Source organism: Daucus carota, chromosome 8, assembly GCF_001625215.2.
Source record: "Daucus carota subsp. sativus chromosome 8, DH1 v3.0, whole genome shotgun sequence".
Classification (NCBI taxonomy): domain Eukaryota; kingdom Viridiplantae; phylum Streptophyta; class Magnoliopsida; order Apiales; family Apiaceae; genus Daucus; species Daucus carota.
In genome coordinates, this window is record NC_030388.2 from 10,747,915 (window position 1) to 10,809,873 (window position 61,959).

Genomic DNA, 61,959 nt, shown 5'->3' on the forward strand with positions numbered 1-61,959 from the left:
GCTGCGGTCTCTAGAGGGCCAGGAACCGGACTCCTTTTGCCTTGCAAATAATATTTTAATTCCATCCGGGGTTCCAGCTTTAAGATTATATCACTTTCCATAGCGTTGGTGATAATTCTTTTTCCTCATAGTCAGACAAGTCTAAGATTCGGTCTCCTGTGGGTCTGGAACCGGATCCCTTTTGCTTTGAAAAATATAAATCAATTCCAACCGGGTTTCCAGCATTAAGAATATATCACACTCCATTGCGTTGGTGATAATTCTTTTTCCCATAGCTAGACAGGTCTGAGCGGCGGTCTCCTTGTCCTTCCTTTTGGCCTTTTTTTCTTTTGCTTTCTTTTTGTAAATTAATTCTAAATCAATTAACTTATTAATAAACTTAATTATCAAATTAATTCTAATTGAATTAATTTAACAACTAAATAAATTAATAGAGATTAATTATTTAACAAAGAATTAATTAAAAACTCTATATTCCAGAAAGCAAATGTCTTGAGCCTTCGTCTTGATCATCACACGGCTTGAACGACCACCTTCCTTTGATGTTAAATATTCAATATAAATAGCTGACACACAAATGTACTGTCTGGTTCATCTGTGCCTAACTAAATTGAATATTCTCCATCAATTAAACATTTGAGCTGTGGTCGGGTCTTCGAATCTTTGTCTTCTAGTTCAACTTCATTTCAGTACACATATGGAATCTCTGATGAAATAAATACTTGAATCTTCGTACCTTCTGAACTCCTTGAACTGCTACACAATTTATTTGACACTGAGGCTTGATCATATGAAATGAACTTCTTCCAGTGGCTTGCAACAGAAATCTTGGAATTCTTCTGACATTCTGATTCTTGTATTTACTAGACTTTCTTGAACTGATTCCAACTAAACTATCTACTATCTACTATCATAACTTAACAGAGACGATTCCAGGTTGAGTTACAAGTTGAGTGGTTATCAGACACTAGTTGAGTTATCACTGGTTGTACAAAATAGGATTAGACATATACCTTTGAATAAGGCCTTTCAATCTCCCCCTATTTGTTTGTTGAACATTAACACACAAATTCTGATGAGGATAACTCAACTAACAACAAGTAACAACTTTCTATGACTTAATAAACATTAATACCAACTCAACCTATTAGGAAACAATCCCAGTTGATAAGAGAAACATAAAACATTAAAATGTACATAGTAGATGGTTTCTGGTAATACATATAACATTGTACCAGTCTCCATTTTTCTTCAGACAGCTACTTCTTCTAGAATGCCTTTCAATCATTCAAGACCTTTCAACCTCTCTAGAGGCCTTGCAATTTCCTTCCAAGATATAACATGTAATTCTCCCTTAATCTTCTCCCTCATATGTTCATAATATTCTCCCCCTTAGATGATAGATTAGAACATTGATATTCTCCTTCCATGGGTTTTGGCAATATTATTCTTCCCCTATGTGACTCTGCACTCCCCCTAAGTGAGGCATAGAACATTCTTCCCCTTAGAGCATGGATCATAGAATATTCTCTCAGAACATTCTCCCCTTTAACATCATTGAACATTCTCCCCCTTAGTTGAGGAATCCTCAATTGTTATCAATAATGATACCAACTGATTAGATAAAACATTGAATGACAGAATCCAGTATGAAGAAGACAGGGCTTCGTAGAAGGTGCATCCAGTAGAAAAGTAACCATAGTAAGCATCCACTTAGATAAAACATTATAGATACCAATTTTGAACAATAAGGTTTAAATTTGGTAACAGTGGGTGTCTCACAAAAACATTCTGCAGGTGTATCACTCGACACTCAAAATATCTCTCAGTTTACAGGTAAAGGTGTCACTCACAAGTTCTGTAAGTTTTTCACTCCACACAAATCCTGAGCTTCCATAGATGTTGTGATGTACCTGCAATTAAGATCACCTTTGCCTCCTCATGGAAGGTCATTGGTGGTGCAATGGGAGTTCGTAATTCCCAGTCATCGTAGACTCGTCGGATAAATCCAAGTCATAGTCCACAAGTTGCCTACTACTTTCAGAGAGTAGTAAATCCTTTAAAGGATCCAGAGTTTGATTCTGGGAGGGTAGACAATAGGCCTTTAAATGGCATGAAACCTATGTTTCCCTCAGATACCTGTTAAGGCACTTGATCCTTAGAAGAATCCTCTACCAGAGTAGATTGCCTTTCACCTACAAGGGTGAAAGATCCCGTTGGGGATCCGGAAATATTTCTTCCGGGAGGGTAGACAAGGACGTTTTAGATGGCAACGTGTCCAAGTTTCCCTCGGATGCCTATGAAGGCACTTGGTTCAATAAAGAACCAGCAATTCCAATGTCTATCCCTGATATGGACGACAAAGTTATTGCAATCGTCAATTACTTAAATATTTACCAACCACAGAAATATTCACAATATTAGTATTCACAACATAGATACCAATAAGAAATACTTTACAAGCATGCAATAAAATTAAAATGGAATTAAACATAAAAACTATTTACAAGAGCTCATGTCATGTTTGACATTCCAAGTTCACAAACCAATCTTGAGAAAGTGGATTTATCAAGTGGTTTAGTGAAGATGATCAGCTGATGGTACAAAGTGTAACATCATAGTTCTATTCATGACATGTTCTCTAATAAAATGATACCTTATGTCAATGTGCTTGGTTCTCGAATATTGTACAAGATTGTTGGAAATGGCTATCGCACTTGTATCATCACAAAATATAGGGAATTTTGTTTAATACAAGTCCATAGTCATTAAGCTGATTCCTAATCCATAAGATCTGAGCACAACAGCTACCTGCCGCAATATATTCTGCTTCCGCTGTCGAGGTAGATACTGAGTGTTGTTTCTTGCTGTACCAGGAAACCAACCGTCGTCCTAGAAACTGACAGCTTCCAGAAGTGCTTTTCCTATCAATCCTGCAACCTGCATAATCAGAATCTGTATAGCCTGTTAGGTCAAAACCAGTGTTCTTAAGGTACCAGATACCTAAATTAGGTGTACCCTTAAGATATCTAAAAATTCTTTTAACAACTATAAGATGTGACTCTTTAGGATCACTTTAGAACCTTGCACATAAATATGTTGCAAACATTATATTAAGTCTACTTGCAGTGAGATAGAGTAATGAGCCGATCAAACCTCTATAGCTTGAAATATCAATTTTCTTACCAGACTTATCCTGATCAAGCTTAGTGGAAGTGGCCATGGGTGTCTTTGCCGGTCAAGAGTCTTCTATATTGTACTTTCGCAGAAGATCTTTGACATATTTTGATTGGCAAATGAAGATCTTATCATCTTTTTGACTTACATGAAGACCAGGAAAGAATGACAGTTCACCCATCATATTCATCTCGTACCTACTCTGCATCAACAGGTTCTTGGCGACTGCTTGAGGCCATAAACAGCTTTAAACAAGAAGTACGCAAAATCAGCAAATTCTAGATTTTAAAAGCCAGGGGCTGTTCTAGATATACTTCTTCTTCAAGCTTTCCATTCAGAAATGCACTTTTCACATCCATCTGATAGAATTTAAAGTTGGAATGTGCAACAAATGCAAGAAAAATTCTGATCGCCTCAAGACGTGCAACTGGAGCGTAGGTTTCATCATAATCAATTCTCTCTTCTTGGGAGTAACCTTTAGCAACCAGTGTGGCTTTGTTCCGTACAACAATGCCATCACCATCAAGCTTATTCTGGTAGACTCATCAAATTCCAATAACAGACTTTTTCTTTGATCTTGGAACCATGGCCCAGACTTCTTGTCTCTCGAATTGATTAAGTTCTTCTTGCATGGAAAGAACCCAATCCGGATCGGCTAGTGCATCTTCAATTTTCTTTGGTTCTTCTTGAGATAGAAAACCCGAATATAGACATTTATTTTGAGTTGCACTCCTAGTCCGAACACCAACATCTGGATCACCAATAATTAGATTAAAGAGATGATCTTTGTTTTAGATCCTCTCTCTTGGAAGATTTAATCTTGATGATTCGCCAGAAATATCATTGTGATGTTGACTCTGACTAGTTGATCCACCATCTCCCCCTAAGCTGCTGCCAGGTTGACTAGATGATCCACCACTAGTATTAATAGAGTCCACAGTGTTTCCATTGTTTTCTCCACCATTACCTGGATCATAATCACCATTGTTAGTCTCATTACCTGTTGCAGCATCAGGTTATTCATCGTCATCATCCGAGTCTGAGTCAGGATAATTATCAAACTTTAGTGACTCAGATGGATCTTCAAATTGGATACTTGGGAGTTTAGTGTCATCAAAAGTAACGTTGACACTTTCCTTGACTTGTAATTGATCAATGATAAACACCTTATATGCTTGATGAGAATAACCAACAAATAATTGCTTAAAGTGCTTTGGGTTCAAACTTGCCACGATGTTCATTGCCATCCTTAAGCACATAGCATTTAGCTCAAATACATGAAAGTACTTGACCGTTGGTTTCTTTCCGTTCATACGCTCATAAGGAGTTTTCATGTGTTCCTTGTTGATCAGAGTTCGATTCTGAGTATAACAAGAAGTATTCACAGCTTCAGCCCAAAAGTAGATGAGCAACCTTGATTTGCTTAGCATTGTCCTTACAGCTTTAATCAAGGTACGATTCTTCCTTTCTACTAGTCCATTCTGTTGCGGAGTCCTTGACGCTGAATATTGTCTTGTTATCCCTTTGTCAGAGCAGAATCTGTTGAGAGTTTCATTCTTAAACTCGGTTCCATTATTTGAACTTATTTCTCTGACACAAAGTTTATCATTCGAATCCAACTCGATCTCCTTGATAAGATCAATTACCAATTGAGGAGTTTCATCCTTAGAATGTAAGAATAAAACCCATGTGAACTTAGAGAAGTCATCAACAATCACCAAGGCATATCTCTTTCTTGATAAAGACATCACATTGACTGGACCAAATAAATCCACATGTAATAGTTGAAGTGGTTCAGTAATGTTACTGGTGTCTGTGCCTTTGTATGATGCTATCTTAGCCTTCCCATTCTGACATGCCTCACAAAGTCCTTGTAGAGTGAATTCCAAAGGAGGCAGTCCTCTCACCAAATCCCTCTTGACCAAAGAGTTTACAATTTTAAAATTAAGGTGAGACAGCTTCTTATGCCATAGCCAACTATCTTCAGGTGAAGCCTTTGAATAGAAACAATTATCTTCATCATTGGCACCTGAATTGAGATCAGCTAAGTATAAGTTAGCTTTTCTTACTCCACAGAGAGCAAGACGGTCATCTTTAGTGTGAGATATCAAATACTTCTCCTTGACAAAGTTTACTTGGAATCCCTTGTCACAGAAGATTGTGCTTGAGTCCTTCAACCAAAGAAACTTTTTCAATAATAACATTTCCAGCAAATAAATTGCCATATCCCGTAGTACGACCTTTGCTGTTATCTCCAAAGGTGACAATCGGGCCAGCTCTCTCAATCACATTTGATAGCAGGGCTCTATCACCGGTCATATGTCTAGAAGATCCACTATCGAGGATCCATACAACCTTTTCAACCTTGTTTGGCTCCCTGCACATATCAAATGAATTAAACCTTCTTCGGAACCCAAACTTGGTTGGGCCCGGCATACTTAAAGAATTGACCTTTGTCAGCTTTGACAACAGATCCTGTTCGAATAACATCAGCATCCACCTTGACTGTACTTACTTTCCTACAAACAGCCTTGAACACTTTAGGTTTAGGCTTGGGAACATAAGTATCCTTCTTGATAGGAGAAGGACCGGCAGTCTTGGTTTTTGCAAACTTACTATTCATGTGCTTTCTAGGTGTTGTGTTTTCTTTGCTAGCATGCATACTTTTGAAATAAGCAGACATTACATTAAACGCACACAACATGCAATTATCAACACCACAAGGTTTATGGCACATATCAACTAAAGGAACAGTAGGCATGTTATTCAGAACAACAGGGGGTTTAATAGTTTCTACTTTAACATTTTCAGAAGTTCTAATGTTATTGGTAGATGAGCATGTATTGTTACCATTCATGCATTTAACAAACTTATTAGGCTTGTTGAAATTATTCTTTAAGCCATTGGCACCTATGCCAGCTTTAGGCGAACTGAATGTGCCCTCAACTTGCATTGGCTCTACAGATGCCAAAATCTCCCTCTCATTCTCAATATCCTCTAAATTCATTTCATATTGAATAATCACGGGCATATCAAGTAATGGTTCTGCGATAGGGGTTTTGAATAAAGGTTTGGGAGCATCCTTTAAAACATGTGGGATACCCCTGTCTTCAGCACTCTTAACAAAAGGAGTTATATTACTAGCCTTACCTACCGACTTGTTGTAATCGAAACCTATACCAACTTTCCTTTTAATCACTTGTTGGTCCACTAGGTTCTTAACAATATTAGTCGACTCCTTATAAGCAAGGCACCTAACCTTCTCTTCAGCTAACTGCTCATTCAACTTTTTCTCCCTAAATTCTAACACTTCGACTTTATTAGTCTGAGTCAATAACTGACTAGTCAGTTGTTCAATTTTAGGGGTGAGCACTAGTTTTTCTTTTAACTTTAACTCATGAACCTCCAGCTTTAAAGCTTTGTGTTCTAGAGTTAAAGCTTTCAGCTTATTACGAGCATCATCACGTTCAAGTCCTAATTGCATAAATAGTTTAGGGCAAGTAGGATCTACCGGAAATCCGCCAGTGTGATGTGGAGGTGTAGAAGGTTTCATGAAAGCCATTAGAGCAACATTCCCCCGCTCTTCCTCCTCATCACTGTCTGTGTCATCCCAGCTTTTCCCTTTGGCCACATAGGACTTTCCTTGGCTGCTTTGGCCTTGATGCTTCTTTAGCAGAGCCTCATACTTCTGCTTTAGCTCGTCATAAGATTCCTTCTTCTTTGCCAGCTGATTGGGCTTCTTGCACTCCGATGCAAAGTGACCAGGCTCATCACAGTTGAAACATTTAAACTTGCTTCGATCAACCATCCCAGTCTTGTAAGCCCCTTTTGAAGTGGACGAAGATCCCTCTTTCTGGAATTTATTACCAGAAGATTTAAATTTGTATGAGGGATTCCTCCTGAATCTCACGTTGCCAAACTTCCTAGCAAACATAGCAAGAGATTCGTCCTCAAGCTGATCTAACTCTTCCACAGAGTAGAATTCATCATCACCCATACTTGTTGACGTATGTCCAATTTTAGGAACCACATACTCTTGGGTGCATTTAGAAGGTACAACAACCTTCCGCTCTTTCACAATAGGTGATTCTATTACGAGGGCAGTAGAATTACTGATAGATGTAGACGCATTGATCGTTTTTCCCCATCCGTATCTCTGTTTAGTTTGAGCCTGTTCCAATTCATAGGTTTTCAGAACCCCATACAGCTGTTCCAATGAGATCTCTGTCAAATCTCTGCTTTCTCTGATGGCGGTTATCCTATGCTCCAGATGCTCAGGGAGTGTCAGCAAAAACTTCAGGTTCATCTCTTTGTTGTCGTAGTATTTCCCGTTCAGATTCAGATTGTTTATCAAATTGTTGAATCTGATGAATACTTCAGAAATTCCTTCTCCGGGATTAGAACCAAATTGCTCGTATTGAGCCACAAGAATTTCCTTCTTGTTTTCCCGTACTTCCTCAGATCCTTCATTGATAATTTGCAGAGTGTCCCATATCTGCTTAGCACTTGTACAATTGACAACATTATTGTACATTATTGGATCCAATGATTCGATCAGAATGAGCTGTAGAGTTACATCTAGATTTATCAGCTCATTATCCTCATCCGAGAACTCAGCAGGTGTTTTCAGATAGGTTCTGTGAGGAATAGTAACTCCATCTTCAGTATGTTCCAAGATAATATTCATTGGGGGCGAAAGACCCTTTGTCAAAATATTTATGTATTTTTTATTCGCCGCCTGGAGGAACAAAAGCATGTGTCTCGTCCAAAGACCAAAATTAGCCTTGTCAAAAGGTGGAATTTTAATGCTGCTAATTTTTGCGGTAGACATGGTAGAAGATTGGGTGTTTGAGTGTTTGGGAAAAGATTTGGATTTTGAAAGAAAAATAATTTCCAATCAAAAATAATTTTTGGAATAAAATTATCTCGAATTAAAAATTATTTGAAAAAAGATTTGAACGAAAAATAATTTTTGATCAGAAATAATTTTTGGAATAAAATTATTTCGAATTAAAAATTATTTGGAAAAAGATTTGAAAGAAAAATAATTTTTGATCAAAAATAATTTTTGGAAAAAAAATTATTTCGAATTAAAAATTATTTGGAAAAATATTTGGAAGAAAAATAATTTTCGATCAGAAATAATTTTTGGAATAAAATTATTTCGAATAAAAAATTATTTGCGAAAAGATTTGAAATAAAAATAATTTTCGATCAGAAATAATTTTTGGAATAAAATTATTTCGAATAAAAAATTATTTGGGAAAAGATTGGATTTTTGAAGGAAAAATAATTTTCAGTCAGAAATAATTTTTGGAATAAAATTATTTCGAATAAAAAATTATTTGGAATTTTTAGAAATTTTCAGAGTGAGTATAGGATCTGATAAGGTAGATTATATCAACCGCTCTGATGCCAATTGTTAGGTCCCGATACGATTGTAGAAGGTGGGGTTGAATACAATCGTCACAAAAAATCGCGCGGAATAAATCTGATTTGGATAAAACAGGATAATCAGATTTTAATTAATTAAATAAACAAGGTTCAAGTAAAAAGTTATTTAAACTTGAAAGTCGTTATTAAATTAATAAGGGTTCAGTTTTAATGTCCACTAAATATTTTAGAATAAATTTGACAGGAAGTATTCTAATTTAGGGATTAAAACAATCGAGTGATCAAAGCACAGAAAACTGTGGATATAACAAGCAAGTTACGAACAACTTGAAAGCTTAACAATGCTTTGAAATCAAAGAGAAGAACACTTGAAAATGAAGAATGGATGCCATATTTATAGGCAAAGCATTGTACATGCAAGACAATCACTAGACAAGACAATTACAAGCTAGCAAAGACAATTACAAGAAGGGTAAGACAATCTAGGCTTGGGCAAGACAAAAAGGGGCAAGGGAAGACAATCACAGATTGTCTACCAAGCTTTAATCAAGTCAGAAAGACAATTAGAAGGGAAGGTATGACAATCTATTTGTCAGAAAGACAAACACTACAAACGGCAAGACAATTGGAGATTGTCTTGCACACCTCCTTGCATTCGGCAAGACAAGACAACTGGATTGTCTTGCAGAAAGTGAGACTCTCGGCAAGACAAGACAACAGGATTGTCTTGCTGCCACACAAGAAGGAAACGGCAAGACAATTAAATTGTCTTGCTGACCACCCTTGATTCGGTCAGACAATTTCCAAGGGATTGTCTGGGCAGTGGAGTGTAGCTTCGGTAGGACAATTCATTTGAATTGTCTTGCTGCTTCATTCAACATTCGGCAGTACGCTACTTTATAAACTTTCGTCCTTCAGCCAGCCCTTAGAACTGCTTTTAATCCCGCACAGCTTATAATCTTTAATTAATAAATATTTAATTTAATCCAGAAATTATATAAATAAATATCTAATATTATTAGACATTTATAAATATAATTTTCTAATTAATTAAAATATTTATTAATATAAATAAATCTTTACGGTCCAAGCTGCGGTCTCTAGAGGGCCAGGAACCGGACTCCTTTTGCCTTGCAAATAATATTTTAATTCCATCCGGGGTTCCAGCTTTAAGATTATATCACTTTCCATAGCGTTGGTGATAATTCTTTTTCCTCATAGTCAGACAAGTCTAAGATTCGGTCTCCTGTGGGTCTGGAACCGGATCCCTTTTGCTTTGAAAAATATAAATCAATTCCAACCGGGTTTCCAGCATTAAGAATATATCACACTCCATTGCGTTGGTGATAATTCTTTTTCCCATAGCTAGACAGGTCTGAGTGGCGGTCTCCTTGTCCTTCCTTTTGGCCTTTTTTTCTTTTGCTTTCTTTTTGTAAATTAATTCTAAATCAATTAACTTATTAATAAACTTAATTATCAAATTAATTCTAATTGAATTAATTTAACAACTAAATAAATTAATAGAGATTAATTATTTAACAAAGAATTAATTAAAAACTCTATATTCCAGAAAGCAAATGTCTTGAGCCTTCGTCTTGATCATCACACGGCTTGAACGACCACCTTCCTTTGATGTTAAATATTCAATATAAATAGCTGACACACAAATGTACTGTCTGGTTCATCTGTGCCTAACTAAATTGAATATTCTCCATCAATTAAACATTTGAGCTGTGGTCGGGTCTTCGAATCTTTGTCTTCTAGTTCAACTTCATTTCAGTACACATATGGAATCTCTGATGAAATAAATACTTGAATCTTCGTACCTTCTGAACTCCTTGAACTGCTACACAATTTATTTGACACTGAGGCTTGATCATATGAAATGAACTTCTTCCAGTGGCTTGCAACAGAAATCTTGGAATTCTTCTGACATTCTGATTCTTGTATTTACTAGACTTTCTTGAACTGATTCCAACTAAACTATCTACTATCTACTATCATAACTTAACAGAGACGATTCCAGGTTGAGTTACAAGTTGAGTGGTTATCAGACACTAGTTGAGTTATCACTGGTTGTACAAAATAGGATTAGACATATACCTTTGAATAAGGCCTTTCAGATATTCGAGTCAGTATTGGTTCGGTTGGCTTAAAAACTAACCCCGTACTAAATTCAATCAGTTTTTAAAATTAAAAACCAAACTCATAATTAAATCATTAAAATCGGATTTTGGTAAAAATCATTTGGAACGGTTCAGTGAGATATCGGTTGGTTTCGAAAATTTTGCCATCCCTGAAAATTGGGGTCAGAGCAAATAGTCGGACTCCGGATAGTGACAGGGAGTTTGGGCTTTTAAACATATATTTACGATACGGACTTCAAGCCCACATATGCATACAACAGACCCGTAAGACCGAAACCCCATTTTGTTCCCTCTCTGAAACAACAGTTGCCCAAGTAAAAAGGTTAATAAATAACTAACATCACCCAGTTGCAGCAACGACTAAAATCAAAGCCATTCAACTGGTAGCATTTGTATCTACTATTTCTCGGATCCAAAATGGTGCGTATATATAAATACGAATTTTTGTTATAATTGCTTCGAATTTGTGGTTCTAATCATGTAATTAGGGTCTAATCTATTCGAATCGTGTGTGATCTGTGTTCTTTTTCAGTCTTTGAAGCCAATCTCAAGCCCAGTGCCGGTGGTTTGGTACCCTACTTTGGCTGTTTTTATGCTCGCGATCGGGTTGATTGTCACTGCTTCTTTCTTCATGTAAGTTGTCTCATCGAGATCGAATATCGAAATAACTAACTGTTAATTGTTTGTGAATTACAATTTTTTTATTTATATATATCGTCTGTATTCGAGGTGTATTTGAGGTCTTGATTATTGTTTGTGTGTCGAATGTACTTGATTCAAACGCAAAAGGATATTGACTGTTTGGTGCTATTATTACGTTTCTGTATGTCTTTTGAGTTTTATTGACTAAAATGAATGCGAATATGAATCTGATGAAACAATATGAACAACAAGAAATGAGCAGCTGTCAATGCACCATATATTTCACACAATCAAAATGTAACGAGTCTGTCATGCCATCATTATATCAATGATGGGAGAGAAACAAAAGGAATCTAACAACGGTTTCAGCAAAGACAATAGAGCCCCTACAGGTTTGGCTTTATTACAAGACAGCTGGCATATCATAAAACTAAATGGATAATGCTAATAATAAAATTAGATGTGGTGCAACAGTGTAACAGAGGAGCATTCCTCTTTACTCCCCCTCAAGCAGAACTGCAGGTGAAACTCCAAGTTTGTGTAAGAGACTGTAGTGTTGCTTGACTAAGATTGGCTTGGTCAGAATGTCTGCAATCTGAGAATGAGAAGGAACATGATGAGTAACTATTGTGCCAACCTTGATTTTATCTCGAATGAAGTGGCAGTCCACTTCAATATGCTTGGTCCTTTCATGCAAAACCGGATTAGCAGCTATTGCAATGGCTGCTTTATTATCACACTGCAGAATAGTAGGAGGTAAATCTGTGATCCCCATGTCCTTCAAGAGTGCAGTGAGCCAGGTAATTTCACAAGAAGTTAGAGCCATGGCCCTGTACTCTGCCTCAGCTGTTGACCTGGCCACTACTGATTGTTTCTTAGACTTCCAAGAAATAAGAGAGTTGCCTAGAAAAATACAAAATCCAGAAGTAGACCTCCTAGTGACTGGACAACTGGCCCAATCACTGTCACAGTATGCCTGAATTTGAACTGCTGAAGAACTGGCCAGTAAAATACCCTGACCTAGATTGGCTAGAAGGTACCTTAGTATCCTGTGAGCATCCTGAAGATGAATAGAAGTAGGAGACTGCATATACTGACTGAGCTGCTGAACAGAGAAGGTTATGTCTGGCCTGGTGACTGTAAGGTAGATAAGCTTACCTAGCAGTCTCTGATAGGGGTGAGGTTCAGATAAAGGAAGGCCTTCTGCAGCTGTGAGCTTAAGATGATTGTCCATTGGAAGCTTGACAGGAGAAGCATTCTCCATGTATTCTTTCAACAAATCCAGAGTGTATTTCTTCTGAGAAATAAAATAACCCTGAGTAGTTTTGTCAATCTCAAGACCTAGAAAGTATCTCACAGCCCCAAGATCTTTCATATGGAAATTAATACTCAGCATCTTCTTTAAGGCTGCTATTTCAGTAGCAGAATCCCCAACAATTAAAAAATCATCCACATACACAAGGACCAACACAATGTAATTTGCAGTGGACTTGATGAACAAACTATAGTCTGTCTTAGACTGAACAAAATCATGAGTCAAGAGTGTTAAAGACAGCTTACTAAACCAAGTTCTTGGAGCCTGTTTGAGACCATATAGAGACTTGAGTAGTTTACAGACTAAATGTGTGGTGACAACAGACTGATCAGCAGCTGTGATTCTGGATCTCATGCCCTTGTAACCTGGAGGAAACTTCATGTAAATAGTCTCTTGGAGGTCACCATGCAAGAAGGCATTGGTGACATCCATCTGCACAACAATCCAATCCTGAATAGCAGCTACTGCAAGTAATGTTCCCACAGTAGTCAATTTGGCTACTGGAGCAAAAGTATCCAAATAGTCCACCCCATAAGTCTGTTTACATCCAAGAATAACAAGTCTGGCCTTGTATCTTTCCACTGTCCCATCAGCATTGAATTTAGTCTTAAGCACCCACTTGCAGCCAATTGATTTCTTTCCAGGTGGTAGCTCTGTCACCTCCCAAGTATTATTGAATTCTAGAGCTTCAAGTTCCTTGTTCATTGCATCAATCCAATGACTATGTTTAACAGCCTGAGAATAAGTAGTTGGATCTTGTATGAGAGTGAAATTAGCCAGAAAGCAGTTGAATTTTGTACGAACCAAATGGTCAGTGACAGTAGCAACATTGGCCTGAGATGATAAATCATGAACATAATCACCTAGCCAGCCTGGTGGTTTTACAGACCTAGATGATTTTCTGAGGACTGGAGCTGCCTGAGTGGAGGTCTCAACAGAAGGCTGAGGACTAGGCTGTTCTTCCTCAGTAACAACAAATTCATCCAAATCAATAAACTGAATGGGACTAGCAACAGTGTTTGGCATAGACATAGGATGAGGAAGACTGTATGAAGAGCCAGAAGAAGAATTAAATGGAAATATAGATTCATTGAAAGTAGTGTCTCTACTGATGAAAGGTTGCATATCAGACAGATTTAAAAGTTTGTAGCCCTTTATACCAGGTGGATATCCAATCATCACACAGGGGACCCTTCTGGCACTGAACTTATCAGTTATAGTGGCTAGATTAGAGGCAAAAGCCAGGCAGCCAAAAGCTCTCAAATTATCATAATCAACTTCCTCTTGATGCAAATCTCATAAGGTGTTTTGTTGCCCAGAACAAGAGTAGGCAATCTGTTAATTAGATAAGTTGCAGTCAAGACAAAATCCCCCCAGTAGGATAAAGATAACCCTGATTGAAATTTCAAGGATCTAGCCACCTCTAAAACATGTCTATGCTTCCTCTTAGCTCGAGCATTCTGTTGTGGTCGATTGACACATGATTTGTGATGTATAATCCCATTATGATTATAGAAAATAACACTTGATGCATCAGCAAATTCAGGAGCATTGTCTGACCTAATGCATTGGATGGACTTTTTGAACTTAGTGAAAACATACTTAAAGAAGGCTTTGAAGCAAGTCAAAAAATCAGACTTGTGTTGCATGAGATACGACCAAGCCATTCTAGTATTGTCATCCACCAAGGTCAAGAAATATTTAAATTTATTTCTAGTACAGACCTTATAAGGCCCCCATGTGTCTAAATGTACCAATGCAAAAGGTTCTTTAGCATGAGAAGAGCTTACTGGATAAGGTAATTTTTGAAACTTGGACATTGGACAGGTGAGACAAACCTGACCAGTAGCTTGGACATGACCTTTCAGGTGAGAAATGTGATGCATCTTGGTGACAGAGGCATGGCCTAGTCTCAAATGCCAGAGATTCACATCTACAGCAGCAGCATTACAGTTGACCAAGCTGTTCACTATACTTGAACTGGCAGCATCAGAATCAATCAAGTAGTAAAGACCATTATAGACTTTCCCAAGTGTATTTACAGCAGATTTTGTAGAATCCACATGCTCACAAGTTTCAGGAGTAAACCTCACAGTACATCCAGTATCATTAGCCAATTTATGAATAGACAACAGATTATGGTTAAATTTAGGAACCACTAAAACATTATGAAGTACAAGACCATTCATAAGTTTCATGTCTCCTATATGTGTAATATGAGAAACAGCTCATGTGGGTAATGTGATGGTAAGGTTTGAACCAGCAGATCGAATATTATAGAGCTTATCTAGACACCCAGTCATATGATCACTAGCTCCAGAATCAATAATCCAAGAGTGAGAATTAGTGACAGACAGATTACAAGAAACCATACCAGAGAATCCCATTTCAAGTTCCCCCTTGTGTCTGAGCCTCTTTGCATACTAGCTCCAGGCATAAATTTGAGAAGATGCTCCAGCTGTTGAGCAGTGAATGTGACCTCTGGGTTGGCATCATCAGACTGACTTTGAACAACAGCAGCATTTGCCATTTTCTGAGTATGTTGCTTGTTGCCAGACCATTTATTTGAGCCTTGAGCCCGAGGAACCATGGTGTTGTTGGTCTATTGAGGCTTCTTATACTTGTAATGCCACTTTGGATAGCTAGAAACAGCCCAACACTTGTCACTTGTGTGATTCCTGCCTCCACAAGCACTACAATTCAAACCAGATCCAGGACCTTTGCTGTACATTGCAGTGTGCTCAGCTTCCACTATGGATACAACATCCCCCTGAGACTCCTCCTACTGTAACATAGCACATGCTGCTTCAACAATGGGCAAGGGTTGTTACATCAACAACTGACTTCTTAAGGCACCATAAGAATCATCAAGCCCATTCAAAAACACAAACAGTCTAGCTTCTTCTTTTTGAGTCTCAATGGCTCTAAGTAAGACAGTAACATCACGAGCTACTGTGGTCACAACAGGTAACAGATTCATGGAATCTATTTCTTCCCATAGGCTACTTACAGCAGTATAATACTCATTAATTTTCAATTTATTCTGAGAAATCGTAAACAACTCCTTGTTTAGCTTATATTTTCTGGCTCCATTACTCAGTTGGAATCGTCTTTCAAGTTGTTTCCAAATCTCGTGAGCAGAATTGATAAACAAAATAGAGCGTTTGATGTTTTCAGAAACATTAGCATGGATCCAGGAGATTACAAGATCATTGCATGTGTCCCACTGCTGTCCTTGAGTCTCATCTGCATCATTGCGTGTCACAGAGCCATTCACAAAACCCAGCTTTCGTTTGGAGGAAAGTTGGATCTCAAAAGAACGCCTCCAACTTCTGTAATCACTCGCACCTTGCAGTTTTGCAACACTAATCGACAGAGGCCCATCTGAAGGATGAAGAAACAAAGGGTTTTGCATATCTGCAAAGTTGAACCTTCCATTGCCATTCATCGTAGCGATTTGCAAAAGAAAAGAACTCAGAAAAAAATGAAGTGAGATTGAAATGAAGATACTAGCTACAGCTTTGCTCAAGATCTATATGTGCACTCATGCTCTGATACCATATTGACTAAAATGAATGCAAATATGAATCTGATGAAACAGTATGAACAACAAGAAATGAGTAGCTGTCAATGCACCATATATTTCACACACTCAAAATGTAACGAGTCTGTCATGCCATCATTATATCAATGATGGGAGAGAAACAAAAGGAATCTAACAATAACGGTTTCAGCAAAGATAATAGAGCCCCTACAGGTTTGGCTTTACTACAAGACAGCTGGCATATCATAAAACTAAATGGATAATGCTAATAATAAAATTAGATGTGGTGGAACAGTGTAACAGAGGAGCATTCCTCTTTAAGTTTTGTCTTAGTAGCTCTACAATACTGGTATGTGTGGTGAAGCTTATAGTTTACATTTATAGTTGGAATTTGTAGTCAGGGACTCAAGGTACTCCAAAATATATAACACATATTTAAACAGTAGTCGGATAACAACATAATAGTTACAATACCAAGCATTCTAATAGGTTAGAGCGATTCCTGCACCTTTAAGACTACAACAAAATGCAATCACAAATTTATTTGAGATGAAGATTTTGTTGGTAAATTTACAGCAATTACTTCTACACAAATAGAACACTAACTCTTTAATCCTTGTCAATTATATATAAAAAAAACAATGTTTCTTAAATGCCAATGGTACTAGTTTCTTGCCCGATAAACACATGTACATGACTATGTTTAATATGGTTGACTTATTATTAACGAGCCACTATATGTATTTACAGGAGTTGATTTAACATGAAAAACATATGTTTGTTTCACAATCAAATTGTAGTTGACAGTTCGGGAATTTGTCCCGGCTGAGTTTCAGTGTCTGTTTTGTTAAGCATTTTGTCGTAATAAAATCATTTGTTTGTAAAAAAAAACATGAAAAGCAAATGTTAATTTTAATAATAATTGTGTGATTGATTAAATGATTTCAGCATGAGAACTTCATTTTGTTAATGCCGAGTAATATACTATATATAAACCAGTGCGATATAAGGATCAAAATTCTCTAGCTTAAATATGTGGTGATAATTTACAACACATATGTTTTTAAGAATTGTATTGGTAATTTTAGGATTAATCAGTTAGGATATTAGTGTGAACTAAGAGCAACTCCAAAAGGTGTTTTGTACTTGGCTAAGTTTTGGAGAGAATAACATATTAACTATCTCCAACAGTCTCTTAGTCCATCTCTAAAATCCCAAGAGTGGTAAAAGTCTCCCAAGTACGAGGAGCATGTAGTTGGGAATCAATGAGCATTAGATGAGAAATTAGAAGAACAACACATAACTTGTAGAGAAAGTTAGGGTTTTAGAGCAAGAATCGAGAAGAGGGAAGATCGTATCACTGCTCTGATACCATGTGAAACTCGACTATATACAAGCAACAGAACAATGAAACAGTGTATGAGTTTAGAGAGAGGGAGAAGATGAGAGCATGGTAGAAGGAAAAATGAGAAATATTTGTGTGTATTGAACAAAACTGTTACAGAGTATTTGTATATATACAAGTAAACAAGGCGGGAAAATCAATTAGGAAGAATCAAGAGAGCGAAGAGAGAGAAGTAGTGGTGGAAATATATTTCATTTCTGATATTCAAATTCAACATGACCTCAAAAGAAACATTACAAGGCTATTTATAATAGTCTGTGACTGATGTCTAAGAAATAGACCATTCTACCCTTACTACTGCTTATACTAATATAAGGCTCTTCTCACAGTTTTATAGTGATATATGTCTATATGTCAAGATGCAGCAGAGTAATTCAAAGATAAATCTGTATCTTAAGTGACTAAGAGTCTATTTAATAATAATGTTTTTGAAGATAATGTTAATAACTCTTGGAGGAGTTATAAACCATTGATCGATTTATTTCCAATTTCCTTTTTTTTAAAAAAAAAAAATTAAGGTCAATATTAATTTTATAATTGCACTACTCATCTAACTTGAAATTTTGATACGGGTACACAGTAGCATGTGCATAAGCAAAAGGAATTATGGGTTTTAGAACATATCTTCTATCTTATTATGACTTCAATTTTTGAATAACCAATGGTATAAATTTCAGTTTTATATCACTAGTTATCTCAATATATTGGAGCACCTGTGAATTCTACTTTTGGATTATTTTTGTAGTTTGTATACATAATTTTCAATCATTTCTTTATTTTTGTTACTAAAATTTTGAATTTTTTCGTGTGGATCTGCTATCATAAAATTAGGTCTATTAAAGTGTAGTGTCTTGTTTGTAGGTTTGTATATAATCACACGTTCAATGATTTGGCCCCATAATATTTTCATTGTTCACAATGTGTATGTTTATGAATAGCTTAAGGTTTGTTTGCATGGTCATACCTTGCGTTTTTCTAGAGCATTACGCTAGATCGTTACCCATCATAGTACATCTAGTTATATCTTTATATTTCCTAAGCAATTGCATCCAAACTTGCCTGGTTGTTGAAAAATTCTATGACATTTGGTGTCTAGACTCCATTCTGAATTGTTACCTCCGGACATATGAAATTGCAATCATTTCGTAATAGATAGATTGAATGCAAGTGGCATCTAACCCCTCGGTATTGGCTAATGAGGTCAGATTAATAAGAACTAGATTTTCCACTTAACATTAGGTTGCCTTCTGTGCTCTAGATGTACCTTTCAAGTTAGTTGGTTTATGTGCTTCAGACTCGAACAAGAATAAAAAATGCTCTAAACTATGTTGTATATAATGTTATTTTGACTTCTACATGTCAGTGCTGTCTTTCTCTTTTTTTTAAAAAAAATTATAGATACACAAAAATGCTCACCTAGACGTGCTACAATTTCCAGTGTGTTGGACAAGGAAAAGGTAGATGTATGCATCTTTCAGGCTTGAGATGTAGAAGATTATTTTGCTATTAGGGACTGATATGATTCAATATATGTGTGAATCACCATAGAAAGGTCCAGTGATGGTTCATATAATTGACCTCAAGTACTACAATACCTGAAAATTTGCAGTACAATGATGCCTTGTATACTGTAATGAAAAGGCTTTAACACCTATAAAAGGAAGTGAACAAAATGTTTCATCCATATTTGTGACCATTATCTTGCGGCATCATATAGTACTTTACGTGAGACTTGAGAGTGCATTGTTCCAAATATGGGTATTTTTGACTTTTACACTCGGCACCACTAATGAGGACTTGAGCAATAATTAATTTTGCCAAGTCTGTATTTGTCACTGTTCTTCTGTTTACTTGTATCTGTATTGGAGTCATGAGTATTTCGACTTTCAACACATCTACTAACCATGGTTTGACTGTAAGATAGCTAGTTTTCAATATGTTTTTGTATTATTCAAAGTGGCAAAATTATTTTTACTGCCAAGGAAGCCAGTGTTGAGGTGCAAGTGCAAACATGCAAGTACAGAGAATATAAGCCATCGTAAAATCATAATTCATTTCATGCATCTTTTGTAGATATGAAGCCACATCTTCGAAGAGAAACCGCAGTCTCGCTAAAGAGCTTACAACAGGAGCAGTAGCGTCAGTCTTCCTGGTATGCTGTAACATTTTTCATTTGACCCAATTGATATATAGATCGTTGACAAGTTAACTTGCAATTCATGCAGGGATTTGGATCCTTGTTCTTGCTTCTTGCTTCTGGTGTCTATGTTTGATTCTGCACCTGACCATGCATTTTCCTTTCCCCAAACTATTGAGATGATTCATACATGATGGATAGTTTTGCTTAAGTGATATAGCTTTCTTTGTTAACAACTTTTCGTAATAGTAGCAGCTTCATGTCGTTAGCATGTCGTTTGCTTCGAACAGAAGAACTATATATTTTCTTAGACTGGTATGCTGTTTGCCTGTTTCAAACTTTCTTAGTGGTGCACTAGACATTCCTAATAACCCATAAATTAGTAATTAATAAGTTTTTTTTTCTAAATCAAGAAGTTGGTTTGACAGATATTTAACAGGAAGTCAGCTTATCAAAGCTTATTAACAGTAAGAAGATGTTACACCGTAGAGTGTTTTTTTTCTTCAGAAAGTTATGCTTCAAAGGTTTTATCATTTTGAGAGATCCTACAAGTATACAACTTTTTACGCCCCCAACTTATCTGTAATAAACAATAATTGGATTTATGAACTCATATTCTTGTGTTGTCCAACTAGATTAAAACTAAAATTATTACCTATATGTCAGTCACTTTGACTTTTTACACATGAATCTAGGCGATTTGGTCACATACTTAGAATTAATATTTTTTTTAATAATTTCTTAAAATAAAAATATATATCTCATATTTTAATTCAGAAAAAGATAATTTTAGAGAAAATAATTTTAAGCAAGTGATAAAAAGACATAAAATTATGTGCCACAAGTTTAAGTGACTTATAAAAAGGACCGAAATGAAACTAAAATTTGTTTTATGTGGGTAAAATTTGAAGACAGACAAACAGCCAATGGGTAAACTGCGAAGACCGGAATTAATTTCCCGCAATGTATTTTGGGTAAAATATAAAAAAATATTCTAAAATTTAGTATATTAATGTTGTCATTAGATAATTCTAAACAAAATTATGAAAAAAATGAAATAAAAACTTTTTTAAGTTACAAACTAACAAACTTTTTTTTTAAAATTTTTTATTCTCCCAACCTGTTAATCCTTAGTTATAGAAAGTATTTATGTTGAAAATTATCGAAAAAACATCACAATTTTAAAAATAACGCATAGATAAATCGTGCATTCAACACATTTGTAACTGGGGTTCAACATTGGGTGTAGAACATTAATTATCATTGTGTTGAATATAGTTATAGAGATGCCTAAACTATACCTCTTGAGGTTGGGTAGGATCTAGAAAGATAAATATTGGTTATATAATACGTTTAACTTAGTTCTTACATTGAAAAATTAGTTTATGTACTTCTCCAACACAATTTTAATCGATTTCAACAAAATATCTTAGAAAATGTTGAACTCAAGTTATATATGTGCTGAACAAAAAAAGTTTGTAAGTTTGTACCAGAACCCTTCCCTATATATATATATGAGTTACACTACACACAGAACACTTTAAAAAAGAATAAGAAAGAACACTACCATAACACATTATTTTTCATAAAAAATGATTTGTTAAGATTATAATTACATAGTTAAACACTAACTGAACTTAATATATGAAATGTAACATACAAACTCAGCAAAATTATTAATATGAAATATTATAAAATGCAGAATAGAATCCAAAACAGAATCCTGAATAGAATCATATATATATACTTTGCATGATTAATATCACATAGAATCATGTTATTTTTAATTCATAATTGTTGTTAAACATGTAGATACTATTATCATTCATAATAAAAGGTTAATTAGCTTAAAATTATAATTTAACTCAAGTTTTAGATGAGATTCTATTGTTATTCTTTTAAGGGTGTTCTTTTTTGAGCAATAATATATATATATATATATATATATATATATATATATATATATATATATATATATATATATATATATATATATATATATATATATAGGCTCATGATCAAATAGAAACCACTTTTAAAATAAAAACTAGAAACCAATACAAGTTAGTGATATTCGCAGAACAATTTAGTGATATTCTCTTTAGGATTTAGTGATATGCGTTGCAAGAATTAGTGAAAACTTGCAGAAACAGCCCAGAATCTCCATATATGTTCGAAAAACTGCTCAAATCTCCAGATCTGTTCACGTTTTCGATTCAGATGGTGGTGACGGTGGTGGAGATGGTGGAGGTGAAGGTAGAGATGGAGGAAGGATGATTGTAGCGAAGGTGTGGGTGACTTGAAGTAGGGGGTTGGAGCGTTGCCGGAATAGTGGCGGCTCCGCCGCGTTTTGAAGTTGAGCCGAGGTGGAGAAAGAAGTATGAACTGGGCTGAAGGAGGTTGAAGCAGCGACCAAGATGGGGTTGGTGAAGATGGAGGTGGAGATTGTGTTGTTAGAGAAATAATGGAGGTGGAGATGGAGGAGGCGGGTGGCATAGAGGTGGTGGTGGTTATGGAAGAGGTGACGACGGAGGTGGTGGCAATGGCGGATGTGGAGGTGGGGTTGGTGAAGATGGAGGTGGGGTTGGTGAAGATAGAGGTGGAGATGTTGTTTAAGAATTTAGTGGTATCTGCTTTAGGATTTAGTGATATTTCAGCTTGGTTTTTAGTTTCTAGACTAAGCAGGTTTCTATTGGAGTAAAACTCTATATATATATATATAGGCACTTGCTCAAATGAGAACTTTCTTAAAATGAGAACTGTGAGAACTTTCTTAATTTATCAAAATCTCATTCATTTGAAGGGCCCCGCCAGGGGCACCTTCACAAAAAATGTATATCATTAAGGTCTCCACCTAGCTAACCGAAAAAAAAATAAAAAAAATAAAAAAAAATCACTGATGACGTGGCAGTGGACCTTTTTTTTTGAATTTTTTTTTGAATTTTTTTTTTTTTTGACTAGCTAGGAAGAGACTAGTTTTATATACATTTTTTATATTGGGCACCCACTAGTTTGATGTTTAGATTAGCCAAAATATGATAAATTAAGGAAGTTCTCACGGTTCTCATTTTAAGAAGTTCTCACTGGAGTAACCCTCTCTCTCTCTCTCTCTATATATATATATATATATAGGCTTTTGATCAAATACAAACCTCATCTAAAATAAAAACTAGGAACTAATCCTAGCCACTAAAATAATATCCCTAGTTTTAATCACAGCCGTACGTTTAGTTAAATTATTAAAATATAAAAAGACAAAGATTTTATTTTTTATTCACATAACGGCTGGAACTTTCTCTCTCTACAACGGTTTCAACTGCTCTTCTCTCTGTAAACACAATAGACTCCACAGTTTCTCACTCCAGCTTCTCTCGAGCAGCTTATCGACGAAATCATCATTCGATATCAGTGATTTAGTCATTAAACTGCCTCATCTCGTAGGTCGATTTCGAATTGAAGATGATTATATCGGATTTATCTAAAATCAGTGTGAATCAAGGTAAAGCTTCGGTTTTTTTGGCTAATTTTTATATTATAGTAGCTTTTAATGTTTGATTATGATGTTCGTTGTTGTATATGTACATCTCTTCGATTTATGTTCGATATTATGTTCGGATTTCTATTTTTTGTTGATTTTGATTTATAATTCATATTTAGATTTCTGATTTCATCCTTTTTGAGTTGCAAATATGATGCGGTTAGTACTTTTTGATATTCAATTTTGTCATGTGTTTTGTTATGATTTAGGCAGTAATTCAATTTTGTGATTTAGTCATTGTAATGTGTTATATAATGATATAGTTTGTAGTTTAGTTTCATATGTTTTTAGTGAGTAATTATTCAAAATTGTGATTTGTTTAGTTGTTGATTTTGTGCTTAATTGTTATTGTTCAGGATCAAGTTGTGGTGATTCATCGAATATTAGTGTTGTAGAAGTTTCTCGTGCTGTTTGTTCAACTGGAAGTAATGATTCGGTAGACAATTACACTGTTTCTCCTGGTGGTATGAGGTATTATATACCTAGTTGTGTTGATGCAGTTGATACTCCAGTTTGTAATCAGGTTTTTGATAGTTTGGAAAAGGCTTACCGGTTTTACAAGGAGTATGGCAGATTGGGTGGTTTTGATGTTCGAAAAGCAACTGAAAAGAAAGATTCTGATGGTACGATAATATTGAAGCACTTTGTTTGTAGTAAAGAAGGTTTTAATGAGGTTAAGTTTGGAAATTCAGATGAAGTTGTAGCTAAAGGAGTTAGGGGAAGACGTACTGTAACACGTAGATGTGGATGTAAAGCCAAATTTGTTGTTAAGATTACGAGTCAAAATAGATATTATGTGTTAAATTTTGTAGAACTTCACAATCATACATTGGCGAGTGAAACTGGTAGGCAATTTCTGAGGGCTAGTAGAGAGATGACAGTTGGTTTGAGGAGTATAGTATTTGATGCTGCAAAGGTTAATATTGGTTGCAGCAAGACGTTTAGTTTGGTGAAGGAAATGACTGGTGGCTATGCTAATGTTGGTGCTACATTACGCGATTTTCGGAATTTTGACAGGGATTTGAAGGAGTTTGTTGGAGAAAGGGATGGCCAGATGTTGATTGACAAGTTTAGAGTAATGCAGGAGACATCCAAATCATTTTATTTTGCTCATGAAGTTGATGCTGAGGGTCACTTAACTATGCTTTTCTGGGCTGATCCAGTTGGGAGGAGAAACTTTGAAATTTATGGTGATGCTGTGTCATTTGATGCCACATTTGATACAAACAAGTAAGTTTAAATTGAATATTAAATAATATAATATTTTATTGTACTATCTGCTATTGTATCTGCTATTGTAACATTTTGATGTTGTGTATCTACTATTGTAATATAAAATGTCATCTGGTCACTAGATAATTACAGAGACTCATGTATACTATTTCCTTTTTATTTGATGATGTATATGTTTACTTTAGGAGCAATTGTCTATTACTGGCTTTTTTAGTAATATGTGGTGTGGTTTTTAGTGATTTGCACTGTGTGTATTTAGTGATAGTACCCTTTTATATAAGTGAATTTGTAGTTTACTGTTTTTATTTGTTATGTTTTGCAGGTACAATATGATTTTTGCTCCTTTTACTGGTGTTGACAAACATGATAGATGTGTCACATTTGCTGCTTGTTTGTTATCAAAAGAAGATATTTGTCATTATAATTGGGCTTTTAAACAATTTGTCAAAGCTATGGGACGAAATCCTGTTGTGTTTATTACTGATCAGTGTCCAGCAATGAAAGTAGCTGTGCCGGTTTCATTTTGTGGAGATAATGATTTGGTTCCTAGTAAACATCGCCTTTGTATGTGGCATATTATGCAAAAATTTCCAATCAAGGTAGTTATTTCTGTTTTTTGTAACATTTTATTTCAATTACATTCATATTATAGTAGCCATCTGTTTTATGTATTTTTTTTATACAATTGCAGGTTGGCAATCGATTGTGTAAAGAAACAGATTTCATGGAAAAAATGAAAAAGTACATATGGTCGTCAAATTTGGAAATTGAAGAATTTGAAAATGGATGGCAATCAGTGATAAAAGAATTCAATTTGGAAGATAATAAATGGTTGGCAGATATGTACGAAATAAGGAAGTCTTGGATTCCTTCGTATTTCAGGGACAATCCTATGTTTGGCTTGATGAGAACTACTTCAAGGTCCGAAAGTGAAAATTTCTTCTTTGGACAGTTTCACAGGCAAGGTGATACATTATGTGAATTCTGGTTACGTTTTGAGAGTGCAATGCATAGGCAGCGGAATGAGACTGAACGGCTAGATCATGAGTCTAACTCAGGCAAACCAAATACTTTGTCGAGATGGTTTCTTGAAGATGATGCTGCTGACTTGTTTACACGGACAATCTTTTACAAAGTACAAGAAGAGATTTTGGCGTCTTGCTTGGAAATGCAAATTAAAAGGATGAGTGAAGAGGTTGATGGTGTAACTCAATTGGATATAAAGGATGTGAAAGTTAAAGATAAACTTTTCAAAGTAAGTTAAAACTTCCTTAAAAAGTTGCATTTGTGTAGTAAGTTAAAGATAATGTGGTCTGTGTAGTATAATATAATATAGATTATCTAAATTTGTTGTTAATTTGTCTTTTCAGGTAGCTGTTAGCAGAACACATGCTGTATGTTCATGCAAAAAATTTGTTATGTGTGGAATTCTTTGTAGACATGCGTTTTGTGGTTTGAAGCAAATAGGTGTCACAAAATTTCCTCGAAGTCTTGTGCTTAATCGGTGGATGAAGATTGCAGAGTGCGGCACTTCATCTCAATCAGTTGCATTATCTTCTGATTTTTTTAAAATGGAGCAAGTGTCATTGAAATTGACTAATTTGTGGTTTGATTTTCGGCAAACTCTTAACAAGGCTGGAGTTCAAATGGATAAGCTTGATTATGTGCATAAAATCATAAAGCAGATTACTACTGATCTCGAAAATTGTGGTGGAGATGGTGCTGATTTTAGTAAGAGAGATCATATTGCTGCCATGGTTGGTGAACAGCCTGTTGGAGATGTAAGTATACTTGTGCCGAATGTTTGCAAGAATAAGGGAAATTATTTTAAACGGCTTATTAGTGAGAGAGAGAAAGCATTGAACAAAGCGAACAAAAGGATCCGAAGGTGTAAGGAATGCTCGGGCACGAATCATGATTCAAGAACTTGTCCGAGGAAGAAGACAGGAAGCACAGATGCAAGAGCTGACAACCAATCTTGATTTGTTATTGAAGATTCATAGTATTATATGATAATTAGTTTGTGAAAAATATCAATGTGTTTGTTAAGGTTGATTTGTAATGAATTGCGTTATGAACTTTAGTATATGATATACATTTTATAAGTTTAGTATATGTTATATGATTTTATTATATCTCATACAATTTACAAGTTTAGTTAGTACAGTGATGTTTCTTTTCATTTTCAGAGATTTAGTATGCAAATTTTAGTAGTATTGAATGTGTATTTTAGTGATAGCCAATGTACAATTTAGTGATATGCAGTTATTTTTAGTGAAAGGCCATATCATTTTAGTAGTATTCCCTGTACAATATCCATATTTAAGACAACAAAAACCCAATCTATATGTGAAGCATTATAAACATTTGAAAGCACCAATCTATATATGAAAGGAATACAAACAACAATCTATACTATATGTAAAGATTTTAAATTTAAGAACAAAACAATTGTAAAACACCATTCTATATATCAATTTTGAATACTGGATATATAATCTTTTAAACCACCAATCTAGATACATCAATCAAACTATCCAAATGCCAATACTTGTTCAATTTGAATCCAAATGCAACAATTCAACTTCCACATCGCAACAGTTTTACAATTTTGACTATAATTGATTACTACTTGTAGTAAAATGATTATCTAAATTCATCTACTGTCCTTCATTAACATTGTTTTCAGTAGCTTCTGGTTCATCCTCTTGAGATTGAGAGAGCTCTTCTGCGACTTCATGAAAAGATGCTATCAATGGCTCTGCAAAACTCACAGATTTCTTTCCTGATTCTGGTGAGTTTTCTTGCAGCTGTTGTGCTGGTGTTGCAGATTTTACCAGATTGATAAGATTCATCTCTGCTGCTTTTACAAACATACCAGAAGCTTCTTGGATAATATTATCTTTGAGTTCATTAAGTTGTGATGTGAGAATTGCTGTAATGAACTTTACTCTCATCTTCATGAGTTGATTGTGCTGATGGGGCTGCAAGTAGAAATAGGCAAAGACAGTTAAATATAGATGCTAAGGAGAGAAGGAATTATAAATTCATTAAATTCTTACCCCTTCCACTGACAGCTCAGTATTCCAATTTTTTGGATCCCCTTTGAATGTTTCCATATGCCGCATATGGAAAACCGCACAATCACTTGAATTGTACATAGTTTGCCATGGCATTGTCAGATAAACAGGCTTAAGTTTCCGGATTCTTCTTGAATAATTAGCATTCACTTTATCATTCAGATAATTGCAGAAGTGTGAGTGCTACAACAAATTATGAAATAATCAGTATATTTTAATATGACCTTATATTTATATTAAACAAATGTTATAGGGCAATATTATATAAAATTTTACCAGTACTTCCGGTACCCTGTTGTAGTATGGCTTGGGGTCTCCATCATGCTTAATGTTGTCGATTATATAATAAGAAAGATGCTTTAGATGGTAGCATATCAAGTAATAATGCTGAAACTTGTTAATTGGGAAGAAGACCTGTAAACATGCAAGTACATATTTTATACACTATTCATGTTATATTAATTTGAATCTAAGTAAGAAAATGTTGTACATTTACCATGTCTGTTTTCTCTATTTTTTCTATAGAGAAAGTGTCAAGAATTTTGTCCATTCCTTTGCAGAAAGACGGAAAAGTCTCAGGGAATCTTTTCTTTTCATCAATGCTGAAAATCTGTATGATATTTAAAAAATTATATCAGTTGAAGGAAGTTTAAATTTAGTAATACATTTAGTTCAATATAGTAAAATTTTATGAAAGAGTATATATATATTACCAAATCTCCAATAGTGCAGAAAAGTCTCATTGGCGATTTGTCAGATTTGTACTTTTCAGTGTCATTAAGCATTGTAGCCCATGTGTCTATTACAGAGTAATAGACAGATTGTGTTGGCTTCAGAGTTTGTAGATGCTCCTTGATGCATTGCACCTCTTTCCATTTGAATACAGGCTCCCTGTAAATAGATATTATTAACATTTGTAGAATAGGAAAAATAATGCGGAACAAAAAGGAAATTAATTGTATACTTACAACAAATCATCCCGATTTCGCACCAGAAACATGCATAAACCAAAGTCAAAATTATTCAATTTTGACTTTATATCTATCACTCGGTTAAGATATGGTGATTTTGCAAATGTTCCAACTTTCTTTACACGCTTGCTTTTTTCTCGAACTTGTGGCTGTGGAGTTACATAATCTTGAGGATCGCGAGTTCCTCCATCCTCAAATCCAAGTGAGAAAGATGGTATATAGCTGTTGTCATCCTCAGTAGTATCAAAAATATTATTCTTTGGGCGGATTGATTGCAGATATTCTACCAGGTCTACATGAGCAAGTGTCTTCTTTGTCATTTCCACATTAAAATAATTTTGAAGAACAAAATCATCATCTTTTCTGATGTTGAGATTCTCATTGATCATTTCCTCAATTGATTTGATATCCTCATTATCAGGGAATTTCTCTTTTGATTTCTTCAACTCATCATCAAATTCAAACTTTGCTGCCAACAGATCTTGTGCTTTTCTACGCAAGATCTCAACTATATCCTGAGGAATATAGTAATAATTTAGTCATTACTTTTGCAAAATGTAGTGAATTATTACATAATATAGTGAATAATATAGTGATTACTATTGCAGAAACTTGTTTAATTTAGTGGTATTACTAAATCATACCAGGTATACCACTAAATTAAACAAGTTATATAACATAATTTAGAACACGTATCACTAAAAATTTAATTCTACTTGCAGTTTAATATAGTGATTACTATTGCATAATATAGTGAATTATTACATATTATTTACTGAATACTATTTCATAATATAGTGAATAATATAGTGAATAATACCTCCTGTGATGGTTCAGCCGCCTGTGATGGTTCAGCCTCCTCTGTTGGTGCAGTATTATGTGCAGCATGACCAGAAGGCTCAGCTTCTCTTGGTGTAGTATGATGTGCAGCATCAATACAAGCATGAGTAGAAGGCTCAGCTTGTCTTGGTGGTGTATGATATGCAGCATCATTTGGTGTATGAGTAGAATTATACGCTGCATCAGTAGAAGGCTCTGGTGGGATATTTGTTGATGGAGATTTGTTTTTCGTACTGTATTTCTCCACAAGTTCATCAATCTGTCTCCAAGTGTCATCATTATCCCAATCATCATTGTTCTTATCATTTTTCTATAATTAAGAAAAATTAAGACATTGACGTATACACATATGAATATAATATGTACGTATATATATAATGTGTTATATGAAATTATACCTTGCTTTCTTGAGCTTCAGTTTCACGTATGAAATCTCTAAGTGGAGGTACAATTGATCCAACTCCAAATGGACCATGAAAAACTTCAATTGCTTGTCTTTCCTTCAAAATTTCTTCAGTCCACCCAATATAAGAAGGAAATTGTCGTTCAACTAGCTTTATAGCTTTGGGTCTGACACGGTCAACATAGAAGAGCTACAAATAAAACAGAGAAATATATTAATCACAAATTAAAGATATCACAAATAAAATGAGAAGATAGTTTAAGAAAATGATATCTTACAGTTAGGAAAATGAGAGATCCCCTAAAAAAAGTTGTTGTTGTGTTGTTCCAACTTTCAGTAGCTACTACAAGATAACTGATAAGATATTCTGACCAATTGTACTTCTGCAGATTGTCAAGATTATCATTTATCTTCAGCAGTTGCTTGTCAATATAAGAAGCCCCTCTTGTTCCAATAAGAACATTTGCCATTACCAGAATGAAGTTCAATTTGAAGTTATCGTTAACTTCTTGATTTCTCATCACTTGAACAATCATCTGAGTTGTGATTTGTTCATCATCTTTGTGAGTGTTGAATTGTGCGTGCCAGCTAATTGTTCTGTCCAAATATTTTTCATCTGAATCGAATGTAATTCGCAATCCTCCATATGGTAAGCCAAGCACGTCACACACGTCTTGTTCTTGAATTTCAATATCATCATCCTTAAGCTTCAAAGAGACTTTGTTGTGATCAAAGATTTGTAAGACATTGTAGGCAAGTTTTGCTGGCAACATTTCTAGTTGAAAATCCAAGAGTAGTCCAAAACCAGTTCTCCTAACCCATATCTTTTGCTCTGGTGTGAGAAAGTATATCAGCTCATAAAGATGTCTTGGGGAAATCCTAATTTTAACTTCATCTTTTTCTTTATTAATATGTTTTGCTCCTTCTTGTTTCTGTGACTATTGACATAAAGTTTAGTGAATAATATAGTGAATAATGGGTGAAGTTTAGTGTATTATAATATTGAAACTGTTTAAGATGTCTACGAATAATAGAGCAAGTTTAGTGATGTGATACCTGAACATCCTTTTTCAAATACTTGAAACCTGGATATAGTGTTCCTGCCTTCCTTTTTCTTTGTCCATTTTCTAATGCAATTTCCTGTTAAGAAATTATTTTAATTGTCTATCATAGTAGATAGTGCAATTGAATCTTTAATGAACTTCAAAGACAATTAGTTATTATACCTTATTTCTTTTGAATTTAGTAAATTTCTTCTTTGGTTGAGCATTGTGAACTTGACCCTGATCTCCATCTTCACATTCATTTTCTTCATTCTGATCTGGATTTTCTTGTTCCTCAGATTGTTCTTCCTCAGATTCATCTTCTTCTTCGTCCTGAGACTGATTTTCTTGGTTTGTTTGTCCTTCAGTTTGATATGCTTCATCCTGAGATTGATCTTGGTCTTCTTCCTCGGATTCACCCTTTAAAATGTTTGAAATAAAATTTTGTTACTTTAGGCTGCAAAAGTATCCTTTAAAACATATAAGAAATAGAAAAAGTAACAAGTAAGTAGTGTGAAACATACACTACTTGTTGGTCTTCCAGCAGTTATCTTCACTCTGTTATTAGAGAGTGGATAAACTCGTACACGATCGTTGCTTTGTTGTGTTGGACCAGTACTCATTTCGTTTTCGTTGTCAGAGTCTACCAAATCAATTGGAGTGGTATCTGTTCTTTTTGGAAAACTTTGTTGGCGGATTCTTGAACTTCTACGAACTTGAATTAGGTGACCTGCATTTTTCACAATACTTCCAAATGCATGTAAAATCTACCATTTAACATTTAGCAGTTAACTTTACTCTATTATTAGGTGCTCTTCTATGATAATTTTTGTAGAAACTGCAGGTAGAATCAAATTTTTAGTGATACAGGTTCTAAATTATGTTATATAACTTGTTTAATTTAGTTGTATACCTGGTATGATTTAGTAGTAGCACTAGTTTTGGATTAGTGGAATTACAGCTATATTTTAGTGGTATCAATGATTTACTACAGGGGAGCTATATAGACAATTCTCCAAAAGTTTATGTGATATATAAACTTACTCCAATGAGAACACTAACTTAAATTAATGCAATTACTCCAATAATAACATATATAGAAATATCCGATAAGCTTAAATAAAATCTATGTGTTGACATGTCAAATAATCTAGGTAAACTAATTGTATCATTCTAACACAACAAATTGTAGAATAGCTAAAGTCTAGTCTGAGCAACAATTCATGGTAATACTAGTTAAAATCTAGTCTGAGCATTATGAAAACAGTAGCTGATTGCATCGTTCTACAATCACCAAGTCACAAAATCAGCTTAAACATCACTATTTATAATTAATTTTACTAACATCATAATGCTAACATCACTAATTTTAGCATCAAATCAACATAATGCTCAGACTATCACTAACATCACTAACAAAAATTGTTAGTTCTCAGTTAAGTTATCAGATGCGAACTAACATCACTAATTTTACTAAGATCAGTACAATCATAATGCTAACATCATATCAATAGTTAAAAGCAAATCTGAATGAAAACATACAAATCAACATAATATCACGAAATCACCTTAACAACAAGAATCAACAGATCAACATAAAATTAACTTATAAACAAGTATTTAATCATCAAATCAACATACAAATATCACAAAAAATTACAGAGAGCTTGAAAAAAACATAAAACCCTAAATTAACATACCTCCTCTAGTTTTAGCCATTTCTAAGTAGCTTGACAGTGAATAAACTTAAATAATAGCTGTTATGAAGAACATTAGTAGTTTAATGTCAGTATTTAGTACAAAATATTATAAAACCCTAGAAAATCGAAAAATCAAACATGCATTCACTAAATGAGATGTATAATACATATTTTAGTAGAGATTTTGCTACGAACTATAAGATCGTACCTGTTTTCGAAGAATTTACTGTTGATTTCGCTGAGCTTGAATGTCCGATTCAAATTTAGTGATGTCGCCTTTGTATTCTTCAAAAAAGATGTTTAAAGATGAATTAGAGTCGAAATGTTGCTTAAACTTTCAGAAATCAGCCATTAAAACAGTACCTGAAGCTCGTTGGTGATGAACAGTGGAGAGAGTGGAGAGAGTGGAGAGAGTGCAGAGCGTGGAGAGAGAGTGGTAACGGGTGCGTGTGTATCGTATGTATTTTTTTTTTAATTTTGTTTTCATAAAATGAAAGGACGCGGGTTTGTAATTATTTTGGGATGGGCTGTAAATCTGTTGGACTGGGCTGCTAGTTTTTAGTTTTTATTCTAATTTGGTTTGTATTAGAGTAGTACTCTCTCTCTCTCTCTATATATATATATATATATATATATATATAATATGATTTTATTTCCATAATTTTAGTATTTTGTAAATAATCGAGGAATTACTAATATATTTTAAGTGTTTAGTGACAGGAAAATAAATATTCTTAAAGTTGGAATAAGGCTTAATCAGATGGAAATTCATATTATAAAATTTTATGTGAATTCTTGATAAAATTTCGTGGAGTTGATATAGATTCTTTAGGATTTAAACACAATACTTGAAAATCTTGTGGATTTTGGTGGGATTTCAAAAAACTTAAAATACACTGGGTAATGCCATAAATTTCATCACTTTATAAAATCCAGAAAAATGGATCAGCATTTGAATATCATCAGATTTTAAGTGGATTATAAACAATCCTAATTGAATATTATCGAATATTGAAAATCCTTATTGAATACCACCAGATTTTGTAGCATAATTTAAAATCTCAATTGAATATCCCAAGATTATAATAGATTTTAAACAATTCTAATTGAATACCCTCAGATTTCATAAATGAGAAAATCTTTTAAAATCCCAATCGAATACATCTCTCTAAATATAATCTGATCTTAATTCAAATTTGTCTTTTTCTTCTAAAATTTTGCTCAAACCAGGATCAAACCCGATTAAATCAAATTCAATTCAAATTATGTAAAATTGACACCAGAATTGACCTAAATTACCGATTTAAATCAGATTATATTAATATATTATAATAAATATACATCTCAACCGAAACAATTTTAATCAAACCCGATCCAATTACCTTTATTAAGAAATATCCATTGTCTAGATGTCTTTTCTCAAATGAGCAATTAGTATATGTATAAATAGTTTTTCACTTTGGTAAAATGTTAATTACATGAATATATCTTTCTTTTCTTTTTGCGTTTCAATTTTTACTCAATATGATTAATTACTCATTTTCGCTCATATGAAAACTCAGTAATTTGTAACGTTCATAAAACATAAATTTTTCGTATATCATATTCGATCCAGACTGCATGCTCAAGTCTAAATACATGAATTTCTCGCATATTTCATTCTATTCGGACCAGATTTCTTCTACATTCAGTCAATGACTAAATCACAGACAGACGTACTGTGTGTATATCTGCTAATCCAATGAATTTTAAAAACAAGGCTCTATTCACTACAGGAATATCCTAATATTCAAAATCTATTTTATTTAATATGTTCCTCTTCAATCCCATTTGCATTCACTTTTCCATTTTTGCAGTCAATTGTTTTTCATATAAATATAAGTCCATTCCATACACCAAACACCATCCGCACACACACAATTAGTAAATTAGTGGTGGCAGCAACACACATAACAACACCCTCGCAGCTATCTGCAGTCCTTTTTGGTACCCACTTTCCGTACCCTCTCTCTCTCCCTCTCCCTGTCTCTCTCACAGTCTTATTGTCTCTCTCTATCTCTCTTTCCATATAATACAACACATCCTCTCATTTTGTTTCAAATATGGAGCAAACAACAGGAATCGAACGTGGGATTTCATCTCCCGAAGGTGCCGGAGAACAAGATACCTTCGTCAGAAGACGGCCAAAAACTTTGGCGAAGCAAGAAGAAGACAACGGAGACTTGATGGCATGGCTCAACATGGATGTTTACACGGACATTGAGCTCTCCAAGCTCTTGGAAACCGAGTTCGTTGCTCCACCTCCCTTCAAAGTGAAGTTCTCATGCACGCCATTTAGCTCGCCGGAGATATTTCAGGCGTCGGCGTCATACATTATTATAAACAGTAACAGTGGTGAGTCATGCGGGTCCTCGTTTTCTGACGCTGACTCGTCGGTCATGGCGAGCATTGACTTGGGTTGTCTTTGTTTTAATATGAGGAGGAGTGGAGTGGTGGAACACGGCGGCGCGTGTGATAAGGTGGCGCGCGAGAATGTGAGTGAAGGTGATGGACAGATGAAGGGTGGGGAATGTGGTTTTGATTTTGATGATGACATGCTGGCAAGTTTTTTGGGCGAAGATTTTGTAGGGTCCGGTTGAGGGTTTTAGTAGGGTTTTATATATTAGCAGAAATAGTATATCATTTTTGTATTTGAAGAGAAGAAAAAAAGATAATGGATTTATATTTTTTGAATGACTGGATTTTATATTTATCTTATTATCCAAAATTATCATCAGGATTTAAAATTATCATACAACACAATTATTAAAAATTATTTATATGTCTTATTTGTTTTTGTTGATATATTTCGATTATATCCGAATATAATAAAGTATGTTTGGTTCGATAAAATATTAGTAGTCGACGGAGAATTTGGTGAAAGAAAAACAAGGTGCAGGAGCTCTGTTCCTTCGCTACAATTTGATTGTGGAGCAGCAAGCCAGCAATGCTTAATAGTTGATACTCCTATAATATTTATTATTCTTGGGTAGTGCTCAAATGAGAACCCTAAATAATGTGAGATATGAGATCTAATCTCAGCCCTCCATTTTATATAAAATATTTTAATCCAGGCCTCTTATTTCTATGTAATCTCGCGTGTCCTTTACCTGCCTCATTTCTTTTTCATCTCCCACCCACCCACTGACGGCCTCCTCCGCCACTTCCCCATGTATCCGCGCTGTCGTCTCCCTCTCCATCACGAGCACAATACACACAACCAACACCATAAACAAACCACTCACTCACTCACACTCTCTCTCTCTATCTCTCCCTCCCTCCATCCCCCATCCTGCGGCTCGATCCTTTCGCCGGAAACGCAGCTGTAGATGCCTGTTGTTTTCCGGCCGACGACGACAACGTGGCTGCTGCCTCCCCTCCTACAGCCCAGTCCTTATTTCTCAGTTTCTTCACCTCCGATTTTGATACTCTTTAATTGAATCGATTGTAATAACGCGATGACAGATCCGGAGATGGTGTTGTTATTGGTTTGGTAGTAGTATCAGTGTGGCGGTTGTGGTATTGGTTTATGATTTGTAGGTGGCTGAGAAAGTCATGGTCGAAAATGACGTGGTGATTATTTTTTTTGTGATGGTGATTTTTGTTTTTTAGCGCTGATTTTGTTTTGTAGTCGGTGATTTTTCAGATTTGGGGTTCTGTATACGGTGGTAGTGGTCTATAGAGGGTGGTGATTTGGTGATTTTTGTTTTCTGACGGTGATTTTCATTTTTCCGGTGGTGATTATTAGTTTTCTGGTGGTGATTTTCGGTTTGACGATGGTGATTTTATGTTTGCCGGTGGTGATTTTCCGGTGGTCGACGGAGGTGGTGGTGGCCGGAAATGGTTGTCGGTGGTGGTTGGATGTGGCAGGTAGTGAAATTAGAATGAAAATGGTGATAAAATATTTAAATATTAAAAAATAATGTGTGGTGAGAGATTGATATAAGGTATAAAATGTGTGGCTGAGATTAGATCTCATATCTCACAATAAGAGTGGTTCTCATTTGAGCATGACCCTATTATTGGTAGCTAACTTAAAACTTGCAAATAGTAATATTAATATAGAGTAATATTATTAATATTAATATTATTATAATAGCTACACGCACATGTGGAATATGCACAGAGATGAAGAGACAAATTTGGAGTCAACAAACATGTCTCGCTCTTCTATCTCCATGTTTTTCATGTGTTTGCTTTACAATTACAATTGCTCATGGGCTTATTATATTAATTAATTAACTAGCAATAGTGCCCGTGCAAAGCACGGGCCTGGCATGAAGCTCATATTATTTTTCCCATACACAAATATGATCAATAGAAACATGTTCAATAGAAGTGTTGTATGAAGAGTGAGATAATATATACAATGCAACAAAGAAAAATTATAATCTATAAAATTATATATAATTATTCTTTTGGAGATACTCTGGGGCTTCAATCATGCAATTCTTTCTTTTTCTAATACATCCTGATGACTTAGTAGCCAAATTAAACCACGAGATATATCCTCGTGTATCTCAGGCCCAAATGTCGACAAATTGGGATAAACCAATTCTGTCTGTTTAAAGTTATGTTTTGCAGAGTCTCCTGGATTGCTTACAAGAGCTCTGAATAGAAAATTGTGCAAACTAAGTCAGGGTTTGAATCATCCTAGCTCGATCATGCCATTGCAGATGGTGCATGCTCGCTCCAGGTAACCTTGAGAAGATGAGCTAAGATAAGCATCTGTCAAAATGTAAAATGTAGATTCAACAGGCACCAGCCCTTGTTTGTATGTCTTCAAATATATCCTGACATTTCAAGCGTTTGCGGCTTTGCGCTCTTTGCCCATGTAATCTGCTAGCTTAGTGGCAAGAGCAAAATGAAATTGGAACCAGTACTGTTGCCTCATCCATTTATATACCTGTCATGTATGTGCAGGAAATCATGTTAGTATAATGGTGACAGTACATTTAAAAAACAAAAAGAATAATCCGAGAAAGAGAACTCATTTTAGTTTACATAACGAATGCGCGATTGTGAGGTCCCAGTTCTACGGCTGGCTATGTTTGTGCTAGATTTTCTTTCCTGTGCAACTACAAACAGGGAACAATACAAGAAATCAGTTACCTGGTAAGCATCAGGTCCTAATGTGCACAATCTAAGGACTGGCAAACCCACTGTTAACCCCTAGCAACTGCTATATCAGACATTACTATGCGTTCATAAATACATTACATAGTATTCTTTTTAATGATAATCAGGGCGTAAGATTAATAATCTTACGCCTAAAAGAGGACTAAACTATACCCATTTCGACCAAGTTTTATTAGGGATTAAAGAGTCCAACCCCTTAGCAAAACAAACATGAAATTTGGGCTAATAGCACTAAGGACACAAGGATTTTGCCAACATTGCAATGAAGGTATTAACTCGAAATACTTTCAATAAAGCTACTCCTATTTCAAACAGTATGACCTAATTGAGCAAACAGGCTCGTATACATTCGTAGGAAACAATAAATGCCCAAATCTTGCAGCAGTATAACCCATATCTCCTGCCAACTCATTCTGAAACCACCTAAACACATCAATAATAAATCAGAACATATATAAATATCCATCGAATACATAATCATAGGGTATTTATCTTTGAAACTGACAACAGAAAGAATTAACTGAAATATCACATAAGATAATGACTATAAAATCGACAAGAAAACAATTCAGGATGAAATATCTTCATTGGCTCACAGATACACATTATAGGCAGTACCACAGTAATTTTGACAGTGTAATAAATAAAGGCCATGTTTGTTTGGAGAAATTATAATTCTCGCATTCTTACCATATTTATCTCAATTGTATATGATTATAATGCCATGAATCCTTGTCCCAATCATTGTTTTAGCCCATTTTTATGGGATTATAATCCTTTTGAGAGAAGGTATTATAAATCCATGGAAATGTATAAAAAAAGTAACTGCGATGCAAACCCATGGGATTATAATCCCTTTTAAAAATAATGTAGTTATCCCGAAATTATAATCCTTTCAAATAAACATGGCCAAAGAGATATCTAAAACAAAGAGGAAGCTCTGGTGTAATTAAAAATTTACATTGTTTCCCTGTAAGAAAAATTTGTCTTGCCCAAAGCTTTCTGGAACCTACTTGACTATACCTAACTTTTTATTTTATCAGGGCACTATAATCAACCGGTATATGCTAATCAAGGCCCTCTGGGTAATAGTATAGCCATGCTTCTTTTTTCTAATTTTATAAAACATAAGATAATTGCCTTTGAGACAAGATAGCTGCAGTATTTAGAACAGAAATGGACACAATCACAAGAGATATAATCGCAGATAAGTATGCATATATGCTTTTGCATATTTACACATATATTGCAGAACAAATACAAATGAAAGTACTAAGACAAAAAGAATCATAGAAAATACAGGGAGTGACAATATATGAACTGGCGTCAAGGAATGACCTGTAAGGCAGCATCGGGTCCTTGCATCCACCAACTTGCACAAGCATCAAATTGTTGTATCATGACATCTTGATATTTACCCTATTTTCATATCAATATTACTGTTGCTATGAGATGTTATAGAAACTATTTATAAACCCCAAAAGGAAGAAATAAAGAACAGACATAGTATTTGAACAAAAAAAATATTTTGTTCCTGAGTAGAGACAAAAAGCACGACTATTTAGTCTGTACAACATGCATACCTTGTGAACTAAAAAGCTTTCACCACAACCAGAATTTATTACTGTTACATTCTCTTCACGTGCAAGTTTGTGTTGAGTGTATGGCCACCCAAAAAAAAAAAAAAAAAAAAAAAACAACAATTCTACTGCTTTCTTCGACATATAGCATTGCTTCCTTTAAAGAACCAAAAACACTGTAGGATTCGTCAAATCATACATATCTGCTGGAAGGACAGAACATGGACCCTTGAAAGTCACAAAATATGACTGTCATCAGATCTTGAAATTTTTATATACAAGAGAAAAGAATATAAACTGATGTGGCAATTTCATCAACTTGAGAATTGTAGTGAATGCGCTCGACAGAAATCCTAGATGAAGAAAATGAGGAAAGAGTGCGGAATCTGCGTGGTATGGTAAGTGTTTGGTGGGGTTGATTGAAAGAGAGTGATGGAGGAGAGGATGAGACCGCTACGGTGGTGATGGGTGGGAAAACAGAGAACACGGTCTGCTCCCGAGCATGCTACCTATGAAAATCCCTAATTTTCAGAAAAATCACTAATTTGCTAAGAGATCGTTAAAGGTGAAGGGTTTTGGTGGTGATATAATCATTTTAATATGCTAATTCGTTGACATGAACATAGACACTGAACGAAGATAGGGGATAAGCTGTAAGTTTCTGTATGTATGAAGATACTGAGATGTCTGTGGGTTTGTATATGGCTAATATACGTGCGCAGGTTAATTAGCAGGTTCGGGGAGTAGGTTTGGAGTAACCAAATCAAAGAATTAATTTGCTCAGGTAAACAACCTGTTCTGGTATAATAGATATAGTAGATTAATTAATTAATTGTATTCAGTATCTTATGGAATTATTATTACATTGTAAGCGACAAAAACAGTTTAGATACATTTTTGAATTTTTTTTCGTTTGTAAATCCTTTTAATTTCAAGTAATACATTCTTTACTTGGCTGGGTTGGGCTACCTGAAAAGGAAATACATGTGTCGAGGTTCATTCTGAATCCAGGCCCATTAGTGTAGGCCTGTCGCTTTTAATTTAGCGGGAAACTGTTCCATTTCTCATCAGTGTTGTGGTGCTGCTGCAGTGCTGATGCTAATTCCATGTCTTCAATTCAAGAAATCACAAACCTATTCGCTGCCCTAGCTCTGAATCTTAAAGCTTCGGAAAATGAAGAAATTGATAACTCAATTCATCTCTCCATTTCAAAACTGAACCAATCTATCAATTTAAGTTATCATTCTAGGACTAGGGTTTTGGACACCGCTCTTTCACTCATGTGCTTTACTTCTCCACAGGTCTCTCTCTCTCTCTCCCCCCCTCTCTCTCTCTCCCTCCCTCTCTTTAAAGTTTTCTGATGTTTTGCTAAGTAGTTTTGATTTGTTCCAGGTTTTTGATTCAATGATTGAGTATTCTGTCAAGACAGTCGTTTCTGTTTTGTCTTCGTCAATCAATTGCAAGGCTATCAGGTGTGGTGAAGAAGCGGTTTTGTTGATTGGTTGCTTAATTTCGAGTCATGATGTTGTGGAATTGGTGGAAACGTGTGGCGATATTTTGGGCAAATTGAAGGCACGTGGCGTGTCGGAAGAGGTGAATCGCACTGTACTCAGTTATCTCGCAAATTTATTCACGTTTGAAGTTTGCCAAATTGCAATGTACTTAGTTATCTCATAATATTACTTGCATTTGGCGATTGTCGAACTTTTATGTGTTGAATTTAGATGAATCACATTCTTGTATCTAATGGTGACATGTCAATATTGCTTGGGATATCAATGCAAAAATCTGATTTGACAGTTGCAGGTCCATACACACTGATTGGCGATTTTTAAATTTTGTTATTATTGTGAAGCAATAATTTTTGGTGCTATATGTTTGTTCTAATTGTAAAGGAGTTGGATTGTATATAATAGTGTTTATCATGATAGATGTTTAGCTAATGCTAGTTTTATTCCTGTGTGTTGTAAGCTTCCAGGGATCATTTGCGAATCACTATTGTATGCTGTTGTAAAAGTGGCAGTATCAGCATCTAGCTTCCGACATGTAAAGGAATTACGTCCTGTTCTTGATGTAAGACCTGGTGCTGGAAGAACGCTTGATTTATCAAAGCTGCTGTGCTATGTGCCAAAAGAAATGACTGTTAAGAAAGGGGAGATTCCACTGAGGTATACTCTCAGGCTGCGTTCACTTGGATGGAATGAGATGGGGGGAAATTTCTACTCTTATTTGGTGGTGAATATAGAATATGTCTATATTTTTCATTCCTTGAATCATTCCATTCCATACTATTTGAATTAAAAATCTAACCAAATGTTTTGGAAGGAATGCTCCATTCCACGTCTTCATCATTTTCCTTATATTTACATCATAAGAAATTTAGGGTCACATATATTTGGTCACTATTGTCTTATAAATTATTCTTTCTCCATAAAACTGATTTATTTTTTTCATTCTATTCTATTCTTTTCTCATTCCATTCCATCCCATCCAAGTGAACGCAACCTTATCATGTTCATCTATCTCATTGTTGTACATGGGTGAACTTAGGTTCTACTGATTAATTTAGACATTACTATACAAAGGGGTGTCTTAATAAATTTGTACATTTCGACACTTGTGTGTGTAATGTTAGTGTTGAGAGTGTTGAATCAAGTCAATGAATGGAATATAAAAGAATGACATTACCCGCTCAGCGTTTTTTTCTTGATTGAGGTATGCAATTTTCAAGCTTTTTGACTGTATATGTATTTCTTCTTCAGGTTGATGTTTTGGTATCTTGACCCTCTTGTTTTGAAGAATGATGTAACACAGATCCTGCAAGAATCTATTAGAAGGCCTTTTATTTGTTTATTTACTGAGCTTTGTCAAAGGATTGAATGGCGTTCTACAATTCTATCCCTAGCATTTTCTCCTCTTATGTTTATCGAGACAAGAAGCTTGCTGCATAACTGGTTCCTATTGACGTAAGTTTTTTTAATCGTATAAATATGTTACAATCTTGTCAATAATGTCTATTTTGGGCAGGTGTTAAGGACTTTTAGATTTAATTTATAGGGAAAATCGATTTTTTTGTCACTAAACTATTATATCTTATAGAAACTTACCATCAAACATTAATACAACCATTAACGTTGAGAACATTTATGATTGTAACCATTCCGTTAGTTTTTATGTGTAAACAGCAAAAAAGGTTGTCAGCATGGATTTATTTATTTATTTATTTTGCTAAGTGATTTGTTTGTTTATGTAGCTGCTTTTTCTACTTTGTAACTCCTTCACATCAACTGACTGGCACACATGAGCACAGTCACTTCATCACTTATGATAATTTATTATCTACTAATGTTAAGTTCAGATAGTATGCATTTCATGGACTAGGGTCTGGTTTGCTCTTCAAATTACAATATAGAAACGCTGAAGCAGACTTTCTTCCAGTGATATCATATATTGTTGTCTTTAGTCAAAAGACTAATGCTTCTCAGGATAATGCTATCTACACTTCAGAGTCTCGTTACACTTAAAATTTTGAACATATTTATGTGATAATCTACCCAGATTTCTGGCTCAATAAACCTGAACAAAGAAACCATAGGATCATCCAACATACAAGGTTCACTTAATTAGTACTTTATAATAAAATCAAAAATAATTTCATGATCATATCAGTTACTTCCTACTGACATAAACAAAAGCTATAGAGATTTAATTGTTCTTGGTAATTTCTCGGCACAACCTTCTGGCCTTTCTTCATCAGTGGAGATCTAATAGATTGACTATAATTAGTGTTCTTGGTTACATCTCCTGAACCATGAGTTGGTAAGGTAGGTTGTGAATTTGTGACTTTCATCATAGTTGTTGACGAAGACGAGTAGGTGTGCACATCAACTCCCACAAACACACCAACACCAGATGTTTTTTTCACCTTCTTAACTGGGGGAGCTGCTCTTGGTGACCATCCTCTTTCCTTTGGCTGTGTTGGAGGTTATGTACATTCATTTTTATATTTGTTTAATAATATATGATTACATGTCATCATTCACGTAGAACAATACTTAACAGACCTTAAGTATTTTTAACAGAAGGATAGATTCTAATAAGAAATTAATTGAAGCCTAACTCTAAGATACAATTTTGTTGGGTGGTAAGTTTCTAAAATAGATAATAGTTTAGTGACAAAAAAATCAATCTTCCCTAATTTATACTAAAAATAATAAAACTTGCAGTATTGGATAGTTGCTTTTACGGCATTAATGTGCAAGAACAGTTCAAAATGTTTCCCTCCATTTTATTTTTATGATTGTAACATCCTGAAAACAGGCTTCTTTCCAAGAAGCTCTATAGTTTTGAGCCTTTTCCCAGCTTCAGATGATGTTACTTGTTAGAAACTTGTACAGCATATTTTTGGATTATATTGCTTGAGTTTAATGCCTCTATATGGAGATGCCTTTTTTATTAAGATTTGTGAAATATGCATTTTGGCGGACCCTAAGAAACACAAGTGCAGGGGTGGGGTTGCGTAGTATGGAGATACGGTAATTTAACAAATCCAAAATACTTAGATTCGGGTCCGGGTGAATTAATAAATTATTAAAAAATAAAAAATATATTATACATATATTTATAATATATAGGGCAGACCAAGTACCTAATTGCTTATGTGTTCTAACACACACACACACACACACAAGTTTGTATTTTGCATGCTTGCTGAGTAACTGTGTCTATGATGCTATATTTAACAATGCCGGTTCCAGAAACTTTTAATATTTAATTTGGTGAACATGAACTGATAAATTATGATGGATAAGACTTTATCACACTTGGGCAGATTATGGGCTGGATCAGGTTATACATTTTGCATCTTATCTAGTAGTACACTCAGTGCACATTAAAATAGATAACCTGTTGATAAAGAGGATCTAAGTTAGGGCGTCAGACTAATTTCTTCACATGGTTGACATACAGGGGTTTGGCTTCTTTGTTGGAGTTTCAAATTAAATTAGTCTCGTTGGTACTAGATATCATTTCCAGACCAATGAGATGGGGAATATTAGCAGATGTGAGTTCAATGCTGCCATTTTCTCATGCATATTTTCCCCACAGTCTCCAATTCTTGAAGATTCTGACTGGACCTTTGACATCTGGAGGTTTGCTACAGTTAGTTCACAATATAAGCAACTCACAATTCCGGGCCGAAAGATGTTCTCCTAACCAGGCAGCAACTAAAAGTTCATTGGTGGATCACAAGTCTATGTGGTAATACTTTGTTCGTGCTGATACAAAATTGGCGTCAACTGAATTTTTTAATATATTTCAATCCTTCTCTTGCAGGGCTATCGCGATGAACTTTCCAGATTGGTTTCATATTTCCAGTGTGGTACTTTTCTTAAATAAAAGCTCAGGAGACAGTTTCGGGTCCACATTTATATCTGGGGCTGCTTTCGCACAGGATACAGAGGAAGCAGAACCACTTTGTTCTGCTGCTGCAAGGTACATTGCCTGGATTCTGAACCCCATTGGTAAAAGCCATCAGGATGTCCTAGCCCAGAATTTAGTAAAAATGGCAGGTAACTTCACTTCCAAGCAGTATGGTTTAGCTAAAACTACGAACCCTAAGAAGCTCAAAAGACCTAAAATTTACCATGGTGTGCATGGTAAGGAATATGATTGTCAGATAATTCAATTGTGGATCAATGACTTTAGGGATATGTATAGTAAACATATCTACAATACTGTTAATAGTTCAATTGAAGGAAAGTCTGCTCCTTGTGCAAAACTTGGGCTAGATATGTTATTTAGAAGAATTTCATTGGGCATCTTGATTGGTTGTTCTGATAATGTAAATGAAGAAGGCTGGGAGATTCTTTTGCATTATGCTGCAACGGGTATAATATTACAGTTGACAAACACCCAGGACACTGGATTGCGGCCCAAACAGAAATCTCAGGGGATGGAAGTCTCAGTTGCATGGAATGAAAACTCTGATTTAAAGGAAGTTGAGAAAGGAGCAATTCTAGTCTTCTATTTAACTGATGTGGTTGAAAATATGTCAGTCCCATTGACTGACTCTGAAGAAAGTGAAAGTGATTTTATTTGCCGGGTGAAATCGAAGGCTACCAAATATTTGCTGAAATGTGTAAATAGGCTACTCAATTTAAATGTTCATGAAGATTACGCCTTGATGCTACAAGACCTCCACAAGAGGTTAATTCGGTGGAGCTACCAAGGAAAAGCTGTTTTCCAAGGAAGCAAGGATGTCGATGATACTATTGAAACTATAAGTAAAATATTATCTTCGTTGTGAGATGTGGTACTTCCTGTCTGTCTTTTTGCAATATTATTGTAAGATCTGATATATAGGTTCTTTTTTGGGTAGATGAAAAGTGTTTTTTTTTTATGTAGAAAGGTGAATTTTGGTTGCAATAGAATGCAAGTGATTATTGATTTCCGTTTGGAATCTTTCAATTCAAATTGACTTGTGATTCTTGGAATCACAATCTCTCTTTGATCAATTTTGAACGGGATTTGTTCTATTCGCTGCACTGCAGACTATGGTTATCATTCACCACTCATTATCCATACTTTACCGCCTGCAGAACACATCATTTCAAGCCTGCAATATACAGTTTAAGAAGAAATATGGATTAGCAAACTAAACTGTACAATTCAGCAAAAAGGATGTCATTTCTGGTATACACAATTAACAATTGAGTGTAAACTATAGTAGTTTTTATTGAAGTACTTAGATGGGCACTTTAAAGGTTTATCAAAGACACTTGAATAGAGCATGATCCGGAAGTTAAAGTTTCACTCTTTTTTTCCCGACAATTTAGACTTATATGCCTTACAAATGAGTAACAGAGGATACATCCACCACTTGGGCTATTATTAGAGGATAACAAGATTAACACACAATGTTTAAGCCTTGCAAAACTTGCAAAGGAAATGTCCTCTGCTTCCTCATCAACAAAAAGTGTATACGCATGAGAAACTACCAAAACTACAACCCTTTCATCTTCTACTACTTTCATCTACAACCCTTGCCAAAAAAAAAAAAAACTGAACCAATATACAAACTATTTATCTACCATATCTGAAACTGCAACTATAATTTACAATCACATTCAATAAAGATCCATACATGACCGGCACTCCAGAAATTCAAGCCCAATCATCCACTTCCGTCGCTGCAAGACTCTTCAAAAGGAGATATGAAAATGTTTCAGCTCAATTAGAAAAAGCCAGCCTCGAGGACCAGCTCCAAGCCCTCGAACACTGAGAAGGTTGTAGGCCGCCAAAGTTCAACAAAAAAAGAAATGAAAAGAGATCTAGCAGCTTAAAGTCTGAAGAAATTTTTGTGACATAATTATAAACTTTCTTCTGACTTGTGATAGAATTTACAGAAGTGAAAAATATAAGTCAGCAGTGCTTGTCGAAAGTGAGGATTAGTGTCTTAGTAGTTGTGATTCCACAATGCAAACCTCACTTGTTTTCAAGTAATGTAAATGTTGATTTTTAGTTGACATAATATAGGGGCTGCCACTACTGGTAGCACCATTAGTTTCTGGTTATCACATGTAGCATTAGTGTCATATCATGTACAACTACACTCCACAGTTTGCCCTCTCCAGTTGGATAAGCTTTGTCTAGGATGAAGCTATACCAGAATGCATACCAAGTTCTACCATAGTTCATGATTTTTCAAAAGAAAATCTCGCAAGATGTAATAATGACATTTTCATACTCCCTCCGTCCGAGCAGCTGTTTACGTTCACTGTTTGCACGCATTTTGAGGCTTTTATAAAGTATAGTTTCATAACGTTACAAGCAGCAATGAACAATGTCTAATTGATCAAGATATTAAGATTCCATAAAAATAGGATATTTTAAAAGTAAAATAGAACAGAAGTAATAAAGAACTGAACATAGCTGCCAAATTCATTCTATCAATTTAGCTTTGTTCGATTTCACGAGACCTTGAAGTTTTCTAGCTGCAATGAAAGAATACAACAATCATGTAGTTTACACAGAGACACACACCACGCAGAATATGACTTTATAATCAAGTGCAGCAATAGGCAACTCATACGAGGTAAAAACAGGATTTCAACAAGCCCCTCAAAGTTAGAACTGAACTCTGGAATTATATTCATACTATTTCTCACAGTTATCCACCTAAACCTTTTCAATTCACAGCTATCCTACTAACTTTGTATGCCACTGTGTGTAAAAACACACACAAAAGCGAAATCATCAGGCAGAAACTAAAAAGTAAGCAAGATATTCATAGTTTTGAACAAATAAGTAAACGGAATGTGGATCCAGGGTCACTTACTTACTCCTGCCCTATAAACCCTCTGTTTTATTTATTTTGTCAACTTTTTCCCCAATCAAATTTCACACAATGTTGAAAGAAAACCTAATCGAACATTCATTGAACAGCATGTAAAATGTAATCAGCTCTTAATAATTTTGAATCCTAAATGCAATGCAGTTGAACTTCAACACGATACAACAAAAAACTGAAACCCGTAATGTTTAATCTGCATATCTCATGAAAGCACTATACAGTTTGCAGTGTAGTATTGCTTCGAACACAGATCATGTCAATCACTATATGCCCTTCGAAACATATACAGATAAGTAAACGAATAGAGCGATTTGAAGAGGACCAGTTGATCAGGATTTGGAAGAGAGCTGAAAGTTTAAATTTCTCAAAGATATGCTCACAAGAGTTTATACAAGGTAGCTTGCTTGGGAACATGAGGCTTATCAAAAGTTGTATTCTAAATTTATATTAGCCAACTGATGAATAATATGCTATACACTTCATCAACTGGAAAGTAAATGAACTATACAAATTTACAAAAGAGAGAAAATCCAATTGCTATATCCATAACGATAGGTTGAACAATCATCATTCTTTGGGATTATATGCTCAGAAGCAGTTGTAATGAAGTATTATGTACTGAAGGTGAATTCTTCTTGAACTTTCACTTGCATTTCCCGATTTTAATTATTGGTGATGCCTGAGGGCAGCTGCACATACCTCTTTTACAGTTTCTTTAAGGTGTTCTTCTAACCAAAGAGATCCCGCTAGGATCGCCTCCCCATTCTTCGAAAATCACCAATTGATTTCCTGTTGGCTTAAGCCATGAGCGAGGGAGATGATACCTAAAACAAAAGCTTTCAAAATTAAGAGCACCGCTAGTGTCAGCACAAAAAATACATTGCCAAACGAATAGAAAAATATTTACCATTTTTGTGAGGGTTCCCCACAATTGCTTAAGCATTTTTTCTCATTGTAGGTTCCAGCATAATTGCAGGCACCGCAACTGGCACCACTTGCTATATTTGCAGGCCAGTGGCGCCCAATACTTTCACCATTTACCCACATTTGTCCTTTCCCCATGCTGCTCATATCTAAAGCCAATGGGTCATTTCCTTCTGGAGCATTGAAAGTTGCCTGCAAAGATCATTTAAGGCTTGATGAGAGGTTATTCACATGAATAAGTTTGTGCGTCAAGTTGTATTTTCTATGGAAGAAAATTCAGCATGTATTGTTTGTCTAATAGAACTTGGGAATGAATATATACCTTGTACCATGAAAGAGGACGCTTCTGAACCACTAATGATCCTGCCAACCACCGAACAGAAGAACCTATTCCAAGTGTATGGAGACTTAAAGTTTCGCCCTTTAAACCAACCTGCTCAAGAGAAAAATGACATGTAAGATACATGCAATGGCTTGTGACGTTTTCAGGCCAAAGAAAATGTCATAGTATGGCAAACATCCGCAAACCACAGTTACCATCTTATACATAACTTTACAGGTAAAAAGTAATGCAAGTAACCTTCCTACAAACTACTTCAAAAAAATTGTCATCTGTTTCTTGATACAGTAGTAGTAAATTAATTATCCTTATAGTTGCAGAACTTGAACCATCGTACTACCTAGAAGAACTGTTGATTACCCCTAATATCTTCAATGCACATTTTTTCTATAACTCTAACGACTTTAAACCCAAATTTCCAGAAGCTCCTGTCTTCTTTATCCCGATTTTAAGAGATCTCTAGTTTCATGAAGTCTTGTATGGTAAAGAGAAACAATAATTTAAAGCCACAGTAGCAAACCTTGTAGGACCATGTCTGCTTTGCTAAGTCTCGTGTTCCCTCATTAAGACCCTTCAAGGTGACTGGGCCAAGAATGCCTGTTTCCATTTTCTCATAATGTACACCTACATTCTGTAATGTATATTTTTGAGAGGCTTGAGATAAAATTCATCATGCCATATGGTCATTTGAAATAATATAACCTGAAGGACATTTCTTTACTAACCGGAAGACCCACAGCAGCACTCAGCACAGAAATCTTGTTAATGCCAGCTTTCAACTTTACATTACCCGAAAATGTTGCTTTTGGATTTTCCAACCTTCCATATGCAATTCCTGTCAACAACAAAATTTATAAACGTTACTGGAAATCGTAAAATATACAAAGATCAGCAAGCCTTTTTTGCAGCATGGCCCCCTCCATATGGTCTATTTAACTTAAAGACTCCTTTGTTTTTGCAAACCTGAACAGAAACATTAGTTTGTTTACCTGATGGTTGACCATTCACGAAAACCTGCATACTATGACCTGATGATACAATATTAAGCACAGGATCGTCACCATTCTTTAAAAATCCTTCATCTGATGCGATGTTAACACTGGAAGGAGAAACGAGCAACAATTCAGATGATTTCACCAAGAATACAAGTCTTATGTATGCATATTAGTTCAAAAAAAAAAATTATGGTGCGCAATTGATCAGGTAAAATAAGGATACATACTCTGTAAGGTACCACAAATAGTCTGATGAATCTCTAGTGATATTTAGTTGTTCATACAACCCCATCATTTCTAATGTATCACTATCGTCAGAATTTGGAGCCTCTTCGTTATATGACTGCCAAGGGAAATCTACTGTACTTACAGGAAGCATCTTCATATGGGAACCAAGTGAACTAACCTGCAAGAAATATTTGATCTAAGTATTGAAGTCCTATAGATATCCCACAGAGGAGAATTCAATATTAAGAGAATATTAGAGCAATTTCATGTACAATACAAGAATAAAAATTTATCAAATGTTTTACAATAACTATGAAAATAATATTCCACTCGACATAGTAAATGGAGAGTAAAAGAAATGGTTCTTATGAGCTCCAATATACTTTAAAACAATTTAGCAATATATATATATACATATATATATATATATATCCTTTAAAACAATTGATATAATCTGTAAAATAAATGCAAGACATAAGTATGGTTTCATACTTTCGCGGTGTTAAAGATGGCAGTCTTGCAATCAGGAAGAATGCTAATGGACCAAGGAGGCAGGTCATACTGTTTATTGAAATAGGTCACTTTTGCCGAAGAACTAGTATCGTAGTTGGCAAGAAAAGCAGCACAATCTCCAGCTTTTGACCTGAACTCGTGAGCCTGAAAATGGGTAATATATGACAAGGCACTTGAAAAATGATAGGATGGTCATGCAAACTCTTTAGACAGTTTTAATAAACTAACCTCTGAATTTTTCCCAAGTGACCACACAGTTGGATATGCTGATACTAAAGCCGGTTCACAAAGCTTGATGGCTTTGTGCAAATCTCTTAAGTGTCCCCATTTTGGTTCCCTTTTCAATCCTATCATATGATAGATTATCTATCAATACCAATTAAAAAAATGCTACAAATAGAATTTAAATGCAAACAAAAGATTGCATAAAACCTAAAAGGTGGGAGCTAGTACGCATACCATACTCATCAAGTGGAGCATCATAATCATAGCTAGTGGCAATGAACAAACCAGCAGAATCCCGGCCAAAATTTGTTCCTCCGTGGTACTAATAATAAGTAAGCAGGTATTTAGAAGAAAGAGAAATAAATACAAGCACAAATCATAGCACGATAAACTAAATACCTACACGTTGCAATTAGAGATTGACTTACCATATAATAATTAAAAAAAGAACCATTATTTTGTACGAATCTTGCGACTGAGAAAGCTAAGTCCTCTGCTGGCCTATATGGGACTGGACCTCCAAATTTTGTATACCTATGAGGTATAAGAACATGTCAAGCTCCAAAAGTGGATAAGTTCTGATATGTTAACATATAAATATTGCTCTATTATTCATATGGTTTACCAGCCAGTCCAGATTTCCGTCCACATTTTAGGTTTGGTTGGCTTGTTAGGGGTGAAGCCTTCACAGTAGAAACCATTGCAAGTGTCTATCTGTCATTGCAACAAAACAATTAAGATATGAGAACATGAACATTGACTTGATTCCATAAGCAGCTCTGTCTTGAACTAATTGAAAAAAAATAGTAATTATTTATCTCGTACAGGAGAAGTTAGAAATCTTCTTACAATTGGATCTGGGGCATCTTCTTGCTTGCACATGATCCACGGAACGCCAGTATCAAGACCAAGTGCCATACTAGCAAACCATTTTGTATAAGATTTTCCGGGAGCACCAATCTCCCATTCTACTGGTCCATATTCATTCTCAATCTGCAGATTGCAACAAATATTAATAAGCTACAAAGTTTCTGCAATAATGGCTAATTAAGGCAAAATCAAAATTAGAACATCTACACAATAACACAATTCCTTTATTAACAAAGATAACCTGAGACATTATAATTGGGCCACCCTGAGGTTCAAACAATTTTTCTGACTTCATCATGCTGACAATTTTTTCAGTGAATCCTTGCATTGCAACCTTCATTCAATTTAATATCATTAAAAAATTACGAAAATTGCATATCCCGATATATCATCAAATTCCATTTTTGCAGAGGTAATCAAACCTTGAAAGGCTCGTTGTCTGTTCTAAAAGCCATACCAGGTACATATTTCAACCAAGCAGGAAATCCCCTGCATCAACAGAAAATCACTTGCTATATTTTCACACATGACAAGAAAGTAAATATAAACTAATTTCATAGTATATTCAGTAGTGACTGTCAGTATTCAACTTCTGAACACAAGAAACAAATATAAACTTGTTTTTACCCAAAATTCCATTCTGCACAAACGTAAGGGCCAATACGAAGATTAACATAAAGGCCAGCTTGCTGCGCTATTTTAACAAACCGGACCAAATCAAACCTCCCTTCAAAATTGTACTGAAATAAAACAAACAAACACATATGAACAAACCTTTCTTGTAAATAAAATTAACTTTTCAAAAGAAAAAAAAAGTGACCAAATATAACTTCATACTTTCCCAGGAGATGGCTCATGTCCATTCCAAAATACATAAGTCTGTATAACATCCAACCCTCCATCTTTAGCCTTTTGAATAAGATCAGGCCACATCTACATTCAAACACAACCACCTTATTAAACAAAACCAAAATTCTTCATGTATCACCAAATTTCATAAAAAAAAAAATCAAGATACAAAATTTTAACATGAGCTCTCCACTTGTTTTTTTGATTTATTAGTCGATAAATTAAACATTTTTGTTTTTCCATATTAGACCTCATACAAAAAATTACCACAACCTAACCACATTAGAAACCAGATGCATATGCACAGTTAAGTTACCAGTTTTCCTAAAACCTCGATACGACGAACATAAAAACATACCTCAGGGGTGCTTCTTGGATAGTGAATAGAACCGGAAATGAGGATTCTTCTCCGGCCATTGATGATGATAGCCTTGTTATCATATGAAACTGAAGCATCTACTGAACAAAACAAAACCCATGATAAATTCATAACAAGCACAGCAAAAATAATCTTGATCTTCACCATTTCAAATATTAAACCTTGTGACTAGTGTGTGATTTTTTTTCTCTCTTGGGAAGCATGCAACACAATATATATACGAATTTTCTATGGTGTGCCCAAGGGCACACAATAGTCACTAACTCCCATAAGAATTCTAGCTTTTGATTGGTGGATGAATAATAAATGTAAATGATCCCCCTGCATTCACATCAATTCCACCAATCAAAACAAGCTATTTTCATGAAAGTTGGTGTTTATTGTGTGCCCTTGGGCACACATTAGAAAGACCGATATATATATACTCCTAGATATATTAGATTAGATACATAGATATCTACAAAGTAAGATTGTTTAAAGCAGTGTTGCAGACAGGGGAAGGTAAGGTACCCGCCTAAATCTTTTTTGGCTTTACTTTTTAGATTTCTCTTCTAAAGTGTTCAAGGACATTTATAGTTGTAAAATTATAATTATGTAAATAAATGTAAAAACATAGTGACATTGTTATGGTGATGTTTGCAAATCATAATTAAATGCATTTATGACCGATCATATGTGTTATGTTGACTGTAAAATTTCACAAATCAAGAATTTCAGAAAACATTCTACAAACAACCATAAAAATATTTTCTGTGCATATAAAATAAAAACCCGAGCCCGACACTAAATTGAACGAGTATTTTTGTGTTCGTGTACCTGAATATAGAAAATCAAATCCGAACTTTTCGTGTCATGTACCAAATTGTCAGGTCTAATTTTGGATGATTAACAGGCCAAATCACAAAATTTTATAAGTATCGTTATAAGATTGATGGGTGTACACGGGTTGGCCAAACCGACCAACCCGATCCAAACTGATCATATTTCGGCCGATCTAATCTGAAATTTTTTAACACGATTAATAATTGGATTGAAATAGTATTAACCCCATTCAATTGGGTTGGACATGGGTTTCGGGTTTTATAAACCGATCCAACCCAACCCTATTGAAAAATATGGGAACATATTAAATTTATCCATCTCATCACATATTAGCCTAGTCCAATTAGTTTTTATTGTATTTGTGTGCCCTAAGTTTAATATATTAATTTTTGTTTGCTATTTAAATATATATATGAGAATAAATTTATGAATGAGAATATAAGATTAAATTCATGAATATATTTGTTCATTATTTGTTAATACTTATTTTTTTAACTGAATTCAATTTTATGTTTTTGACAAGATTATTAAAGTAATTTTTAGTGTAAATAATTGGATGTTGAAGACTTATTCGATACCGACGATTATAATTAAACCAATCCGAACCAATCCAAACCGAAGTACTACAAATTGGTTTGGGTTACAAATTCATACGGTTCGAGTTGGGTTGAAATTTTAGAACCCGATTTAATTGAGTTGGGTCAATAAATTCCGCTAACCCGCTCAACCCGAACCATGTACTTTCCCCTGGATGGGTGTAGCACACGAATCACTGAACTGGATGTGTGCAGTGTAGTGTGTAGCATACGTATATGAGTTGATCACTAACCATATTTTAGTTTCATTTGTGTTATTCTTTGTAATTTATACTTACTAATAAATACTAATATTGTGTTATGTTAAGCAAAGCTCTCTTGTCCAGTTCATAAGTTATTTCAAAAGTATCAGTCCATTTTGTAAAGTTGAAAACAAAGTGACACATGTCTAATCAGTTTTTTTACACAAATTTATCTGGTTGAATAGCATTCTTGGTAGAGCTTTGACTGACATAAAAATAGAATATAAATTATAATTTAACATGCAATCTGTTTTTATAAATAATAAAAATTGGCCGGCAGTCCACCGTCATTTCAAATCAGACAAATATTGTCATTTTTTTGGGGTCCAAGAGCTTGCTTTAAAGTACGTATGAAAGTTCTCATGGAATTGTATAACTAATATAATGCTTTAGTTTTACCTAAAGCAAAAACTTTACAATTTTATAGTTATCGTCTGGAATATGCAACTCCTTAAAGTTCACATCAAACTGCGATTTTAACATGTTTCCTTTTTTTCTTTTCTAAGCAGTTGTAAATTAATAATGTTGTGCACCAAGCACTATACTTGCCAATTATATATCACAATAAACCCCACATACTTATATAATTAAATTCTTATATCATCAATTTAAAATGAATTATTTAATTTGTCAAATTTAGACAACATTTGATTTATTTAATTATGCGCGTCTCCAATCATCTGTAAAATTATCATAAGGGTAAATTGGTGATTGACAGAGAAGTTTAGCCATTATTTAACTATACAATTGGAAATTTTATATTCTTGTCAAAACTTAAAGCCTAGTATAATTAAAAGAGTAAACTAACAGGGTGGTGGCTGTAGTATACATTCCAAATTTTACAAAATTTTGGCTCTAACTTTGAAAATTATGGGATGGTAGCTGGAATTTACATCCGTCTTTTAATAAGATAGCGGCCGTGAGATTCCGTTAAATTTGCTCCGTCAACTCAAGAAAAAACAAGAGTAGAAACAGGTTTTAAGTTAAAACAACCATGGCCATGGCTGTCTCTGTCCATCCAGCTCTCCCTTTGACTCACTACGACCATGACCATGGTTGCCTCTCTCCTCACCCTCAAATCTCTCCTTTCTTCCTTAATCAAACATCTCCCAGCACCCCATTTCTCCGCACCCTCCACTCTTCTTAGATCCACCATCACCTCTTCATCATCATCTCCATCTCTCTTTGCTTCAGCCACCCTCAAAATTCGTCTTGCGTGGCGACAATTGAGATAAGTTTAGATCTCCAAGTTGCTATCTCTTTCTCCTTCGGCCTTCCACTCTTCTTAGAAGGGTGTCAGACCTATTTGGTCTTTTCCGAGGGCATACAATAACCCTTGAAAAAAATTCCCATCTTTGTAAAGCTGTGTATTACCTAGCTTGTTCGAATTTTAAGGTCACACACACACACACACACACACACACACACATATATATATATAGTCCTACTCCAATAGAAACCAAATTAGCCTAAAAACTAAAAACTAGTTTCTGGACAGTTTTTATCACTATTTTTAACTACAGAAATCACTAATTTGTACATAACATATCACTAATTTATATATAGCATATCTCGTGAATATAAATATATATACACACATATATGCAACGTATATGACCATCATCTTCACCCAAATCGTAATAATGGACCTCTTACCATCATTACCAAACGTTTCTATGACTTGCCACCATTGTCTATCATCACCAATAGTCACATACACTTTATATCATAACTTACAAAACTAACGACTACTTACCATCATCATACAATTTCTCTTGCGGCTTCCTACCACCAAGAACCTTCCTACAGATGAAATTGATCCTCTATAATCGATTATCAATAGTTTAGATAAGTAGATTTTCTCAATTTTGATGTAAAAATCGTTGTTTACATACTGTGTTAAAACAGTGATTAGTGCAGTATAAATTAGTGATACCCGTAGTCATAAATAATGGTAGGGAAATTGGTTCCTAGTTTTTATTTTAAGAGTGGTTTCTATTTGATCATGAGCCTATATATATATATATATATGTATATATATGTATATGCATATTGTTGTGATTGTTGAGTTGGCTGTGGGGGGGTGGCCATTAACCGCCGACAAAGGTTGTACAGCGGCGTAAAAGGGGGTGGTCATTTGATTGTTGATGGCTGAAGTATGTAGCGGGTGGTGATAGGCAGAGGCTGACAATCGAGGTTGGAAAGGCAAATTGAAGGTTATGGATGTGATTGTGTTTTCGTAGCACCATATCATCAGAGTTATGGCGACGGACGTTAGGGAGGGAGGAGGGATAGCTGTGACAAGGGTTCACCGACGGTTGGTTGTAGATGGGTAAGGCGGCGAAGCCGCGTTAGGGAAGGATGTGAACGGGGTACAATAAATTAGCAGAGGAATAAGGAGGAGGCGAGGTGGTTTTTGCTGGTTGTCAGGGAGCTGCGACCTCGTCGGAAAATCCGAATGACGATGTCGTGCAGTAGTTGCGTGGAGGTGGTGTACTGCAATGTAATTTGAGGGAGAAGGAGAGAGGTAGAGGCAGGAGACATGATTTTCAGAGGACTTTGGGTGATTTTCTTTCTCTGCCCTCCATCTAATTTTATCCTTTCGAGTTAACAGAGGAAATAATAGAGTTTCACAACCACCACCTTATTAAAATGTGAAAGTAAATTTCAGCCACCATTATAAAAATTTTAAAGTCCAACCAACATTTTGAAAAATTTGAAAAACTACTACCACCATTTTATCGTTTACTCTAATTAAAACTAGGGAATGTATGTACACATATTTTTTATGATGTACAAAATAGGGAGCACTATTAGATACATCATAAAAAATATGCATACATTCATCACTAATTTTAAATTGATTTGAAAATAAATATTGTAATTATATTTTGTATACACTATAAAATATAAGAAAGACTTTAAAAGAAACATCAGGATTTATTCTTGGTCGATATTAATATCTAGAACCTGACGAAATAAAATTAATATGAAAAAAATAAAGTTTTTAATGCTGAACTTTGTCCCGATCTACATTTTTTTGTGTGACAGTTTGCAATCTGAATTTCATAATCTTTTACTTTTGGTAACTTAATCTCTTTTTTCTTTGAGAATTGGCGTTGACAATATCTAATTTATATTTTTATGATATTATTTGACTTACCTTATTTTTCAAAAGTAATTTATTTCTACAAAAATATGGAAACACATATTTTTTTCATATTCACCCAAATATACACTTTCTATAATTTTTAGAAATACTTTTTTGTTGAATTATTGTTTATCTGGGGTGTGTTTGGATGAACTTAGAATTTTTTTTTTCACATTTTCATATTCTATTTATAAATAAATAATTTATTTCCTGAAAAAAAAGTAAGAAAAACACGACCAGAAGAATAACGGTAACAACAGTTTTAACAAAAAAATGGGTTGTGGTTAAAAATGTAAGAGATTATGAAATTTATATCGTAAACTTTTACATAAATATATAGGTACTTATATTTGTTTGAGTCAAAATTAAAAATTACAAATTATGTGGGTGTTTGGCACAGGCTTATAAACCCGGCTTCTGAATTATAAGTTAGAAGCATTTATTTGTACCGTTTGTGTAAGAAGTCAAAAAGTACTTTAAAAAAAAGCTACGATTACTAGCTTTTGTCTCACGGCTTCTACTTATTTCTCAAACACTTTTATCACTTATAAGTCTTAACTTGCTTCCAACTTTTATTTCACTTTTTTATTTTAAGCAATAAGTACTTATTTTAAGCTCACCCAAACGGCCCTTATATATAATTAACTATATCTACTTATCTATATAGTAGCCCAACAGGTTCGTGTCAAGCCTCCCTCCTGAGCAAATAAATTACCTAGCTCCAAACCTGAGCCTAACTCCGAACCTAACCTCTTCTCATATATATAAAAAAAAGATGTTATCCATAAGACTCGAACTCAAGACCTCTCCAATACAAATACATCACTCAAACCACTTGATCTACACAAACAATTAGTTTGTTATTCAAAAGCATTAATTACATACTTTAAAACTTTTGTATTTATATTCGTTTCAATATCTTATTTATTTGGGATGAGTTATTATTTCAGTTTAGTCTTATATATTGTTTACATGATAGATTAATATCTATAAATTAATTATTTACATAAATAAATTTAAAATTGAAAAAGAATATGAATAATCGGGTTCGTGGCATGATTCAGATTTCAAAAAATAGATATAATTCGTATTCGAATAAAAAATGAACGAATTCAAATCTAACTTAATAGTTTAAACGAACACCGATACAATATTATAGAAATTTTAAGTCATGAATGTGAGAAATAAGCACAAAAACTGAGGTTTAAGCGAGCATCTTTGAAAGGAAAAATTGATGGGCTTTCAACATGGGCTATGTCATATTAATTTCTTTTATTATAAAAGGCGATTTATAAAGAGATTACAATATTTTGGAGAACACGAAATAAGGTGACTGAAAGAATATTCCTATTTAGAATATTCTTTTATTTTAAACTTATGAATTCAGAATTTGATGTGTAACTAAATCTTTTTTAAAAGAAATTATAGATATAAGAATAGTGACAATACATCAAATTTGGTGTCGGAAAATATATCTCAATGATATAATTTTGATGATATATGTATTTGAAATACTATAACTTGTGATATGAAGGTGAATTTAAGGAAATTTTATATTGTTAATCAAAAGTCAACCACATAATAATAAAACGCGTTTACGAGAACTACTAAAAAGATTTGAGTTATAAATTTTACTTTTATTAAATAAAATAACACAGAGAAATAAGTTATATATATTAAAGTCTTAAAACTATAATTTTTAATATGCCATCATCCAACATATAACATACCAGTTAAATAAAATGATTCAAACTACAGTTATATTAATCATTTATAAATTAAACTAATAAAATATAATTAATTCTGAACCGGATAATCTGACGCGATACGGTGAAAACTAATATCTGATTAAACAGGATTAGAACAAGAATAGTTTTTTCATAATACAAAATATCGAATATATGACTTGATCTTTAACAATTGTAAAGAGATTACAATATTTTGGTGAACACGAAATAAGGTGACTGAAAGAATATTCCTATTTAGAATATTCTTTTATTTTAAACTTATGAATTCAGAATTTGATGTGTAACTAAATCTTTTTTAAAAGAAATTATAGATATAAGAATAGTGACAATACATCAAATTTGGTGTCGAAAAATATATCTTAATGATATAATTTTGATGATATATGTATTTGAAATACTATAACTTGTGATATGAAGGTGAATTTAAGGAAATTTTATATTGTTAATCAAAAGTCAACCACATAATAATAAAACGCGTTTACGAGAACTACTAAAAAGATTTGAGTTATAAATTTTACTTTTATTAAATAAAATAACACAGAGAAATAAGTTATATATATTAAAGTCTTAAAACTATAATTTTTAATATGCCATCATCCAACATATAACATACCAGTTAAATAAAATGATTCAAACTACAGTTAAATTAATCATTTACAAATTAAACTAATAAAATATAATTAATTCTGAACCGGATAATCTGACGCGATACGGTGAAAACTAATATCTGATTAAACAGGACTAGAACAAGAATAGTTTTTTCATAATACAAAATATCGAATATATGACTTGATCTTTAACAATTGAATATGATATGCCACATTGATCACTCCTAACAAATACGAGTATCAAAATATTTATAAATGTGAGTTTGCACAAAGCTAAAAAAGTAACTACACGACTAATTGAACTAAATCTTTTATGGTTTTATGAACTTCATGATGCCTAACTCATATCTACTCTTTTTTTGCTATTTGAAATTCTAGAAAATCATTTCTTTGAGATCTGTTTTATAACGATTACATGAAAAATCATTAAAAGTCTTAATAGACAAGCTCAAAAAAACAAATTATAGAAAATTAAAATTTTATAACGAGATAATGTTATAACATACTGTATCAAAGTAATAATCATCTAATATTTTTAAATTAACAATAAAAATATAATACGTTGAAGTACTATATAATTGATATGAAACATAAAAGGATAAGACACATCAAAAGTGTCAGAAATTTTTGGGTTGCAATTATACAATTAGTAGTTCAATTGATGCTTTTATAATAAAATAAGGTACGTGTCTTTTTACGTACAACATATGTTTCAAATTTTATTTATACAAAATGTGTGCAACATATGCTAAAAAGAATGTGTTGATGATCTCCTCCATCATGTATTACTTTAACAATTATGCAAACGTACGCTCAAAAAAGAAGAAATAAATGTAGGGCAACGCGGACCACACATCTTCATTTAATCATGATTTAGGATATCGTAATTCACATATCAAGAACAAGTTTTCATCAAAATCATGGTATATTAGTTGAAATAATTTAATAATTTCAACAATAAATTACAGATACTTTTAATGAGGTATAATATATTTAAAATTTAAAATTTCAGTATTAATTTTGAATATAATTTTGAACATTGATAATATGATAATGGTCTCTATATCCTAACGAATTTGAATATAGAAATATCAGTTCAAATGTAGTTTTTAATCTATAATTTTTTTTTAAAAATATACTCCCTTCGTCCTATTTTAAGTAACCTTATTTGACTTTCACGGAGATTAAGAAAAATGTAGTAAAAAAGAGTAAATTTAGTTGGAAAGTGGGTAAAGTGGTGGAATATATCAAAATTTAATAATAGATTTGAGATAGTGGTGGTAAGTAGTGAGTGTAATAGTGTTTATTTAATATAAGAGTATATAATAGAGAAGTAGTGGGTGTAATAGTGAAAAATAGTGTTTAAAAATAGTAAGTATAGTAAGTTCATTATTTTAGAGATGTTTCAAAAAGGAATAAGGGTCATATAAAATGGGATGGAGGGAATAGTACTTATTATTACTATTAATGCTATTAGGTTGCATATATTACATTTTTCATGTTTACTTTTGTCAAAAAGTAAAACATAATAGTTACGCTCGAAACAATATGATGACACACGGATATTATTTAAAACATAATACAAATTCAAGGTCCGTACGAGAATAATATAATGATATATGAATATTATTTAAAATACAGCAAAAACTAGAGCCCCGTGCCTTGCACGGGCTTTTATGCTAGTTTCAAATTATAAGTTAAGAGGTATGTAGAGCATCATTGATAGGATTGGTTATAATAATTTGCTACATAATTAATTCTGATTAATTATGAATTAATTCTATTTAAT

The 61,959-nt window shown here is 34.2% G+C and overlaps 5 protein-coding genes and 1 long non-coding RNA gene across 7 annotated transcripts; 3 read left to right on the forward strand and 3 right to left on the reverse strand.

Moving 5' to 3' along the window:
- Window positions 1–3,722: 3,722 nt before the first annotated feature.
- Window positions 3,723–7,864, reverse strand: LOC135148465 (uncharacterized). The gene is made up of 5 exons (XM_064083692.1): window positions 6,358–7,864; window positions 5,864–6,222; window positions 4,274–5,348; window positions 4,040–4,177; window positions 3,723–3,928 (listed from the first exon to the last, which is right to left on the reverse strand). The coding sequence occupies exons 1-5, from the start codon at window positions 7,862–7,864 to the stop codon at window positions 3,723–3,725; spliced, it is 3,285 nt and encodes a 1,094-aa protein (XP_063939762.1).
- Window positions 7,865–11,093: 3,229 nt separating this feature from the next.
- LOC108192514 (uncharacterized) lies at window positions 11,094–19,989 on the forward strand. Its single transcript, XM_064083866.1, has 4 exons — window positions 11,094–11,138; window positions 11,251–11,351; window positions 19,698–19,776; window positions 19,850–19,989. The coding sequence occupies exons 1-4, from the start codon at window positions 11,136–11,138 to the stop codon at window positions 19,895–19,897; spliced, it is 231 nt and encodes a 76-aa protein (XP_063939936.1). The 5' UTR covers window positions 11,094–11,135; the 3' UTR covers window positions 19,898–19,989.
- Window positions 19,990–22,303: 2,314 nt separating this feature from the next.
- LOC108204051 (protein FAR1-RELATED SEQUENCE 5-like) lies at window positions 22,304–26,514 on the forward strand. The gene is made up of 6 exons (XM_064083694.1): window positions 22,304–22,387; window positions 23,203–23,260; window positions 23,656–24,529; window positions 24,855–25,131; window positions 25,224–25,787; window positions 25,903–26,514. The coding sequence occupies exons 1-6, from the start codon at window positions 22,304–22,306 to the stop codon at window positions 26,512–26,514; spliced, it is 2,469 nt and encodes an 822-aa protein (XP_063939764.1).
- A 10,459-nt stretch (window positions 26,515–36,973) lies between these two features.
- Window positions 36,974–40,111, reverse strand: LOC108204043 (uncharacterized). Of its 2 annotated transcripts, XR_010286149.1 has the most exons (3): window positions 39,086–40,088; window positions 37,613–37,686; window positions 36,974–37,514 (listed from the first exon to the last, which is right to left on the reverse strand). It is a non-coding gene; the product is annotated as an uncharacterized LOC108204043 (long non-coding RNA). The 2 variants fall into 2 exon arrangements; XR_010286148.1 differs by having other exon boundaries at window positions 36,974–37,686; window positions 39,086–40,111.
- A 265-nt stretch (window positions 40,112–40,376) lies between these two features.
- On the forward strand, window positions 40,377–45,778 carry LOC108192292 (uncharacterized). Its single transcript, XM_017373306.2, has 6 exons — window positions 40,377–40,628; window positions 40,720–40,920; window positions 41,299–41,495; window positions 42,090–42,293; window positions 44,296–44,586; window positions 44,662–45,778. The coding sequence occupies exons 1-6, from the start codon at window positions 40,434–40,436 to the stop codon at window positions 45,632–45,634; spliced, it is 2,061 nt and encodes a 686-aa protein (XP_017228795.2). The 5' UTR covers window positions 40,377–40,433; the 3' UTR covers window positions 45,635–45,778.
- A 2,227-nt stretch (window positions 45,779–48,005) lies between these two features.
- LOC108192332 (beta-galactosidase) lies at window positions 48,006–53,503 on the reverse strand. The gene is made up of 18 exons (XM_017373338.2): window positions 52,983–53,503; window positions 52,613–52,708; window positions 52,403–52,515; window positions 52,198–52,264; window positions 52,017–52,109; window positions 51,755–51,898; window positions 51,531–51,619; window positions 51,334–51,439; window positions 51,140–51,227; window positions 50,909–51,027; window positions 50,660–50,824; window positions 50,167–50,345; window positions 49,934–50,043; window positions 49,670–49,779; window positions 49,465–49,575; window positions 48,927–49,037; window positions 48,588–48,796; window positions 48,006–48,504 (listed from the first exon to the last, which is right to left on the reverse strand). Exons 1-18 carry the CDS (start codon window positions 53,148–53,150, stop codon window positions 48,396–48,398), a joined length of 2,187 nt encoding a protein of 728 aa, XP_017228827.1. The 5' UTR covers window positions 53,151–53,503; the 3' UTR covers window positions 48,006–48,395.
- Between the last annotated feature and the right edge of the window lie 8,456 nt (window positions 53,504–61,959).

Bases quoted from the DNA above. Each gene is read 5' to 3' on its own strand.
- LOC108204051 (XM_064083694.1), top strand. From the start codon at position 22,304: ATGGCGGATGTGGAGGTGGGGTTGGTGAAGATGGAGGTGGGGTTGGTG. The intron at 25,132-25,223 runs GTAGTTATTTCT...ATACAATTGCAG, and splicing joins TGCAAAAATTTCCAATCAAG to GTTGGCAATCGATTGTGTAA. The intron at 25,788-25,902 runs GTAAGTTAAAAC...TTGTCTTTTCAG, and splicing joins TTAAAGATAAACTTTTCAAA to GTAGCTGTTAGCAGAACACA.
- LOC135148465 (XM_064083692.1), bottom strand. From the start codon at position 7,864: ATGAATATTATCTTGGAACATACTGAAGATGGAGTTACTATTCCTCAC. The intron at 6,223-6,357 runs GTATAGGTTTCG...CCCCTATCGCAG, and splicing joins AGTGATTAAAAGGAAAGTTG to AACCATTACTTGATATGCCC. The intron at 4,178-4,273 runs GTATCCAATTTG...ATGCTGCAACAG, and splicing joins TGATGACACTAAACTCCCAA to GTAATGAGACTAACAATGGT.
- LOC108192332 (XM_017373338.2), bottom strand. From the start codon at position 53,150: ATGGTGAAGATCAAGATTATTTTTGCTGTGCTTGTTATGAATTTATCA. The intron at 48,797-48,926 runs GTATATATTCAT...TGATCTTTGCAG, and splicing joins GTCCTCTTTCATGGTACAAG to GCAACTTTCAATGCTCCAGA. The intron at 48,505-48,587 runs GTAAATATTTTT...CTTTTGTTTTAG, and splicing joins GGGGAACCCTCACAAAAATG to GTATCATCTCCCTCGCTCAT.
- LOC108192292 (XM_017373306.2), top strand. From the start codon at position 40,434: ATGTCTTCAATTCAAGAAATCACAAACCTATTCGCTGCCCTAGCTCTG. The intron at 40,921-41,298 runs GTGAATCGCACT...GTGTGTTGTAAG, and splicing joins CACGTGGCGTGTCGGAAGAG to CTTCCAGGGATCATTTGCGA. The intron at 44,587-44,661 runs GTAATACTTTGT...CTTCTCTTGCAG, and splicing joins GTGGATCACAAGTCTATGTG to GGCTATCGCGATGAACTTTC.
- LOC108192514 (XM_064083866.1), top strand. The intron at 11,352-19,697 runs GTAAGTTGTCTC...CATCTTTTGTAG, and splicing joins GTCACTGCTTCTTTCTTCAT to ATATGAAGCCACATCTTCGA. The intron at 19,777-19,849 runs GTATGCTGTAAC...CAATTCATGCAG, and splicing joins CAGTAGCGTCAGTCTTCCTG to GGATTTGGATCCTTGTTCTT.